This window comes from Arachis hypogaea, chromosome 16 (assembly GCF_003086295.3).
Source record: "Arachis hypogaea cultivar Tifrunner chromosome 16, arahy.Tifrunner.gnm2.J5K5, whole genome shotgun sequence".
Classification (NCBI taxonomy): domain Eukaryota; kingdom Viridiplantae; phylum Streptophyta; class Magnoliopsida; order Fabales; family Fabaceae; genus Arachis; species Arachis hypogaea.
In genome coordinates, this window is record NC_092051.1 from 53,204,862 (window position 1) to 53,274,397 (window position 69,536).

Here is a 69,536-nt window from a genome sequence, read left to right on the forward strand (position 1 = left end):
TGACCGAATACACACATCTCTCCATCTCCTCCATATCTTCTTCTTCTTCATGTATTCTTTCTTCTCTTGCTCGAGGGCGAGCAATATTCTAAGTTTGTTGTGGTAAAAGCATAAGCTTTTTGTTTTTCCATTACCATTAATGGCACCTAAGGCTAGAGAAACCTCAAGAAGAGGAAAGGGAAGACAATTGCTTCCACCTCTGAGCCATGGGAGATGAAAAGATTCATCTCACAAGCCCATCACTAAGAAAAGGATGGAGCAAACAAGAGTGCACATTCATGGATCTCAACAGTCACATGAAGAAGCTCATCATCAAGAAACCCCTGAGATACCTCACGGGATGCACTTTCCTCCACAGAATTTTTGGGAGCAAATCAACACCTCCCTAGGAGAATTTAGTTCCAACACGGGACAACTAAGGGTGGAACATCAAGAGCACTCCATCATCCTTCATGAAATAAGAGAAGATCAAAAAGCAATGAGGGAGGAGCAACAAAGACAAGAAGAGACATAGAAGAGCTCAAGAACATCATTGGTTCCTCAAGAAGGAAATGCCACCATCACTAAGGTGGATTCATTCCTTGTTCTTACATTCTCTGTGCAACTATGTTTGTGTCTTTATTACATGATCATTAGTATTTAGCAACTATGTCTTAAAGTTATGAATGTCCTATGAATTCATCACCTCTCTTAAATGAAAATTGTTTTAATTCAAAAGAACAAGAAGTACATGAGTTTCGAATTTATCCTTGAACTTAGTTTAATTATATTGATGTGGTGACAATGCTTCTTGTTTTCTGAATGAATGCTTGAACAGTGCATATGTGTTTTGAAGTTATTGTTTAAGAATGTTAAATATGTTGGCTCTTGAAAGAATGATGACAAGGAGACATGTTATTTGATAATCTGAAAAATCATAAAAATGATTCTTGAAGCAAGAAAAAGTAGCAAAGAACAAAGCTTGCAGAAAAAAATAGCGAGAAAAAAAATAGTAAAAAAAAAGAGAAAAAGCAAGCAGAAAAAGCCAAAAGCTCTTAAAACCAAGAGGCAAGAGCAAAAAGCCAATAACCCTTAAAACCAAAAGGCAAGGGTAAATAAAAAGGATCCCAAGGCTTTGAGCATCAGTGGATAGGAGGGCCTAAAGGAATAAAATCCTGGCCTAAGCGGCTAAACCAAGCTGTCCCTAACCATGTGCTTGTGGCGTGAAGGTGTCAAGTGAAAACTTGAGACTGAGCGGTTAAAGTCAAGGTCCAAAGCAAAAGAAGAGTGTGCTTAAGAACTCTGGACACCTCTAATTGGGGACTTTAGCAAAGCTGAGTCACAATCTAAAAAGGTTCACCCAATTATGTGTCTGTGGCATTTATGTATCCGGTGGTAATACTGGAAAACAAAGTGCTTAGGGTCACGGCCAAGACTCATAAAATAGCTGTGTTCAAAAATCATCATACTGAACTAGGAGAATCAATAACACTATCTAAACTCTGAGTTTCTATAGATTCCAATCATTCTGAACTTCAATGAATAAAGCGAGATGCCAAAACTATTCAAGAGGCAAAAAGCTACAAGTCCCGCTCATCTGATTGGAGCTATGTTTCATTGATAGTTTGGAATTTATAGTATATTCTCTTCTTTTTATCCTATTTGATTTTCAGTTGCTTGGGGACAAGCAACAATTTAAGTTTGGTGTTGTGATGAGCGGATAATTTATACGCTTTTTGGCATTGTTTTTAGTATGTTTTTAGTAGAATCTAGTTACTTTTAGGGATGTTTTCATTAGTTTTTATGTTAAATTCACATTTCTGGACTTTACTATGAGTTTGTGTGTTTTTCTGTGATTTCAGATATTTTATGACTGAAATTGAGGGACTTGAGCAAAAATCAGATTCAGAGGTTGAAGAAGGACTGCTGATGCTGTTGGATTCTGACCTCCCTGCACTCAAAGTGGATTTTCTGGAGCTACAGAACTCAAAATGGCGCGCTTCCAATTGCGTTGGAAAGTAGACATCCAGGGCTTTCCAGAAATATATAATAGTCTATACTTTGGCCAAGTTTAGACGACGTAAAAGGGCGTTGAACGCCAGTTCTATGCTGCTATCTGGAGTTAAACGCCAGAAACATGTCACAAACCAGAGTTGAACGCCAGAAATACGTTACAACCTGGAATTCAACTCCAGAAAGAGCCTCTGTACGTGTAACATTCAAGCTCAGCCCAAGCACACACCAAATGGGTCCCGGAAGTGGATTTATGCATCAATTACTTATTTCTGTAAACCCTAGTAGCTAGTTTATTATAAATAGAACATTTTACTATTGTATTTGACATCTTGAGACGTCTGGTTCTTAGATCATGGGGGCTGGCCATTCGGCCATGCCTGAACCTTTCGCTTGTGTATTTTCAAACGGTAGAGTTTCTGCACTCCATAGATTAAGGTGTGGAGCTCTGCTGTTCCTCAAAGATTAATGCAAAGTACTACTGTTTTTCTATTCAATTCAACTTATTCCGCTTCTAAGATATTTATTCGCACTTCAACCTGAATGTGATGAACGTGACAATCATCATCATTCCCTATGAACGCGTTCCTCAAAGATTATACAAAGTACTACCTTAGATTGAATGAGTATCTGTTGGATCTTTTAATCAGAATCTTCGTGGTATAAGCTAGATTGATGGCGGCATTCATGAGAGTCCGGAAAGTCTAAACCTTGTCTGTGGTATTCCGAGTAGGACTCTGGGATTGAATGACTGTGACGAACTTCAAACTCGCGAGTGCTGGGCGTAGTGATAGACGCAAAAGGAGGGTGAATCCTATTCTAGTATGATCGAGAACCTCAGATGATTAGCCGTGCTGTGACAGAGCATTTGGACCATTTTCACAAGAGGATAGGATGCAGCCATTGACAAGGGTGATGCCTCCAGACGATTAGCCATGCAGTGACAGCGCATCGGACTATTTTTCAGAGAGGATAAAAAGTAGCCATTGACAACGGTGATGTCCTTACATAAAGCCAGCCATGGAAAGGAGTAAGACTGATTGGATAAAGACAGCGGGAAAGCAGAGATTCAAAGGAACGAAAGCATCTCTATACGCTTATTTGAAATTCTCACCAATGAATTACATAAGTGTTTCTATCCTTATTTTCTTTCTATTTATTATTTATGTTCGAAAACTCCATAACTGTTTTATATCCGCCTGACTGAGATTTACAAGGTGACCATAGCTTGCTTCATACCAACAATCTCCGTGGGATCGACCCTTACTCAAGTAAGGTTTATTACTTGGACGACCCAGTGCACTTGCTGGTTAGTTGTATCGAAGTTGTGAATGAAAAACAATTTATTAAAACGTGCGTACAGAGTTTTTGATGCCGTTGCCTGAGATCACAATTTCGTGCACCGCTCTCACAACCCCCAATCCCCTTATAGCAAATAATAGCCACTTAATTGCAACTCCTAGGGAAGAAGTCCCGGGAGCTAAATACTCTTGCTTTATATTTGGTTTGAATTTATTATTTGATCTTGAGAATTCCTCGTTGGTTTGGACTATACTACCAATGAATTGATGCTTGTCTTTGATTGATTCCAAACTATGCAAGAATTCTCATTGTCAAATTTGACGCCGTTGCTGGGGAGTTGTAATGGTGCTTGTTATTGGCAATTGTAAATATGTCAATATGTAAATAGATTATTTTTGGTTGAGTGTACATATGTTGCTTGCTTGTTTTTGTTATTGTAAATATGTTATGTAAATAGTTGTTTTTAATTGATTGCTTGTTTTTGCTAAGTCTTAGGAGTTTATTTTATTTGTTCTTATTACCTTTGGTTTTTATTTCCTTTTTGTCCTATGAATTCTCACCCATTACATTGTGAGTTTTGTGCTATTGTGCTATAGAAATTGGGAATTTCAATTGCTTGTTACCTACATTGAATGAAAAGAATTGACAATAAGATATGGGTGCACAAGCTTTGGGAGCCTCAAAAGCCTTGGAGAATACAAGCTTGGGTGGTATTTCAAGGAGGTTTGATGAGAGCTCTCCATAAGTCCAACTTAAGGACAATAAACCAAAGTGCTAGGTGGAAGACACCCCACCATGGTAACATTGTTCTTACCCATTTTCTTGTAGATAATTTTTGTTTATTGCATTTTTGCTTATTTTGGTTTGCTTAGGATTAGTTTAATTTTGAGTTTAGTAGGTAAATTTGCATGTGGGTCATGAAATTTTGGATATTAGAATGTTTTTGGGGTTGAGCTTTCATTGAACTAAGGCTTGGTACCTTAGAATTTTGAAGAAAACTTTTGTGAAACAGGGCATCTGTACGTGCGCACGATGCTGTGCGTGCGCATAAAACTGCATTTTTTGCCACCTGTGCGGCCACACAAGCTTGTGCGTCTGCACACTCCTTGACATGCCCTCTGGTCACAGCGCCAGCACAGCCCGTGCGTGCGCGCTACCCTGTTTTTCTTTACCTGTGCGTGCGCACCAAGATGTGCGTCCGCACGTGTCTCCCTTCTTGCATAATCTTTTCGGGCGCATAGACGTGTACGTCCGCACACAATTGATAGCCCCTCTGGTGGGAGCGAAGGAACAACTTGTGCGCATGAACCCCTTCTATTTTTGATTCTGTGCGTGCGCACGGACCTGTGTGTGCATGCACACATGACCCTGCCCTACATGTTTAAAAAAAAATAAAAAATTCTTCTGTGCGTGCACACACCCTTGTGCGCACGCACACTTCTTACTCCCTCTTCTGCGAGGATTGCTCGCATAGAGTGTGCGAGTGCACACCTTCCTTTTTCCTCATAGTGTGCGTATGCACACGTGTCTGTGCGTATGCATGACCCTGTTTTCTCACTTTTATGCTTCTTTTTTCCTCTTCATTCTCTCTACTTCTTTCCTTCTTTTCTCTTCCTCTATCTTCTCCCCCTTTCACCCTATTTTATGCTTTTTCATGTCTATTTTGTTTGCATTTCGTTTTCATTTTAGTAATTTCATTAGTTTTGCTTTACTTACTTGTTAAGTGAATAAATTGCAAGTGTTGCTTAATTTTGATAGGGTTGCTTCTTGCTTGAAACTTACACCAATGCCCTTATACTTTGCCTTAACTTACCAAGTACCTAGTGGGTTTGGCTACTCATATTTTGATTGTACCACTAGGATAAATTATATAAGTGCATTGAATCAAGTGATTTGAGTTGAAATTCATCACATGCCCGGTACTTGTTCCTTGTTAATGCTTTGCATTTGTTTGAGTGACTTGACTTGATTTTTTATCAAGCTTATCACTTTTTGTAACAAGTACCTTTCCATGTGACTTTTTCATTATGTTTCATGATGAATAAGGAGTTTCCGTTTATTATGGGATTGGTTGTTGTTTATTGTGCTATTTTATATCAATCTTGCACTTTCACCTGCACAAATTCAATAACCAATATCAAATAATCAATTTACTTTTGTGGTTATTGATGGGACACTCGAGAGGATGCTATGTCGGTAAAGATTTTCTCAATAAAGTTGCGTTGCAAGTATAGCTCTACGGTTAACAAGCCTCGAGGATCAAATTTAGAGAGGAATTTGGTTGTCACAAGTTCAACCCCAATAAAAATATCCGAAGTATTCAAACCTCGGGTCATCTCACAAGGAATGGGCAAACATGTGCTTCAATATTGGTTAGAATTCCGGGGTTGCAAGTCATGAGCAAGAAAATAAAATGGGAATGTTAACAAGAAAGTAATCTTAAATGCAAGAAATTAATTCACATAACTAAGCAAGACATGAGCAATTCCAAACTAACAAGTAACATTCAATATGATTCAATTCTAACTAAACAAGTAACTATAACTAAGTCAAGTAATTAAGAATTTTGAGTTTTCAAATATGAATGATAAAATCAACTCTTGGCTAAGCATGGGAATTGGGGTCACCATCCTAGTCTAATAACCGTATATTGATAATTATGAGGAACCAAACTCATTAAGTCTACTTTTATACTTGAAGTACGTCAAATGGTTTGGTCAACATCAACCCATAAGTTCTAACCTCACTACTAATTGACTTAATAGAAGGTTAGCGTCAATGGTTATCAAATTGACCACTAAGGTCTCCCAAATCATCAAATCCATTAGACCCAATGACTCAGGTTTACCCAATTCCCTTAGCCTAGGCCAAGAGTGAAAGGAACTACTCCATAATCAAGGTAAACAATTCATCAAACACTTGGTAAGAATTAATAAAAGATATGTTCAAATTGCAATTAAATTGAAATTAACAATACCCACTAATAATTATCAACATACAATCATCCAAACAACACAATTAATCATAGAAATCATCAATATAACATCAACAAGTCAAGATTCACAATATTCATGAAATGGGTATAAAATGACAATTGACAAGAATTCATAAAACTAACAAAAGATCTAAGCAAAATTATACTAAGGAATTCAAATTAAACTATCAAAACTAGTAATTAACAAGATCCAATTCACAATTCAACAAGGGAAGATCAAATTAAAACTAGATCTAGAGAGGAACAAGGGTTTCTCTCTCTAGAAGAACAAAGAACGAAAAACTAGCTAAAATTGTGTCTTAGTGTAAAATGAATGATCCCCCCTTTCCCCCTAGCATCCTTGGGTCTTTTCCATGCAGAAACAGCTTGAAATTAGGCCTCATGAGCCTCAGAAATTGCCAGGTACAATTTCCTTTAATGAGGTCACGTGCAGCTTCCCGCGCGTGCGCGCTATGCGTGCGCGCACGCCGATTACCTTTGTGATCCACACGTGTGCGCCAGGTGCGCGTGCGCATCGATAGGAATCTTCTGATCCACGCGGATGCGTCCATCTTTGCGCGCCGCTTCCAGCCATCCTCATCCACGCGTGCGCGTGGAGTGCACGTGCGCGCCAATGCTGATTTTCCCAAAAATTTAATTCTTCATGTTCCCTCCTTTTGTGCATGCTTTATTTCTCTCTTCTAGGTCATTTCTACCCTATAATTTCTGAAATTACTCAACAAATACATCACGGCATCGAATGACAATAGAAGAGGATTAAAATATGGCAATTTTAAGGCAAAACAAGCATGTTTTTCATCATGTAGCAATATTAGGAGGTGAACACAAAACCATGCATTTCTTGTGAATAAGTGTAAGAAATATTGACAAAACCCCTCAAATTCTACACAATATAAACCACAAAATTGGGGTTTATCAAATCTCTCCACACTTAAACCAAGCATGTCCTCATGCTTAGAATAAAAAGACCAAAGATTATGGTGAGAAAGGGTTTATGAAATGCAAACTACCTAAGCGAATGCATGCAACTAATGTAAAATCATCTACCTACTTGGTCAAGGGTAAATCTATCCTCCAAGAACACATGTGAACATATGGGGTGAAAATAGTACGTAGCTCATGACTCCTACCAAATTGAACATCACTAAGGGGTGCATATAACTCGCTAAATGAACGCTTGTGAAAGCCGGGTACAAAGAATTCAGCATCGAACCCTCACCAGAAGTGTATCCGCTCTATTCGCTCAAGTGTATAGGGTTCGTCACTCAATCTTCTCCTAATCATGCTTTCCAAGATTTGTCTTTCATCTAACAATCAACAATTACTTAATGCATGCTTACAAGTATCATGAGGTCTTATTCATGGGTTGTATTGGGGCTAGGGTGAAAATAAGGATGTATATGGCCAAGTGAGCTTAAAATTTGAGTCCTTGATTAACCTAGGATCCCACTAGACACATAGAACAACCTATACAACTATAATACATTACCTAGCTACCCTTGTGTTTCACTTTTTACATACTCATGCATTCTTTTCAATTCACATTCCATATGCATTGTTTTCTTCATCACCTTGTCTTGGGGTTTCTTTGTCCCCTTTTATTGCTTTTTTTTATGATCCCTTTTTTTTTGGGGCTTTATGTACAAAAGTTTCAATGCATATAGTTCAATCATTCAATACATGAGCATGTTCCCAAATCCTAGAATTTCAATTACACTACAATTATACACCTATATATCTACCCAAATTTCCCAAGTATACCCTCCCAATTGAATGACACACATGATGCACGGAAACTTGTCCTTTAACAAATCTCCTTCGGTAAGTATACCAAATTGTCGTCAAGTAAAAACTCACAATAGAGTGAGGTCGAATCCCACAGGGATTGATTGGTCAAGCAACTTTAATTGGAAGAATGCTCTAGTTGAGCTAAGCAGAAATTGGGTTGAGAATTGCAGAAAATTGAATGGCGGAAAAGTAAATTGCAGAAAATAAATGACGGAAGGTAAATTGTAGAATCTTAAATGGGGAAGGGGAGTTTAGCATGAAAGTAAATAGCAGAAAGTAAAGAGAATGAGTAAGATCAGAAATGGGGAGTTCATTGGTCTTAGGAGATGTTGCATTCTCCGGATGAAGTTCATTTTCATCTCTTCCTCAATCAATGCATTCATTGATCTCCTTGGCAATCTTAAGTGATTGAATTCCAATTCCTTGGTAATTCAATCTCTCAAATCAGATCAATAGCCAATTCCTTGGTCTAATTGCTCATGAGAAGAGATGAAGTGTGGTCACTGTTTATACCACATGTATTTCCAAATCAAAGTATTGGGAGAATTATATGTCACTATATCTGCCCAAATCCCAATTTGGTCCAACATGAGAAAGCAATTCTAGCATGATCTCTTCATTCCTCTTCTAAGGTTCAGAAGAGATCCAAGTATGAATAGTTTCTTTTCCAAGATGACTACTCAATTGGATGAAGACTGAAAGCTTTCTAGTAAAATCAAGAGAAAAGAGAGAAGAAGGATAATGAAAGCTATTATTGATCCATCAAATTACAGCAGAGCTCCCTAACCCAATGAAAGGGGTTTAGTTGTTCATAGCTCTGGGAATGAAAAGCATAGATGGAGAGTACATTCTAAAAGTTGCAGAGAAAGTAAAATATAGAGAGTAATTCTAATAATGCCAAAAGCTCCTTTCTAGTTCAAAGCTCTCCCTATTTATACTATTCTTCTGATCTTCTAGTTGGCTCTTTACGTCTTGGATATGGGCCTTTGGATCTTGAGTTGAAGCAGTTATCTTCTTCAGTGGGCTTAGCTTTACTTGCAGAGAGAAAGTGTGAAGTAGGCAGGGATTCTAGCTTAGGACGTTAGTGGCGTTAACGTTAAGTGAAAGTGTGGGTTCGAGAACATTAGTGACAATCACCTTTTTCACTAACGTTTCTCACCCAAGAATGGTCCACGTTAACTTCAACATTAGTGGCACCAACGTGACCACTAACGTTGCCTCTTGGTCCTTCGCACACGTTATTAGGACTTACTTTTTCCAATAACGTTGAGAAGCCTCCTTTCTCCCTACGTTAGAGTTCACGTTAGTGTGGCTAACGTGACCTTTAACGTAGGTTTGCCACATCTTCGAGAACGTTAGTGACACTTACCTTTGTCACTAACGTTCCAAAATGCCCCTACTTCCCACGTTAGAGTTCATGTTAACTAGGTTAACGTGGCTTCTAACGTGGTATTGCTAGCCATCTCCAACGTTAGTGACAAAGGTGAATGTCACTAACGTTGGCTCATCATCCCTTTTACTCACGTTAGCTTCCACGTTAATGTAGTTAACGTGGGAGTTAACGTGGCTCATAGTGGCTCATTCCAACGTTAGTGACAAAGGTGAGTGTCACTAACGTTGGCGATTCTTTGCTCCCTCCATGTTAGAGTCCACGTTAACTGAGTTAATGATGCGCATAAACTTGTTATGCTACGATTTAGGAAATTGCACGATCGGCAAAATTCCTTCCGGCAAGTGCACCGGTTATCGTCAAGTAAAAACTCACAATAGAGTGAGGTCGAATCCCACAAGGATTGGTTGAGTGAGCAATTCGGATTAGAAGTATGTTCTAGTTGAGCAGAATCACGATTTAGATGAGAATTGCGGAATGTAAAATTGCATGAATTAAAGAGCGAGAAGCTAAATTGCTGAAATTAAAAGGGATGGGGGTGATTGCATGAATTTAATTGCAGAATGTAAAGAGAAAGTGGTAAATCAGAAATGGGGAGTTCATTGGGTGTTAGGAGATATTGAGATCTCCGAATCAAAACAACTTTCATCCCTTCCTCAACCAATGCATTCATTGAATTTTGCTTGGCAATCTTATATGATTGGATCCCAATCCCTTGGCTCACCAATTCTCTCTAAAAACAAACAAATTCCCAATCCCTTGGTTTATATGTTCATAAGAAGAGATGATGCTCGATCACTGATTATACCACACAGTTTCATGAACCACAATTTGGTAGGATTACATGTCACAATATCCATCCAAACCGGAATCCAATTCACTGTGAGAAAGCTTCTCTAGCATGAATCCTCCATTCCTTTCCCAAGGTTCCGAAGGATTCCAATTATGGGTAGTTTCTTTTCCAAGACAACTACCCAATGGAATTAGATCGAGAAGCTTTCTAACAAAATTCAAGAGAAAAGATTGAAGAAGAAGATAAAACTATTATTGATTCATTGAATTACAATAGAGCTCCCTAACCCAATGAAAGGGGTTTAGTGAGTCATAGCTCTGAATTCAATTACAAAACTAAAAAAAAAATCCGAAGTTCTCCGTGTAAAAAAAAGTTCCTTTTCTAACTTAAATTCTATCCTATTTATACACTTTCTAAATTGAGCTTCTGTTGTGTTTCTTGGGCTTTGAGGCCTTTCCCTGATTTCCTTTTGCTTTGGGTTTATGGTCCATAATCCTGATGAGGCTGTGATCCAATTTTGTAACATTCATTGAGCAAACTTAGTGATAAACAAGTAATGACACAAGACTCAACAAATTGAAGCTCCAGACTCATCAATTCTTCAGGCCCAATCCCATAAACATGATATTCAATTGGGTTTCATACCATAATACGTTTAAGTTAATGTTTGTGCTCAAATGCTAACTTAAACTTCAATATATTTGGCCCAGAAACCCCTTTCAAAAAGTGGCGTTTAAGTTGAAGTTTAAGTTTCAGTTTAAGGTTAAACTGAAACTTAAACGTGGAAATGGAAGAAAGCAACCCAGGAGTGTGAAATGTCGAACACGTTTAAGCTTCAGTTTAAGGTTAAACTGAAGCTTAAACGTGGAAATGAAGAAAGCAACCCTGGAGGAGCAATTGGGTCGAACACGTTTAAGCTTCAGTTTAAGGTTAAACTGAAGCTTAAACGTGGAAATGAGAAAGCAACCCTGGAGGAGAGAAATAGTCGAACACGTTTAAGCTCCAGTTTAAGGTTAAACTGGAGCTTAAACGTGGAAATGCTCCTGGTGCCTTTCTTACTTCTGGCGTTTAACCTCCAGTTTAAGGTTAAACTGGAGGTTAAACGTGGAAATGCTTCCTGGTGAGAAATTGTGTCGAACACGTTTAAGCTCTAGTTTAAGGTTAAACTGGAGCTTAAACGTGGAAATGCTCCCTTGGTGAAATTCTCATTCTGGCGTTTAACTTCCAGTTTAAGGTTAAACTGGAGGTTAAACGCCAGTTCCAGCATTTCTTAGCCTTCATGATTCTGGCGTTTAAGCTCCAGTTTAGGCTTAAACTGGAACCTAAACGCCATTTCCAGCATTATATGGCTTGGTAGTTTAAGTTCCAGTTTAAGCTTAAACTGGAACTTAAACTCCACATGTGATATTCAAGCTTCCTTTATTGATTTTGTTGCTTCCTTGCCTAGCCTCTTCTTCCCTGAAATCATCCAAACAATTGCATCAAAGTCTTGCAAAATTTCATGAGAAATCTTCCATTCATAGCATTCAAGTAATATAACTAAAAACTCATGGAATTTGCATCAAAATCATACTGTTTGGATGGTTCATTGCTTTGTTATTCATTTAACCATTCTTGCTTACTTTCAGCTCAAGAAAATGCATAAAACAACTAAAACTAACAAAAAAAATGCTAGTGAAACTAGCCTAAGATGCCTTGGCATCACAACACCAAACTTAATACTTGCTTGTCCCTAAGCAAGTCCTGAGTTATTTGAGAAGAAAGTATGAAACAGAAAGCAATTACATTGGCTATATTAGCAAGCATTTGAAGTTCATCAAAAGGGTTTTATGCAGAAAGTTGCAGCATCACTTTTTCATTCTTATCAGGTAAGATTATCACTTTTTCATTGCATCCATCAAACACTGCTATGGCCTCTTGTTATTCTTATGTCCTTGGCACTTTTCTCTTCTTTGTTTTTCTTTTCTTTTTCTTAGAGCTCCTTTGTTCCTTGTTTGCTTAGTGTCATGTGTTGCACAAGCCTTTGGCATTTTCTTTTTCTTATCAGTGCACTACACATATCCACTACAGGCATTTTAGTTCACATTTCTTCTTGAGACATTGGTGCCCAGCACCTCTTTGTGTGACTAAATGTTTTGTATTTAGGTTGCTCTTGATAATGGACTTTTGGTTGATAATCCCGGGTTAGTTAACCCAAGTTACCAAGTGTTGAAACACTCCTCAGAACCTATTCATCCAAGCATATCCTTAATACATAAACACCACAGGCATTTGTCTCAGAAGTTCAAACCATTGGTGCCTAGCTTATTTTCTCAATTTTTTTGCTTTTTGGTTGCCCTTTTTCAGTGGCTTTTTCTTCTTCTTTTTCTTTCTTTTTCATGGCCAAAGACATTTATTCATCAAGATCCATAGACAGTTTTCACTTTCTACACAAAAAATGATAATTCTACACTCTATTTCCAGTGATCTGACTAAACAATCAAGCATGCATACCACCACTTTAATTCTACTTGATTTGTCACTAATTGAGCCAAGTTATTTTTGTTCAAACTTTTCTTTTATTTTTGGAAACAGAACAAGCATGGCAAGCATTTGTTTAAGAAGGTGAAGTTATATCCAAACATCTAGGCATTCACTTTATTCAAAGCAATAAACAGATAAACATACTAGAAACTTCACATTCCAGAAAGATTCAACAATTACAGTTTAAACCAGAACAAGCATGCTTTTGTTTGCCCTTTTTAAAGAATTGTCAAGGAACAACACCACCTTGTGAAATTCCTTGTTTTCTCTTTGTTTCCAGGAAACAATTTGATTTCTCCTTCTTCTCCTAGTTGTTGCTTCATGCTTTAAGATCCTTGTTTCCTTTCCTGCAAAGAGTGATGAAGTTGCTTGCTTCTCAAGCACTTGAGTGGTTAGCTCAACTATGTATGGGTAAGTGTCTGAGTCTTAAGTTGGTGTGTGAACACCAAACTTAGTCTCCTACTTACTTCTCTATTCTTTGAATCCTTGAGTTCTCCTTGGAATGAAGTTGCTGCTAAGGATTTTAAGCATTTCTGTGATTGCTTAGAATGGTTGTTCCTTTCATATAATTCAAAGGTTGTTGTGTTCAGTTGATCTTTATGGTGGAACACCAAACTTAGGGTCACACATTCCCCTTTGAATTATTGATCCACGAATTCATTGTTTGGTGTGAAACACCAAACTTAATTCTTTGCAATGCACAGAAACTACTTCACCCTTTTTATTGAAACAAATAAAAGAAACAGCAAGGGAGTATTACCTCAGGTTGGGTTGCCTCCCAACAAGCGCTTCTTTAACGTCACTAGCTTAACGGTTGCCCCTTGTTAGGGTGGATTGTAGTGCTTGATGTCCTCTCCTCTCACTATGAAAACGTCCCCATTTGATTCCTTCATGATTTCCAAATGTTCCATAGAAAGAACTTTCCTGATTGTGAACACTTGAGGGAGCTGGGAAGGAATGTTTTTGAGGCCAGGTGGGATTGGCAGATAATGACTTGATATCACTTTATCTCCCGGAGAGAAACCTTCAGTGGGAATTTTCTTGTTTCTCCACCCTCTTGGCAATTTCTTTACAATTCTTCCCTTTCTCTTGAGGATTTCTTCATTGACCCTTATGCCAGGAGGATCCTTCTGATCTGTTTCTATTGATTCTTGTGGCTTTAACTCTTGCAATTCTTGTTTGCCTTCCAAGGACTGTTTCAGAGTTTCAGCTGCTGGATTGCTTTCCTCCAAACACAGATGGCTACTATCATCCTTAGGCTTTTCAGGTTCTGGTTCAGGCTCAGATGCAGGTTTGAAAACATTGAAAATGATCTGTTCATCATGTATTCTCAAGATTAGCTCTCCTTGTTCTACATCTATAAGCGCTCTAGCAGTGGCTAGAAATGGCCTTCCCAGAATGATAGGGTGTAGGTAGCTTTCCTCCATGTCCAAAATGACAAAGTCTGTGGGGAAGAAATAATTTCCCACTTTCACCAGCACATTTTCAACTACCCCTTCAGCTTGCTTCTGAGTTTTGTCAGCCAGTTGTATGATTACATCAGTGGATCTCACCTCATTCAGTTGTAGCCTCTTCATAAGAGTCAGAGGCATCACATTTATGCTAGCTCCTAGATCACAGAATCCTCTGTCAATTTTTGTTTCCCCTATGATACAGGGGATATGAAAACTTCCTGGGTCTGTTTTCTTAGAGACTATGTCCTTTTTGATGAGGGCACTGCATTCTTTGTTCATTATTACAGTTTGTCCTCCCTTCAAAACTCTTTTCTTGCTCAGCAATTCCTTTAAATACTTGATATGTGTAGGCATCTGCTGGAGAATCTCAAGAAAGGGAATATTGATATGGAGAGACTTAAATGTCTCTAAAAACCTTGAATAGGTTTTCCCTTTTTCACCTCCTCCTAACTTCTGAGGAAATGGTGCTTTTGGTTGGTATGTTTCCAGCATGCCTTTTTGCAGTTCCTTGGCTTGCTCAGTTTCACTTTCCTGCTTAGCTTCTTCCACACCTTCCTTCAAGATTTCTGGCTCCTGTTCTGAGGGTCTGATTCCTTCTTCTTCTGAGACTTCCTTCAATATGGTGATGGCCTTGCATTCTTCCCATCTCACTCCCTTTTGTTCCCCTTTAGGATTCTTTTCTGTGTCACTAGGGAACACTGCAGTTGATTTGGGGGCCTGTTGAGATAGCTCTCCTACTTGAGACTCCATCCTCTTGAGTTTTTCACCATGGTTCCTTAAGGTAGATCTCACATCATCCCTAAAGCTTTTCAACTCACTTATGTCCTGACCCATGTTTGCCAGCATTCCTTCTATCCTGTTTAATTGATCTTGAAATTGTTGGTTCGGATTAGGTTGGGTAGGTTGATTATTTTGGCCATGATATGATGGTTGGGAATAAGTGTTTTGTGTGGCTTGGTATGATCTTTGGTTGGAGTTTTGGTATGTGGACTTGTTATGTTGGTTTTGCTGGTTTCCCCACCCAAAGTTTGGGTGGTTTTTCCAGCCTGGGTTGTAAGTGTTGGAATGTGGATCATATGGTTGCCTTTGTTGATTTCCTACATAATTGGCCTCTTCCCAATCACCTCCTTCAGTGCTTACTTCCTCTTGATCTTGTGTGTGTATTGCAGCCACTTGCTTTGTTTCTAATTTCCTGGTGAGCTCTGCTAGTTGCTTGGCAAACACCTTGTTTTGGGCTAAAATTGTATCAACATGGTTCAGCTCCATGACTCCCTTAGTGTTGTGTCTCTCTGAAGCATAGTAGTACTCATTCTCAGCCACTGTCTCAATCACTTCAATGGCTTCTTCCACAGTCTTTTTCCTGTTCAATGAACCTCCTGATGAATGGTCTACAGCCTTCCTTGATTCATAAGAAAGTCCATCATAGAAAATATGCAATTGCACCCAGTCATGGAACATGTCTGGTGGGCATTTCCTTGTCAAATCCTTGAATCTCTCCCATGCCTCGTAGAGAGTTTCACCATCTTGTTGTCTAAAAGTCTGAACCTCAGATCGAAGCCTATTGACCTTTTGTGGGGGGTAGAAACGTGCCAGAAACTTACTTTCCACCTCATCCCAGGTTGTTAGGCTCCCCCTTGGGAATGATTCCAGCCACTTAGCTGCCTTGTCCCTAAGTGAAAATGGGAACAAGAGCAATTTATAGGTATCTTCCTGGACTCCATTGGACTTCACAGTGTCGCAAATTCTCAAGAATTTTGTGAGATGTTGGTTTGGATCTTCATTAGCACTCCCACCAAATGAACAATGATCCTCCACAAGTGATATTAGTTGTGGTTTAAGTTCAAAATTGTTGGCCTGAATGGGTGGTTTCTGAATGCTGCTACCACAATTCCCAGAGGTTGGGTTTATGTATGAACCAAGAACCCTCCTCTCAGGAATGGCATTGTTTCCATCAGCCCTCTCATGGTTGTGAACTTCTCTATCCATGTTGAGATCTAAAGCTTCCTCAAAATTGTCCTCAGATTCTCCTTCAGATTCCTCTTCTCTCAGTACTCTCTTCCCTCTTGCTTCCCTTCTAAGTCTATGAAGGGTCCTCTCTGGTTCAGTATATGGAGGAGTTGATGTCTCTCCTCTCCTACCTGTTATACAAGAACACAGCACAGGCACCAAACAAGTGAAATACTCTTGGTTAATGGAAGAGTATGGTTAGAGCAGTTGAGGAATTAATTCAAATAGTTAGTGAGTCAGTGAGTTAGTTGCTTGAATTTAAAGGCATAAAGAAAGAAAACAAGTAACAGAGTGCAGAAATTAAAATTCAACAAGTAACTTGAACCGAATTAACAAAGCAAGAAAAATGCTCAATCTAGTTAACTTCCAATTTGAGAATTGTCAATCGAAAACCAATCCCCGGCAATGGCGCCATAAACTTGATGCGCATAAACTTGTTATGCTACGATTTAGGAAAATGCACGATCGGCAAAATTCCTTCCGGCAAGTGCACCGGTTATCGTCAAGTAAAAACTCACAATAGAGTGAGGTCGAATCCCACAAGGATTGGTTGAGTGAGCAATTCGGATTAGAAGTATGTTCTAGTTGAGCGGAATCACGATTTAGATGAGAATTGCGGAATGTAAAATTGCATGAATTAAAGAGCGAGAAGCTAAATTGCTGAAATTAAAAGGGATGGGGGTGATTGCATGAATTTAATTGCAGAATGTAAAGAGAAAGTGGTAAATCAGAAATGGGGAGTTCATTGGGTGTTAGGAGATATTGAGATCTCCGAATCAAAACAACTTTTATCCCTTCCTCAACCAATGCATTCATTGAATTTTGCTTGGCAATCTTATATGATTGGATCCCAATCCCTTGGCTCACCAATTCTCTCTAAAAACAAACAAATTCCCAATCCCTTGGTTTAAATGTTCATAAGAAGAGATGATGCTCGATCATTGATTATACCACACAGTTTCATGAACCACAATTTGGTAGGATTACATGTCACAATATCCATCCAAACCCCAATCCAATTCACTGTGAGAAAGCTTCTCTAGCATGAATCCTCCATTCCTTTCCCAAGGTTTCGAAAGATTCCAATTATGGGTAGTTTCTTTTCCAAGACAACTACCCAATGGAATTAGATCGAGAAGCTTTCTAACAAAATTTCAAGAGAAAAGATTGAAGAAGAAGATAAAACTATTATTGATTCATTGAATTACAATAGAGCTCCCTAACCCAATGAAAGGGGTTTAGTGAGTCATAGCTCTGAATTCAATTACAAAACTAAAAGAAAAATCCGAAGTTCTCCGTGTAAAAAAAAGTTCCTTTTCTAACTTAAATTCTATCCTATTTATACACTTTCTAAATTGAGCTTCTGTTGTGTTTCTTGGGCTTTGAGGCCTTTCCCTGATTTCCTTTTGCTTTAGGTTTATGGTCCATAATCCTGATGAGGCTGTGATCCAATTTTGTAACATTCATTGAGCAAACTTAGTGATAAACAAGTAATGACACAAGACTCAACAAATTGAAGCTCCAGACTCATCAATTCTTCAGGCCCAATCCCATAAACATGATATTCAATTGGGTTTCATACCATAATACGTTTAAGTTAATGTTTGTGCTCAAATGCTAACTTAAACTTCAATATATTTGGCCCAGAAACCCCTTTCAAAAAGTGGCGTTTAAGTTGAAGTTTAAGTTTCAGTTTAAGGTTAAACTGAAACTTAAACGTGGAAATGGAAGAAAGCAACCCAGGAGTGTGAAATGTCGAACACGTTTAAGCTTCAGTTTAAGGTTAAACTGAAGCTTAAACGTGGAAATGAAGAAAGCAACCCTGGAGGAGCAATTGGGTCGAACACGTTTAAGCTTCAGTTTAAGGTTAAACTGAAGCTTAAACGTGGAAATGAGAAAGCAACCCTGGAGGAGAGAAATAGTCGAACACGTTTAAGCTCCAGTTTAAGGTTAAACTGGAGCTTAAACGTGGAAATGCTCCTGGTGCCTTTCTTACTTCTGGCGTTTAACCTCCAGTTTAAGGTTAAACTGGAGGTTAAACGTGGAAATGCTTCCTGGTGAGAAATTGTGTCGAACACATTTAAGCTCCAGTTTAAGGTTAAACTGGAGCTTAAACGTGGAAATGCTCCCTTGGTGAAATTCTCATTCTGGCGTTTAACTTCCAGTTTAAGGTTAAACTGGAGGTTAAACGCCAGTTCCAGCATTTCTTAGCCTTCATGATTCTGGCGTTTAAGCTCCAGTTTAGGCTTAAACTGGAACTTAAACGCTATTTCCAGCATTATATGGCTTGGTAGTTTAAGTTCCAGTTTAAGCTTAAACTGGAACTTAAACTCCACATGTGATAAAGCTTAAACTGGAACTTAAACTCCACATGTGATATGCAAGCTTCCTTTATTGATTTTGTTTCTTCCTTGCCTAGCCTCTTCTTCCCTGAAATCATCCAAACAATTGCATCAAAGTCTTGCAAAATTTCATGAGAAATCTTCCATTCATAGCATTCAAGTAATATAACTAAAAACTCATGGAATTTGCATCAAAATCATACTGTTTGGATGGTTCATTGCTTTGTTATTCATTTAACCATTCTTGGTTACTTTAAGCTCAAGAAAATGCATAAAACAACTAAAACTAACAAAAAAAATGCTAGTGAAACTAGCCTAAGATGCCTTGGCATCAGTTAATGTGGCAACTAATGTGGCTCAAAGTGGCTTAGCTCAACGTTAGTGACAAAGGTGAGTGTCACTAACGTTGGTCATTCTTTTGTTTCCCCACGTTAGAGTCCACTTAACTGAGTTAACGTGGCTCTTAACGTGGCCAATATGAGCTTGGTCCAACATTAGTGACAAATGTGAGTGTCACTAACGTTGGCTTCATTTTCTTCTTCCACGTTAACTACCACGTTAATGTAGTTAACATGGCAATTAACGTGGGCTATGATTGCTTCAAGGACGTTATTGGTGATTACTTTTCTCATTAACGTTGCAAGCTAGCTCTCCTTCCACATTAGAGGTCACGTTAGTTAGACTAACGTGGCTGCTAACGTGGTTCTTCCTTGCTTCCTTTGTCCTGAAATCAAGCAATAAAGTGCATCGAAGTTCTAGTCCAAGTTATGAGACATGCATCATCTAATTTGTCATTCAATTCATGCATAATTCTCATGAAATTTTGTAAAATTCACAATGTTTACTTGAATCAAGACGTAAGTGATTATTTACCCAAAACTTGCTTATTTCCTAAGAAAATGCATGAAACTACCTTAAAACCATAAAGAAAAGGTCAGTGAAACTGGCCAAAATGCCCTGGCATCACAACACCAAACTTAAAGCTTGCTTGTCCCTAAGCAAGTACTGGAACAAGAGAATGATGAATGAAATGACAAAATGAATGAATTATTATTGTGGAAGTCATGTTCTTGGTTTTATGGGGTTTCGTGCATAGCAACTTAGGTTCATTCCTTTACTGGCTTTCAGGCCTTTATCATGCCTTGGAATACTCACTTGATTGCACCCTTTGAGACTTTTATTTATTGATCCCTTTGTCTTTCCAAGGTTCATTTCTTCCTTAGGCTAAGTGTTCTGTGAGGGGGAGACTCTTTAAGATAAGTTTTCAGCCAACACTCCCAAACCAGTTGGTTCAAGGTGCTAGGTGTTGAAACACGCCTAAGGACTTACTCCCTCAAGTCTCTCTCCCCCATACATGCACACCATAGGCACATGATTTGTTATTTTCTTCCCTTGAGGTCTTGGTGTCTAACACCTCTTTGGGTTACTAAATGTTCTGTAGCAAGGTTGCTCTTGATAGTGGATTTTCAGTTGATAATCTCGGGTTAGTTAACCCAAGTTACCAAGTGATGAAGCACTCCTAAGAACTTATTCATCCAAGCAGATCCTTGGTACAAGAGCACCACAGACACATCCCTCAAGATTCAAGCCCTTGGTGCCTAGCCTTATTCTTTATTAACTTTTTTTCCTTTTTCAACTCTTATTGTTCTTTTTCTTTTTCTTATTAGGATCTTATTATTTAGCTAGTCTCATGGGGTGTGTTTCAAGCATATGATTTAGGACAGATAGTTGCCTTCCCACCTTGTTGGTGAACCAACTTAGCTAAGTGATTACTACACCACAAATCTAAGAACTTACTCCACAAATTGAACTCCATTGTAGTCTTTTATAACATCTCTTTTTATTTAGCTTAAAAAAAAGACAAGCATACAATAAGCAAGATGGAATTGAAAATAGGCAATTTGACTAGCAATCATAGACCTAAGCAAAAACAAACATCAAATTCTAGTGAATTAAGCTTAAAGAGTGACTATTAATCAAGGGCACATTCAGACTTCCAAATTGAGTATTTCCAAGCATATGGAATCAAGTAACAATACAACCTTTTGGTGATGCCTTCCAGCTACCCATTTGTTGTCATCCTCCATAGCTTCTGCATCCTTCCTCGCTTCCTTGGATGATGGTGCACTTTTTTCCAAAAGATTGATTGAATCCCTGTAAAGTTATTAGAAGTTGCTTGTCCCCAAAGCACTTGAGAGATAGTTAGTATGCATGTGTGCTTGTGAATTTCGGAACTTAATTTGGTGTGTGAACACCAAACTTAGTTCCTTGCCTAATACAGCAGGTTGAATACATGCAGAAAATCTCATGGGTTGTTATCAGCAAGACAACTATGAACTAACTACTGTTAAGTGGTTCCCCTGATTGGTTGGATCTAGCAATTTGCCCTTGAAGGAGTGTAGTGTGATTCTAACTGAAATCTTTGGTGGAACACCAAACTTAGAATTACACACTTACTCTTGTATTGTTTTGGTGTGTAACACCAAACTTAGCTCCTCGCAATACGGGGGAAACTACTTGTGATTTTTATTAAAATGAAAATGAAAAAAAAACTACCTTAGGTTGGGTTGCCTCCCAACGAAGCGCTCTTTTAGCATTGCTAGCTTGACGATTCCTCCATTACTTGAGGTGATACTTCACTTTGGGGTTTTCCCCCATGTTGCCCATGTAGTGTTTGAGCCTTTGTCCGTTCACAGTGAACGTCCTCTTTGAACTTTCCTCCATAATTTCTATGTGTCCATACGGCGAGACCTTTGTGACAAGAAAGGGTCCTGACCACCTTGATTTGAGTTTCCCAGGGAAAAGTCTTAATTTGGAATTGTAGAGGAGCACTTGCTGTCCTTCTTCGAAGCTCCTAGGTGTCAAATGGAGGTCGTGCCTTCTCTTTGCCTTTTCTTTATAAATCTTGGCATTTTCATAGGCTTGAGATCTGAACTCCTCCATTTCTTGCAGCTGCAAGATCCTTTTTTCACCAGCAACAATGCTATCAAAATTTAGCAGCTTGAGAGCCCAGAGGGTTTTGTGTTCCAGCTCCAATGGTAGATGACAAGCCTTTCCATACACCAGTTGGTATGGGGACATCCCGATTGGTGTCTTGAATGCCGTCCGGTATGCCCAAAGAGCATCATCCAGTTTCTTCGACCAATCCTTTCTTGATGCTCCTACAGTCTTTTCCAAAATCCTTTTTAGCTCTCTGTTAGATATCTCAGTTTGCCCACTTGTTTGGGGGTGGTAAGGTGTGGCAATCTTATGTTTCACCCTGTATCGTAGGAGGAGAGCTTCTAGTGGTCTGTTACAAAAATGGCTCCCTCCATCACTAATGAGTGCTCGTGGGACTCTGAACCGGCTAAAGATGTTCTTTCTGAGGAAGTTCATGACCACCTTGTTATCATTCGTTGGGGTTGCAATAGCCTCTACCCACTTGGAAACATAATCCACTACTACCATGATGTACTTGTTTGAATATGAGGTTGGGAATGGTCCCATGAAATCGATTCCCCACACATCAAACAGTTCCAGTTCTAAGATGAAGTTCTGTGGCATCTCATTTCTTTTGGGTAAGTTTCCAGCTCTTTGACATTCATTGCAATTCTTTACCAGTTCTTTGGCATCCTTGAAAAGGGTGGGCCAAAAGAATCCGTTTTGTAATACCTTGGCTACAGTTCTGTCCCCTCCAAAATGGCCTCCATAGCATGAGCCGTGGCAATTCCACAGACCTCTCGTCCCTCTTCTTCCGAAACACATCTTCTCAGGATTCCATCTGGACACTTCTTGAAGAGATATGGCTCATTCCAGACAAAATACTTTGCATCATTAATGAGCTTTCTTTTCTGGTGTTTGTTGAGTTCTGGAGGTAAAGCCCTAGTTGCTTTAAAATTGGCAATATCTGCAAACCAGGGTGCTTTGTGAATCATCATCAACTGCTCATCTGGGAAGAACTCATTTACATTTGTATCATGTGTTCCTCCTTTATCATGAGGGATTCTGGATAGGTGATCTGCTACCTTGTTCTCCACTCCTTTTTTGTCTCTGATTTCAATATTGAATTTCTACAACAATAAGATCCATCTTATTAGTCTTGGTTTTGATTCTTGTTTGGGAAACAAATATTTAAGTGCTGTGTGATCTGTGAAGACAATCACTTTGGCACCAATGAGGTATGATCTAAACTTGTCAAATGCAAAAACTATTGCCAGCAACTCTTTTTCAGTAGTGGTATAGTTTCTTTGAGTATCATTGAGGACTTTGCTGGCATAGTATATCACATGGACCAAGTTATCTTTCCTCTGTCCCAACACTGCCTCAATTGCGAAATCAGATGCATCGCACATCAGTTCAAATGGTAGGTTCCAGTCAGGTGGGGAAATGATAGGAGCAGAGGATAACCTCTTTTTCAAGTTCTCGAATGCTAGCAAGCACTTTTCATCAAAGATAAATGGTGTATCAGATACAAGGAGATTGCTTAAGGGATTGGCTATCTTTGAAAAATCTTTAATAAACCTTCTATAAAAACCAGTATGCCCTAGAAAACTCCTAATTGCCTTAACATCACTTGGTGGAGGTAATTTTTCAATGAGTTCCACCTTGGCTCTGTCCACCTCAATGCCTTGGTTAGAAACCTTATGACCAAGAACTATTCCTCTTGTCACCATAAAGTGACATTTCCCCCAGTTCAAGACCAAATTAGTTTCTTGACATCTTTTTAATACCAGGGCCAGGTGATCTAGGTAACTAGGAAAGGAATCTCTGAATACTGAGAAGTCGTTGATAAACCACTATTTTATGGTTTATATTGTGTTTAATTGTGTGGTTTTATCATGATCCTTACCCACTTATTCATTAATTTAGCATGCATTTATATTTCCTTCCTAAAATTACTACACGATTGAAAACTGCTTCCTAGGGACTTTTAATTATGCATTTTAATTCTCCTTTATTTCATTCAATGTCGTAATCTGTGTGTTAAGCGTTTCAGGCTTTATAGGGCATAAATGAGTTAGAGATTGGAAAGGAAGCTAGCAAAAATGGAAGGAACGCAAGAAATTGTGGAGATAACAAACAAGAAGTGACGTGGCCGCATGGCTCACGCGACCGCGCGGAAGAGGAGAAATTGCAGTGACGCGGCCGCATGGCTCACGTGACCGCACGGAATGGAAAAGCATAAGCGACGCAGAGGCGTGGACGACCCGCCCGCGTGGTGAAGCGAAACGCGAATGACGCGTCCGCATGAGCGACGCAATCGCATGGCGTGCGCGATCTGCATAATTTGCAGAATCGCTGGGGGCAATTTTGGACCCTATTTTGACCCAATTTTCGGCCCAAAACAGCAGACTAGAGCCAGAGAACGTGCAAGAAAAAGATTGTAATTGGGTTATTATTGGTTTGCTCTCTAGTTCCTGACACCAATCCTCCCAAGAGTGGATTGGGACTTGTGGATAGAACAGCATTCCAACTTGTTTGATCTTCTCCTACTTAGTAAGGGATAACTAAACGAAATAACTCTCAATTGTCAATTAATCTTGAGAGTATTCCATCAAGAATAGGGCTTCCATGTAATCAACTCCCAGTCAAGGCTTTTATTTATATTATTCAAATTCATCAATTCAATTTCTTGTTTACTCAACTCAAACCTTTTTGAAAACATCTGATTAATAAAATAGCACACTTTTCTGCAACTCGTTGGGAGACGACCTGGGACTCATACTCCCAGTATTTTAATTTCAATTTTTCTGTGACACCTTTTTAAATTGATAGGCAGATTTCTGGCGAGTTAAGAACTATACTTGCAACGCATATAAATTAACAATTTTTAATTCGCCAATTTCTGCCCGCATCAATTTTTGGCGCCGTTGCCAGGGAGTTGCAATAGAGTGCTAAAGTTATTAATTAGAATTTATTTATTTGCATTTTATTTTATTTTGCTACTATGAGTTGCATGTTTCTTTCGTCAAATGACGTGTTCACTTCCTGATCAAAGCTTGCCAATATTCGATCCTGAAATTGAAAGGACTATTTCACGAATAAGGCGAGCTCGGCGTCGGTTAGTCCTCTCTGAGGGCAGATTTGAAACGCCATTTGAGGAAGAAACCAGTCTCCGTTCTACTGATTCGGTTGATTTATGTACAGGTAACATGGCGGCAGCCAGAAGAGTTACTATCCAGGAGGAAGGAGCCCCTGATTTTACAATGCAACCATTTCAAGCGCATCACCCAGCAGTGGCTACAGATTTTGAAATAAAGACCGCACTGCTCAATTTGATGCCCAAGTTTTATGGCTTACCTGCTCAAGAGCCTATTAAGCACCTGAGAGATTTCCAAGCAGCCTATTCTACTGTCAGGCGTGATGGTGCAGATGAAACTTCAATTTTGCTGAAAGCTTTTCCGTTTTCTCTTGAGGGAAAAGCAAGAGAGTGGTGCTACACTCAACCCCTAGCAAATGTATCCAACTGGGATACACTCAGAAAAGAATTTTTAGAAAAATTCTTCCCATCTAAAGTTACTGATAAACTGAGGAAAGACATTTCCACGATTGTTCAAGATGACAACGAGACTCTCTTTGAATACTGGGTGCGCTTCAATAATCTTCTGGAAGCATGCCCCCACCACAGGATTGACATGATAGTATTACTCAGCTATATCACACAGGGTATGAGGCCCCAAGATAAGACCACATTGGAAAGTGCTAGCAATGGGTCTATGAAGAAGTACAAGACCACTGATGAGGCATGGCAATTGATCAGCGACTTAGCTAAATCTACTAGGAACCACAGGCAGAAACAAGGTCGTTCAAAAGCCGTTGCAGAAGTATCCTCTAGCAGAGAGACTGCTGCTCTAGCTCAGAGTATCTGTGAAAAAACCAACTTGCTGAAGCAAATGCAATTGAATCAATAACAAGTTCAGCAAGCTCAACCTTCTCTAGCACAGCAAATCCAACAGCTAGTCCCACAGAGAGTCTGCGGAATTTGTGCTGATTATAGCCATTATACTGATGAATGCCCGCAACTCCAGCAGGAAGACAACATGGTGGCATCCACTTAAAACTTCTATGACCGCCCCAACCAAGGGTACAATCAAGGTGGAAATCATAACCATGGATGGCAGGACACTTCTAACCAGAATTGGAGGGACAATAATAACAGAGGAGGCAGAGATAATCAAGGAAATCAGAGGTGGAATAATAACAACAACAAGCAGCAGAACCAACCTTACAGAGCACCTCACCTGAGGCAATCCCAAGGACCGCAAAATACCCAACAACAGACCTCTCAATTTACTCACCTTTCTTCATCTCCTAATGAAGAGTTACTACAATCCTTTGAGCGAAGACAACAAACCATGGAAAATAACATTATGAACAACATTAATGCCAGTCTGAATGGTCTGACCTCTACTTTGCAAGCTCTTGTCTCACAGATTGGATCAATGCAAAATTCCAATAGCCAACTTTCAAGTTCTACTGGAATTCCCTCTCAACCATTACCCAATCCAAAGGGAGGCATTAATGCCATCACCCTAAGGTCCGGAACCACACTGCAAGAGAGGAATCAGGAGGAGCCAAGCCCACCAGAACACGCCTCAGCTGAAGAGGCAGTAGAAATAGAAGATGTTGAAGAGGATGAGGACATACAGGACATAACTGAAAAAGAAGAAGCCCAACCACAGGAGGAAGCACCAAAAGGCACAGACACTGCAGAAAACACCACTCCCATTCCATTTTCACAACTTGCAAGGAAGCCCAGGAAGCAGCTGGAACCCGATCCCAAAATGGTAGAAATATTCAAAAAGGTTGAGGTAACTATTCCTCTTTTTGATGTTATTCAACAGGTACCTAAATATGCAAAGTTTCTAAAAGATTTATGTATACATAAAGACAATATTAATGAATTAGAAACTATTCCTTTAGGTAGTTCCATATCTGATTTAATGGGAAGATTACCTGAAAAGTATAGTGACCCAGGTCCTTGTATAGTTAGTTGTACTATTGGTGGAGTAGTAATTTATGATTGCATGTGTGATTAAGGAGCATGTGTTAGTATAATGCCTTTGTCTATATATGATATTTTGAGGCTCCCTCCCTTAAAAAGGTCGGCAGCTCGTTTTGTGTTAGTAGATAAAAGCATTATTACAGTGGCTGGAGTTGCTGAAGATGTTTTAGTAAACATTAAAGGGCTTACATTTCCCACTGATTTTTATATCTTGGAGATGCCCCATAATGACTCAGATAAGCCATCATCAATCCTACTTGGAAGACCATTCCTGGAGACATCAAAATTCAAATTGGATGCTTTTTCAGGAACATACTCTTTTAAAATAGATGTCCGAATAGTAATCTTCAATCTGAATGGAGTCATAAACAACCCTCCAGAAAATCATTCAATCTTTCAATGTGATGTCATAGATGAAACTGTAGCTGAAGTTCACAAGGAAGAATTAGAAGAGAGGCACACTGGACAAGGTCCAAGTGTGGGGACCCTCTTGACTGACAATGAGGGCAGTTCCGCACTTTCACAAGCCCCAGACAATCCATAGCCTGCCCATGATCAGAAGTTAGTGTTGAAACCCCTTCCTCCACATCTCAAATATGCTTATCTTGAAGTTGAGCAGAAGTTTCCAGTCATCATTGCAAGGGAACTCACGTCTCAACAAGAAGAGCAGTTACTTGATGTACTGAGGAGGCATAAGAAGGCAATTGGGTGGAGTTTGGTAGACATAGTAGGCATCAACCCTCAAGTATGTGAGCACAGAATATTTTTAGAAGACGGAGCAAAACCTGTCCGTCAACCCCAAAGAAGATTGAATCCTACTATCTTGGAAGTTGTCAAAAAGGAAGTGACCACACTATTGTAAGCAGGTATCATCTATCCCATTTCAGATAGTGAATGGGTTAGCCCAGTACAAGTGGTGCCCAAGAAGTCTGGAGTCACTACAGTGAAGAATGAGCATGGAGAGCTCATAGCAACTAGAGTTCAGAACGCTTGGAGAGTCTGCATTGATTACAGGCGTCTCAACCAAGCCACCCGTAAGGATCACTACCCACTTCCATTCATCGATCAAATGCTGGATCGCCTGTCAGGTAAATCACATTATTGTTTTTTAGATGGTTACACAGGTTATTTCCAGATTCATATAGCTCCTGAGGATCAGGAAAAGACCACTTTTACATGTCCTTTTGGGACTTATGCTTACAAGAGAATGCCCTTTGGCTTGTGCAATGCACCAGCTACTTTCCAAAGGTGTATGATAAGTCTTTTCTCTGATCTTATTGAGGACTGTATGGAGGTTTTTATGGATGATTTTAGCGTTTATGGTGATTCTTTTAGCCTTTGCTTAGATGGATTATCTAGAGTATTAGATAGATGTGTTCATACAAACCTTGTATTGAATTTTGAAAAATGTCATTTTATGGTAAAACAAGGGATTGTATTAGGACATGTGGTATCTAATAATGGCATTTCTGTAGACCCAGCAAAGGTGAATGTTATTTCTAGTTTACCTTACCCCTCCTCTGTGAGGGAAGTCCGTTCGTTCCTTGGCCATGCAGGTTTTTACAGGAGATTTATTAAGGACTTTAGTAAGGTAGCACTTCCCTTATCCAGATTACTGCAGAAGGATATTGAGTTCGAGTTCAGTGAGGATTGCAAACAAGCGTTTGATAAGCTGAAAATTGCACTAACTCAAGCTCCAATTGTAAGAGGACCAGACTGGAGCCAACCATTTGAAATTATGTGTGATGCTTCCAACCTTGCAGTAGGAGCAGCACTGGCTCAGCATGAAGGTAAGGATCCTTTTGTTATTGCTTATGCGTCTAAGACTTTAGATGCTACTCAGTCTAATTATACTACTACTGAGAAAGAGCTTCTTGCTATTGTTTTCGCTCTGGATAAATTCTGAGCCTATCTACTTGGTACGAAGGTAGTAGTGTACTCAGACCACACAGCTCTAAAGTATCTGTGAGCTAAAAAGGATTCCAAACTAAGTCTTATACATTGGATACTGCTATTACAAGAATTTGATTTAGAAATTAAAGATAGGAGTGGTAACCAAAATTTAGTGGCGGACCACCTTAGTCGCCTTGAGCACATTACAGATGACCCTACTCCTATAGCTGATAATTTCCCATTTGATAACCTACAAGCAGTATCTGAGATAGTCCCTTGGTATGCGCCTGTAGCTAATTATCTAGTTAGCCGCACCTTTCCTCCAAACTTTTCTAAGCATCAAAGGGACAAGCTGAAAAGTGAGTCTAAATATTATATATGGGATGACCCATATTTATGGAGATGTGGCACTGACCAAGTAATTAGACGGTGTGTGTCTCAATCAGAATTCCAGTCCATTTTAGAGGCCTGTCACTCATCTGAGAGTGGAGGGCATTTTGGCCCTCAACGAACAACTAGAAAGATCTTAGATTGTGGATTCTGGTGGCCTACTCTTTTTAGAGATGCTGTTGAGTTTTGTAAATCCTGTCTTCCATGCCAAAATTTTGGTAATATATCTAGAAGGGATGAGATGCCTCAACAATATATGCTTTTCTGTGAAATTTTTTATGTTTGGGGCATTGACTTCATGGGTCCATTTCCAAATTCTAATGGTTATTTTTATATATTGTTAGCTGTGGATTATGTTTCTAAATGGCTGGAAGCAATTCTTACCCGCAATGATGATGCTAACACTATTGTTTCCTTTGTGAGAAACCATATTATTTTTCGCTTTCGATCACCACGAGCAATCGTGAGCGATCAAGGCACCCATTTTTGTAACAGGAGACTAACAGGATTAATGAAGAGGCAGGGGATAATTCATAAGGTTGCAATAGCATACCATCCTTAGACCAATGGGCAAGCCGAGGTGTCAAACAGAGAAATAAAGCGTATCTTACAGAAGATAGTCAAACCTCACAGAAAAGACTGGAGCACCAGGCTACAAGATGCACTCTGGGCATACAGAACAGCATACAAAACACCCATTGGGATGAGTCCTTTTCGCTTAGTTTATGGAAAATCTTGTCATCTCCCTGTTGAAATAGAGCACAAAGCCTTTTGGGCAGTCAAGGAGTGCAACATGGGAATGGAGAAAGCCGGAGTTGAAAGGAAGTTGCAACTGCAAGAACTGGAGAGCCTTCGCCTAGAAGCTTATGAGAACTCAAGAATATACAAGGAGAAGATGATGGCTGTACATGATCAGCATATCAAGAGGAAAGAGTTCCAACCTGGGGACTCAGTCCTCCTTTACAAATCTCGACTGAGGCTCATGCCAGGCAAGTTGAGATCAAGATGGGAAGGTCCATACAGAGTAGAGAAGGCCGAACCGTACGGAGTTTATCACCTTAGCCATCCTTCGAGCTTTGAGCTTATCAAAGTTAATGGACATCATTTAAAGCTGTACCATGGCGAAAAGCAGAAGAAAGACAAGGAACTCGAGATCTTCCTCTTGGAAGATCCCCACATAGCCGAAGACTAAGCTAGTGGAGCGTCCAACTTACGGACGTTAAAGCAAAGTGCTAGGTGGGAGACAACCCACCATGGTATGATCGTTCTTTTCTCTATTTTTAGTTTTCTGACTCAATAACTCTTCTCCTTATTAGTATATTTCGTGCATCTACATTTACATACTTTTATTTAATAAAAAAAAAACGCCTCGTGACGCGATCGCATCAGCGACGCGTCCGCGTCGCATGGAGAAGGGTGAAAAATAAAAAATGAACAGAGAGTCACGCGAGAGCGTGGCTGGAGGCGTGCCAATGGTGCAAATCGTCCCACGCGATTGCGTCGCTGATGCGACCGCCTCATACGAGAATAATGGCCTCCCACGCAACTGTGCGCCCCACGCGGCCGCGTGATTAGGATTTCGGCGTAATAATGGTGCATAACTGAAAGTTGTGCTAGAGTGGTGCTGGACTGGCGTTGGACGCTTAATCCCCCTCATGCGACCGCGTGCCGCACGCGGCCGCGTCGTACTCCAAAAACTGCCCACTCCCGCGATCGCATGTCCCATGCGATCGCATCACCTAAAATTTGGCATTTAATGATTTTGAACAGAGAGTTATACGAGTGCGAGGAAAACCTCGCGCCACTGGCACAAACCGGGTCATGCGACCGCGTGACCGACGCGACCGCGTTAATCACCTTAAGCGTAAGTCGCGCGACCGCGTGCCCCATGTGATCGCGTCGCTTGCGGCGCACAGTTTTTCCTAATTTTGCCAAATATCATATCTTTTTCTCCCCAAATCCTATTTTCTCTTTTCCCTCCTTATTTCTTCCTTCTCCCTTCTTCCTTCTATCTCCCCTTTCACTCTCTCTCTCTCACTTCCATTAACAAGGTTTTATTTTCTTCCACCCTCTTTCCTTTTCTATCATTCTTCTTATTTTATATGCTATTTTCTTTTCTTTTCTTTTTCATTTCATTATTCATATTTTCCTTCTTCTTTCCTTTTTACATGGTGCTAGAATTTTATTTGAGTCATTATTCCTCATTATATGCTTGTGGATTATTGCAAATTATTTGGCAATTATATATTATTTTCTTTAAAGGGTTGCTTGCATGTTCACTTTAATACTTTCTATACCTTATTCACCATGCATGCCATGTGTTTGTGAAAAAGCCCATATGGCATTATGCACTTCTCTACATTATTCTATTCTACTATTCAATGCTTGCTTTTCATAAACTCCCTCTACTATTGTATTAATTAAATTTAATTGTCAATAAAAACATGATGGTTTGTTACAAAGTGATGCATGATCTATGCTACTCATGCCCTTTTCCGGCATGCCAATAAACACCTTGCATTCACTTGTCATTATATGCACTAACTATTTTCCACTGATAACTTTTCACATGTACTCACGAGCGTGTGTTAATGTCAGTCACCTCCTAATGTGCATCCATCACCACCTTTTCTCTTCCTTGCTATATATCTCTTTGAATTTAATTTACTTTCTCTCCCCTTTTTCAGGATGGCCACCAAGAAAGGAAAAGAGAAAGCTACTCCCAAACCCCCAGCAAGAAGAGGAACTAAAAGAGCACTAGTGGCAGAGCCTTCTTCAACTACAGTCAGGCCCTCAACAAAAAGAGTTAAGAGGATCATCAAGGTTGATGAAAAGGAGAAAGCCTTTCCAGCAAAGGACACTGCATGATTTCCAAATCGCTACTGTGAGCATATGTTCCCCATCCTGGCTGAAAGGAGCTACAACAACGAACACCTTCTTATCCTCCCACCCAATATTGCTACTTTTATTGAGCCACAAATTACCTGAAGACAATGGGATTTCCTACAGAGACAGCCAAGGTAGGTCAATCTTTCTTGGGTAGTCGAGTTCTACTCCAACTTCCACCTACCAACTCTGCAGTCTGTCTATGTTCGTCAGAAGCAAGTCCCCATTACAGAAGAGGCTATTCAAAAAGCTCTATGTCTTCCCCCTATTCCAGAAGGATTAGACGCCTTTCAGGAAGCCGCACTCAAGCGCCAGATGTACCAATTTGACTAGGACGCCGTTCTCAGAGTTATCGCACTACCTGGCAGCCGTTGGATCTACGGATACCATCGTACCCGCCCTAAGGAAATTTCGGCTTCAGCACTTACCTTGGAGGCTCGCGTATGGGCACAGATCATGTCCCACTACGTCTTTCCGAGCACTCACGAGTCCTCCTTCACTACAGACATGGCCGTTCTACTATGGTGCATCCTTAAAGACCAACCTCTGAATCTACCAAGACATATCCGGAATGCCATGGAACACGTACCAATTGCGGGCAACTTACCTTTTCCCGCCTTGGTCTCAGATCTTGTCTGAGCAATCGGAGTCTCCTACAGAGCTGGGGACACCAAAGCCATGCTTCCACGGGATGATCAGTATGTCCCTAACGGGAAATACATCAGACTTCCAGCAGCCACTACAAGCCTTCCTACTGCATCGGTTGAAGATATTCCTTCTTCAATACCACAAGCACCTACAACAGACGAACTGCTCCAGCAGATAATTGAAAGGTTGGATCAGCAAGAACAGAAAGCGAAGTTAAGAGAGCGCCGTAACGAGTGCCGATTCAAACACCTCAAGGAGCTACTCAAGGGACACTTCAAGGACTTAGACACCCCGGACTCCACTTCCTTTACCAGCACAGGGAGCCATGATGGTCCCGACTGTGGAGATACTGCTACCAGCCCACACCTATTCCTGACAGATGGCACCAAGGACGGTGCAAAGCCTTAAGTGTGGGGAGGTCGGTCAGTACATGACTTCCGGAGGTAATTTCTCTTCCCTAGCACCAATAAATTAGGATATTTTAGTTAGATTTTCTTTCTTTTATAGAATAGGATAAATTGCATAGTAATAGGTTAGTTGCATGCATGTTCTACTTGATTGAAAAGACAATAAGTTTCTTCTAAGACTCTATCTTTGAAACAAAATTTCACTAATTTTTTAAAAAAAAATTTATGATAAATCTGCTTGAAGTTGTATTTGGAACATGATTTTTGAGCTAAAGAACACACAACTTGTAAAGATTTGAGCCTTTATGAATGGTTACCTTATTTAACCATAATTATTTTATTCTTGTGTGTTTACTTCAAAGATCAATGCACATATAGTAAAATTAAAATAAAAAGTTGATACATGAGTATGGAATGTAAAAAGGGAATTCTGGGTAGCTAGGTATGAATTCTAAGGTTACATTAAATATATAGGTTGGGTTAAAGCTTGGGTTAATTAAAGATTCAATTTATAAGCTCACTTAACCATACATGTATCCCTACCCCTACCTTGGCCCCATTACAACTTTGAAAAGACCTCATGATGTTTGCATTGGTATATTAACTGTTGTTGACTGGTTAGGAGAAAAATAAAAGTTAGAGAGCACGATTAGAGAAGGATAGAGTGATTACCCTATACACTAGAGAGATTAGAGCGTACATACATCATCAGTGAGGGTTCAATGCTTGAATTTCCATGTTCTCTGCTTTCATGAGCTATCTTCTTGCACTTTTATCTGTCTTACTGTATAATGATAGAATTAGTAGAATTTGATTTGTAATTGTTTTGAAGAGCTTATTTACTTTTGATCAAGTGGGCAAGAATCATATAGTTGCATTCATATATATAGGATTGCATTGCATTGCATGAGTTTCTACATGTTCATACTTATTTATTTTATCTCCTTCAATTAAGCATGAGGACATGCTAATGTTTAAGTGTGGGGAGGTTGATAAACCACTATTTTATGGTTTATATTGTGTTTAATTGTGTGGTTTTATCATGATCCTTACCCACTTATTCATTAATTTAGCATGCATTTATATTTCCTTCCTGAAATTATTACATGATTGAAAACTGCTTCCTAGGGACTTTTAATTATGCATTTTAATTCTCCTTTATTCCATTCGATGCCGTGATCTGTGTGTTAAGCGTTTCAGGCTTTCTAGGGAATAAATGAGTTGGAGATTGGAAAAGAAGCTAGCAAAAATGGAAGGAACACAAGAAATTGAGGAGATAACCAGCGAGAAATGACGCGGCCGCATGGCTCACGCGACCGCGCGGAATGAAAAAGCACAAGCAATGCGGAGGCATGGACTACGCGCCCGCGTGGTGAAGCAAAATGCGAATGACGCGTCCGCATGAGCGACGCAATCGCATGGCGTGCGCGATCTGCATAATTTGCACAATCGCTGGGGGCAATTTTGGACCCTAGTTTGACCCAATTTTTGGCCCAGAACAGCAGACTAGAGCCAGAGAACGTGCAGAAACCAAAGACAACATTCATTCTACACAGTTTTAGTTTTAGATCTAGTTTTTACTCCTCCTCTAGGTTTTTCTTTTCTACACATTCATAGTTCTTAGGATTTTAATTTTCTCTTGCTTTTGCATTGGGATATTGAGAAGAGTTATTACCTCATAAAGACTTCGTCATTCTAGTTCGTTTTCTTTACTTGGTTTACTCTTCCATGTTCTTTGCTTTGTTTAATTTTACCATTGGAATATTTTTAGGATTATTTAATACAAGGATCACTTTTTTTTTAATGGACTATTTTGATTTTTATTTACAATGTCTTTCTTTAATTCCTTTTCATATGCTATGAATTTTACATTCACAATGAGCTAGTAGTTCCCTAACTTGATGGGGAGTTGATTGAAAGGAACCCTTGAGTTGGAAGGTTCAAGAGAAAGATTGTAATTGGGTTATTATTGGTTTTCTCTCTAGTTCCTGACACCAATCCTCCCAAGAGTGGATTGGGACTTGTGGATAGAACAGCATTCCAACTTGTTTGATCTTCCCCTACTTAGTAAGGGATAACTAAACGAAATAACTCTCAATTGTCAATTAATCTTGAGAGTATTCCATCAAGAATAGGGCTTCCATGTAATCAATTCCCAGTCAAGGCTTTTATTTACATTATTCAAATTCACCAATTTAATTTCCTGTTTACTCAACTCAAACCTTTTTGAAAACATCTGATTAATAAAATAGCACACTTTTCTGCAACTCGTTGGGAGACGACCTGGGACTCATACTCCCAGTTGGAAAGTTGCGGGTGCATTGCATAGCCCAAATGGCATGCGCCTGTAGGCAAACACTCCATATCGGCAGGTGAAGGAGGTTTTCTCTTGGTCTCTTGGATCAACCACTATTTGGTTATATCCTGAATAACCATCGAGAAAACAGTAATATGCATGCCCTGCAAGTATTTCCAGCATCTGATCCATGAAGGGAAGGGGGAAATGATCTTTTTGTGTAGCTTCATTGAGTTTTCTGTAGTCTATGCACATCCGCCATCCTGTGACGGTCCTTGTAGGGATTAGTTCGTTCTTCTCATTGGGGACTACAGTGATTCCTCCCTTTTTTGGGACAACTTGCACAGGGCTAACCCATGGGCTGTCTGAGATCGGATAGATCACTCCTCCTTGCCACAACTTCATGAATTCTTTCTGTACCACTTCCTTCATGACTGGATTCAGCCTCCTTTGGGGTTGAATGGATGGTTTGGCATCATCTTCCAACAATATCTTATGCATACATATGGCCGAACTGATTCCCTTCAAGTCAGCAAGGGTCCATCCTATGGCATCCTTGTGCTTTTGTAATACTTGAAGTAACTCTTCCTCTTGTTCTTGGCTGAGGGATGAATTTATGATCACCGGATGACTTTCATTTTCCCCTAGATATGCATACTTGAGAGTGGGTGGCAGTGCCTTTAGTTCAAGTTTGGGTGCTTCTTTCTTTTCATTCTTCTCCTCTATTGTGCCCTGAACCTGAACTTCAGCTGTTGCAGCTTCTTCGCTTGATGCTGATTCCTCCTTTTCTGTTAACTCCTCAAGTTCTTCTTCTTCAAAAGTCTCTTGTACCACATCTTCCAGTGAGTCCAACCTCATACATTCTCCCAATGGTTCCTGTGGGTAGTTCATGGCCTTGAACACATTGATCATCATTGTTTCATTGTGTAGTCTAAGGGTAAGTTCACCCTTTTGGACATCAATGACAGCTCCGGCAGTAGCTAAGAATGGTCTACCCAAGATGATAGAAGCCTTAGCTCCTTCCTTCATGTCCAACACTACAAAGTCTGCTGGAAAGATAAAGTCTCCTACCTTCACTAGCAAGTCTTCCACTATGCCGTGAGGAAACTTGAATGATCGGTCTGCCAGTTGTAAGGCCATTTTTGTTGGTTTGGCCTCCTCAATCCTCATTTTCCTCATCATAGCTACAGACATCAGATTTATACTGGCTCCTAAATCACATAGAGCCTTTTCTACTGTTATTTCTCCTATAATACAAGGAATTTGGAAGCTTCCAGGATCCTTCAATTTCTGGGGTAATTTATGCTGGATGATGGCACTACATTCTTCAGTCAGTATCACAGTATCGTTGTTCTTCCAGCTTCTCTTCTTGGTCATCAACTCCTTCAAGAACTTGGCATAGAGTGGCATTTGCTCTATTGCTTCAGCAAAGGGTATGTTAATCTGTAGTTTCTTGAAGATTTCTAAAAATCTGGAGAACTGGCTGTCATCCCCCTTCTTCTTCAGTTGTTGAGGATATGGGACTTTCGGAACATATGGCTTCAGCTCTCCTTCCTTTTGATATGAGTTAGAGGTGGGGACTTGAACTTCATCTTGTTCCTCCTTCTTTCCAACTGAATCCTTCTCTTGTGGTCGCTTAGAAGTCTCCTTCAATTCCTTTCCACTTCTGAGGGTGATAGCTTGACACTCCTCCCTTGGCCTTGACTCAATGTTGCTACAAAGGTCATGGCTAGGAGCTTGCTGGAATAGGTAGCCAATTTGTGTCTCAAGTTTCTTGATGGCAGCATCTTGATTTTGCAGGTTAGATCGCACTTCCTCTCAGAACATCTTACTATCTTGGATTTCCTTGCATATGCCTTCAAGTAGGGTTTCAATCCTGGAGAGTCTATCTTCAGATGATGGTGAGTTGAGATTGGAGGGGTGAGAAGGGCCATTTTGACTTTGGTATGGATGTTGAGGTGTGTTGTTAGGTGGGTGCTGATAAGACCTCTGTGTGGAGTGTTGGTGAGTTGCATTGTTGTTGGGGTTATGGCGTCTCTGATCTTGGCCTTGATCTTGTTGATTTCCCCACCCAAAGTTTGGGTGGTTCCTCCAACCAGGATTATATGTTTTCGAGTATGGGTCATGGTGCTGCCTAGGTGAATTCCCAATGTAGTTGGCTTATTTCTGATCACCCTCTGCTTCTTCATTCACTCCTTCTTGGGTTGCTGCTGAAGTGGTGATTGCTGCTACTTGATTCCTCTCCATCTTCTTGGTGAGGTCAACTAATTGCTTGGTAATCATCTTGTTTTGAGCTAGCAGTGCATCCACGTTGTTCAGCTCTATCACTCCTCTAGTGTTGCCTCTTTCAGAAGCATAGAAGTAGTCATTCTCTGCTACAGTCTCAATGACATCTATGACTTCTTCAATGGTCTTCTTCTTGTTCAGAGATCCCCCGGATGAGTGGTCTACTGCCTTCTTTGATTCATACGAAAGGCCTTCATAGAAAATGTGCAACTGCACCCATTCATTGAACATATCTGGCGGGCATCTTCTTGTCAAGTCTTTAAACCTCTCCCATGCTTCATATAGAGTCTCACCATCCTGCTGCCTGAATGTTTGTACCTCAGCTCTCAACCTGTTGATCCGTTGAGGAGGATAGAATCTTGCCAAGAACTTGTTCACCACATCTTCCCAGGTTGCTAAACTCTCATTTGGAAAGGATTCCAGCCATTTAGATACTTTCTCCTTGAGTGAGAAGGGAAACAGAAGTAGTCTATAGGTGTCAGGATGAACACCATTAGACTTCACAGTATCGCATATCCTCAGGAAGGTGGTTAGATGTTGATTGGGGTCTTCTTGGACACTTCCTCTGAATGAACAATTGTTCTGAACAAGGGTGATGAGCTGAGGCTTTAGTTCAAAGTTGTTGGCATGTATGGTTGGCCGTTGGATAATACTTCCACAGTTTCCTGGGTTTGGGTTGATGTAAGAACCCAGAACTCTTCTCTCTTGCCCAGCCTGATGTGCTGGACCTTCTCGGCCATGGTTGTGAGCCTCTTCTTCATGATGGTTCTCCATATTCTCATCCATATCTGGTTCAAAGTACTCCTCCTCTTCCTCAGCACCAACTACTCTCTTTCCTCTTGCTTCCCTCCTTAATCTAAGGAAGGTCCTCTCAGGTTCAGAATCAAAGGAAGTTGAAGCCCCACTTCTTCTACCTGTCATACAACCAACAAAGCAAAAGCAAGAGAGATAGATGCAGACAGTAATTTCTATAAAAATGCTGTTAGTGTGAGTGATGCAATATATCAAACAGTTATGGGTTAGTGACTGAATTGTAAACAACTAAGAAAATGGGTAGGGGAAAGGGAAGAAAATAGCAAAACAGAAAGTAAATTACTCAAATGAACTTAAATTAAACAAAATAAAAACAAATGCACAATCTAGTTATCCACCAATTTAATTATTGTTGATACAAAATCAATCTCCAACAACGGTGCCATAAACTTGATGCACGGAAACTTGTCCTTTAACAAATCTCCCTCCGCAAGTATATCGAATTGTCGTCAAGTAAAAATTCACAATAGAGTAAGGTCGAATCCCACATGGATTGATTGGTCAAGCAACTTTAATTGGAAGAATGCTCTAGTTGAGCTAAGTAGAAATTGGGTTGAGAATTGCAGGAAATTGAATGGCGAAAAAGTAAATTGCAGAAAATAAATGACGGATGGTAAATTGCAGAATCTTAAATGGGGAAGGGGAGTTTAACATGAAAGTAAATAGCAGAAAGTAAAGAGAATGGATAAGATCAGAAATGGGGAGTTCATTGGGCTTAGGAGATGTTGCATTCTCCGGATAAAGTTCATTTTCATCTCTTCCTCAATCAATGCATTCATTGATCTCCTTGGCAATCTTAAGTGATTGAATTCCAATTCCTTGTTAATTCAATCTCTCAAATTAGATCAATAGCCAATTCCTTGGTCTAATTGCTCATGAGAAGAGATGAAGTGTGGTCACTGATTATACCACATGTATTTCCAAATCAAAGTATTGGGAGAATTGTATGTCACCATATCCGCCCAAACCCCAATTTGGTCCAACATGAGAAAGCAATTCTAGCATGATCTCTTCATTCCTCTTCCAAGGTTCAGAAGAGATCCAAGTATGAATAGCTTTTTTTCTAAGATAACTACTCAATTGGATGAAGATTGAAAGCTTTCTAGTAAAATCAAGAGAAAAGAGAGAAGAAGGATAATGAAAACTATTATTGATCCATCAAATTACAACAGAGCTCTCTAACCCAATGAAAGGGGTTTAGTTGTTCATAGCTCTGGGAATGAAAAGCATAGATGGATAGTACATTCTAAAAGTTGCAGAGAAAGTAAAATACAGAGAGTAATTCTAATAATGCCAAAAGCTCCTTTCTAGTTCAAAGCTCTCACTATTTATACTATTCTTCTGATCTTCTAGTTGGCTCTTCAAGTCTTGGATATGGGCCTTTGGATCTTGAGTTGAAGCAGTTATCTTCTTCAGTGGGTTTAGCTTTACTTGAAGAGAGAAAGTGTGAAGTAGGCAGGGATTCTAGCTTAGGATGTTAGTGGCGTTAACGTTAAGTGAAAGTGTGGGTTCAAGAACGTTAGTGACAATCACCTTTTTCATTAACGTTTCTCACCCAAGAATGGTCCACGTAAACTTCAACGTTAGTGGCACCAACGTGACCACTAACGTTGCCTCTTGGTCCTTCGCACACGTTATTGGGACTTACTTTTTTCAATAACCTTGAGAATCCTCCTTTCTCCCTACGTTAGAGTTCACGTTAGTGTGGCTAACGTGACCTTTAACGTAGGTTTGCCACATCTTCGAGAGTGTTAGTGACACTTACCTTTGTCACTAACATTCCAAAATGCCTTTACTTCCCACATTAGAGTTCACGTTAACTAGGTTAACGTGGCTTCTAACGTGGTATTCCTAGCCATCTCCAACGTTAGTGACAAAGGTGAGTGTCACTAACATTGGCTCATCATCCCTTTTACTCACGTTAGCTTCCACGTTAATGTAGTTAACGTGGGAGTTAACATGGCTCATAGTGGCTCATCCCAACGTTAGTGACAAAGGTGAGTGTCACTAACGTTGCCGATTCTTTGCTCCCTCCACGTTAGAGTCCACGTTAACTGAGTTAACGTGGCAACTAACGTGGCTCAAAGTGGCTTAGCTCAACGTTAGTGACAAAGGTGAGTGTCACTAACGTTGGTCATTCTTTTGTTTTCCCACGTTAGAGTCCACGTTAGAGTCCACGTTAACTGAGTTAACGTTGCTCTTAACGTGGCCAATATGAGCTTGGTCAAACATTAGTGACAAAGGTGAGTGTCACTAACATTGGCTTCATTTTCTTCTTCCACGTTAACTACCACGTTAATGTAGTTAACGTGGCAATTAACGTGGGCTATGATGGCTTCGAGGACGTTATTGGCCATTACTTTTCTTATTAACATTGCAAGCTAGCTCCCCTTCCACGTTAGAGGTCACGTTAGTTAGACTAACGTGGCTGCTAACGTGGTTCTTCCTTGCTTCCTTTGTCCTGAAATCAAGCAATAAAGTGCATCAAAGTTCTAGTCCAAGTTATGAGACATGCATCATCTAATTTGTCATTCAATTCATGCATAATTCTCATGAAATCATGTAAAATTCACAATATTTGCTTGAATCAAGACGTAAGTGATTATTTACCCAAAACTTGCTTATTTCCTAAGAAAATGCATGAAACTACCTTAAAACCATAAAGAAGTTATTGTTTTGATCAAGCAACTCAATAGAAACTAGCTATCATGCAAGGAGTATTTACAAGCAAAACTAACTACACATGCAATATACTAACAATGTACTAACTACTAAGCAAATGATAAATCCATGGGTATTGAAAGGAAGAGATTGTTACCCATGGAGATCGGTTGAACGACCTTCCCACACTTAAAAATTAGCACGTTCCTCCGTGCTACGTATAATGCGCAAAGGGCGGTCGGAACCGGAACCGTCACTATCCTCTCCTTCAGAGCTCCCATCACTTGGGTTTGAGGTGAATGTGAATATTTCGGGTTAATCCATGCTAGGGGTAACACAACGCAGAAGTTTCTTGATGTAAGTATATCGGCGTTGATTGCGCTGCTCATATCTATCAAGCTTCCGGTGTAGATCTTCTATCCTCTGAAGTGTTGATCTTTGCCGTGGTGGTGATGATGAAGTGGAAGGGATAGTAGATGGAAGGGCTATGTCAAGGCTTGGGTTGTTCATGGGAAGATGTAAGTATTTTCCGCTTGGGACCACATTGCCCTTAGCCGGAACTATAATCTTCCTGTCCTTGGCTTTCCAAGGAACACCCGCAGCAGCAACTAAATCAGATACCAATGCTGGAAATGGTAAATTACCCTGGACATGGACTTGACTCATCGCTTGCTTGACAAGAAACGGAATGTTCACTGGCCTCTCCGTGAGAGCACACCAAACAAGCAAGGCGAGATTGATAAACCCCGATTTTGTGATTTATCTTGTGCTTATTTTGGGGGATTTTACCACCTTTTTCCACATTTATTCAATAAAATAGCATGGTTTTGTGATTCTCCCTTGAATTTTTCTTAAGTGTAAAAACATGCATTTTAGGCCTTAAATTGGTAATTTTGATTCACTTTAATTTCATTCGATGCCTTGATATGTGTGTTGAGTGATTTCAGGTTTATAAGGCAAGTATTGGATGGAAGAAATGAGTAGAAAAGCATACAAAGGGGAGAATGGATGAAGAAACAAAAATTGGGAATGCATCAAGGGACGCGCATGCGCACAAGACGCGTACGTGCAAAAGTGGTCTCGCCCATAGACGCGCACGCGTACATGCCGCACCCGCGCGGATGGAAATTTGCCAATCGACGCGCACGCGCACATGGCGCGCATGCGCCAATACTCTTACATCGCCCACTTAAAGGCAAAACGCCGGGGGCGATTTCTGAGCTGCCCAGGCCCAATTCCAACTTGTTTCTGAGTGTATTTCATGCATAATTGAAGTCCAAGCAAAGGAGGATCAATTAGTTTTAGCCAACATGAGCCTTTAGTTAGTTTTCTAGAGAGAGAAGCTCCCTCTTCTCTCTAGAATTAGGTTAGGATTTGGTTAGGTTGTCTTAAATTCATGTTTAATTACTTGATCTTATCTTGTCTCTTTTATAATTTCTCATTTCTACATCTTGATTCTCTTAATTGTGATGTTAATTTCACATTTTGTTCCCTTTTGTGATAATGAACTCATGTTGGATTTGATTTACTTTTAATGCAATTTAATGTTTGATGTTTCTTTATTGTTGATTTGAGTTGTTGATCTTGCTTTTCTTGCACTTAGTAGTTGTTAGATTTTATTGTTCTTGCAATTTATGATGTTTACTTTTATTGCACTCTATGTGTTTGATGAAATGTTCTCCTTAGTTTTTGAGTAGTTTTGTAAACTCTTGGTCTAAGCCAAGGGAATTGGGTAATCTTGAGTCATCGGGTTTGATGGAATTGGTGATTTGAGAACCCATGGTGATCAATTTGATACCCATTGACGCTAACTCACTACTAAGTTAATTAGTATGTAGGTTAGGACTTAAGGGTTGATGTGATCAAATCTATTTGACGTACTTCAAGCTTAGGAGTAAATATGACGTACTTAAAGATTTTGGGAAGTAGACTTAATAGGTTGGCCTCTCTTAATTATCAATATTCGGTTTGTTGACAAGGATGGTGATCCCAATTACCCAAGTCTTAGCCAAGAGCTCTTTATCTTGCTTCCTTTACTTGCTTGCTAAATCTACTTCTCTTGCCCTCTTATGAACCAAAACCCCCCTTTGACCCCTCATAGCCAATAACTAAGCACTACATTGTTTCCTAAGGAGACGACCCAGAGTCCAAATACTTCGCTTAATTCTTATTTGGGGTTCGTTATTTATGACAAAACCATAACTTAATTTGATGCGAGAGTTGTTTGTTGGTTTGGAGCTATGCTTGCAACGAAGTAATTCTTTCCTTAAGAAGAAAATCTAGATCATCGAGCAAAACTCAGTCATCAAATTAATGGCGCCGTTGCTGATGACACAATGGTGCTATGTTATTAGCTATTGTATATATTGTGAATAGCTTGAATTTTGGTTTGTTTGCTAGTTTTTGCTAGTTTAAGATTTTATCTTCTTTGTTTCTTATTAATCTTTGTTTTATTTTTTTCTCTTTCACTATGAATTCTCATTCTTTTGGCTATGAGTGTAGTTCAAACTATGTTGTAGGGAATGAAAGCTCCAATGAGGATATGCATCAAGGATTTAGAATTCAAGGATGGGAGGAACCTCATGCTTATGAACAACCTTCATGGCAACAACCTCCTACGAACTTCTATGGATATAATCCTGATCCTAATGTATATCAATCCAATGTGTGTGATGACCCTCATTGTAGTTGTCAACCACAATCATCATATGCATGTGATCCCACTCCTCAATATAGCCATACACCATACTCACAAGCCTCACACCACCATTCAACTCCATATGACCATAACTCATACACACCGTATCAACCACCATTTGAATCACATATAGAACAACCACCATCCCAACACCAATACTCCCAAGAACCACAAATTTCACATATACCACCTCAAGGATTCCACCAATATGAACCACCTTCCAACATTAACAACCTTCCTTCAAACACTGAACGCTATCTTCCACCACCACCTCCCGACGAAGCCTTCATGTTAGAATTGAGAGACCTTGAATCTCGTATCTTACGGCGACAAGAGGATGATGAAACTAAGTTCAAGGAGTTAAGAGCAAGGATAGCTAGCATGGTAGAAGCCGTGAATCACCTAACATCCCACCTAGGCTCATGTACCCTGGGTACTTCCATTGTTGAATGTAGAGAAACTATCAAGAAGCCTAGTGAGGGAGTGAACTTGAAGCTCCATGGTGAGGAAGAAGGGTTGAAGCAAGAGGTACAACAAGAGGAGAAGGTAGAGATTAGCGAACAAAAGGAAGTAGTGGGTGGATGTTTGGGATATTTTGAGCATATAGAGGATGGTAAAGAGGAGAGTAAAGTTGCGGAAGTAAACAGAGAGTTGAAGGAAAATGATCAAGAAGTGGATTCCATCACTAGTGATTTTTTGCCCACATTGACCAATTCCCTTGACAATCTTGTTAAGCCTTCCCCCAGTGGACTAGAATGTAAGGTTGAGGAGGATGAGCCACCTCCAAAACCCATCATAAGTGAAGAACTGGAAGGAGTGTTCCAAGCAACAAGCCCTCCTATCTATGATGATTCCGCATCAACATATGATCCTTTCGATTTTGAAGAGTCCATCCCCAAAATGCTTAGACTTGATGATGAGGTAGACTTTACTAGACCTCTGATCTATGATGAGAGTGATGGGGAGGAGATAGAAGGAATTAGTGAAGAAGAATGTGAACTTGAGGAAGCTTGGCAAGAGGAGAAACTTGAAGAACCTTGCCGAGTGGTGGAAACCTCTAGAAGAGGATGGACGGGAGTAGAGCATGCTTTATCAAGACCATTGGGTACTTCTTCACCTAGTTCGCCATCCAATCCTTCACTTGAGTGGGTAAAACTTCTAACTCTCAGCTTTATTATCCCACTGGAGTATGGTCTGCTTGAGACGGATGGCCAGCTTAGGGCGCTTTGTGGAATTAAGCAAAAAAGGAGGATGTTTAGTGGTTGGCATTGTAAGTCTAGATTTATTATGGTTGGAAGCTCAAAATTGAAGAGCACGGATTGGTGTGATTCTCAATTAAATGGGTCAAGGAGAGTAGTTTGGTGCTTCCATGAGAATTCCGCTTTCTCGTCGCCCGGACAAAGTCAAGGCAATCAACTAGAAGATGGGTGCGAGGACAAGATATGGGATCCTGGATTACCCTGTGAGAATCAATTTTGGGAGCTCATGTCTTGGAGAGGACCTTACTCAAGCTTAGTGAAGATGGTTGGAACTTCTGACAACCGATTGAAGGACAAGCACTCTTAAAGGTTCAAGGATGGATACAAGCATAAGCCACCTTGACAAGAAGCCTCCCAATGTCCAACTTAAGGACCTAAACTAAAAGTGCTTGGTGGGAGACACCCCACCATGGTAAACTCTTTCCATTCTCTTATAGATATAAAGAATGAATGAATTGAGTTCCATTGTATATAATTTCTTTACTTCTTGAAATATTTTGCTTGCTTGCTAAGTTGTTTATATATTCTATGCTCTAATTAGGGATGATTCTTTGAATTTGAGTTTTTACTTGGATTGCAAGTTTCCTCAATTTGTTTGAAAAATCCCCAATATTTCAAAATGTGTTTAATTTTGCATCTTAGCTAGTTTTAAAATTTTGATGAAGGATGGGAAGGTTATAAGCTCTTTTGATGCTCATAAAAAAACCCCCCAAGCCACGCGCAAGCACAAAGCGCGCGCGCGCGTCGGCTGCACATTTTTAGCTTTCTGGGCCAAAGACCAGAGAGTTGTGCCACTTTTGGGCCAACTCTGTGTCTTAGCCCATGCGGACGCATGCTGTACGCGTCCGCGCCACTCCCTGTTTCACTACCCACGCGTTGGCGTACTTCGCGCCTCCGTGCCCATCCTTTAAGATCAAACCATCCACGCGCAAGCGCACAGTGCGCGCGTGCGTCGATGCGTTTTTGCATCACCCAGGCCAAAGGACCCGAGAGTTGTGCCAACTCTGGGCCTCTTTTGTGCCTCTAGCCCAGCACACCCACGCGGATGCGCACTGTACACATCCGCGCCGATCCCTGGTGCACGAATTATGAATCACACTTTTCACAACTCGTACCACTAACCAGCAAGTGCACTGGGTCGTCCAAGTAATACCTTACGTGAGTAAGGGTCGAATCCCACGGAGATTGTTGGCTTGAAGCAATCTATGGTTATCTTGTAGGTCTTGATGCGGGGAAAACTTGTCTCACAACAAATCTCCCTTCGGCAAGTGTACCGAATTTGTCGTCAAGTAAAAACTCACAATAGAGTGAGGTCGAATCCCACAGGGATTGATTGATCAAGCAACTTTAATTAGAAGAATGTTCTAGTTGAGCGAATCCAGAATTTGGGTTGAGAATTACAGAAAATAAAATGGCGGAAATGTAAATAACAGAAAAGTAAATACTAGAATTAAAGGATTGGAAGTAAATGACTGAAAATAAATTGCAGAATTGTAAATGGGAATGGGGGATTTGCTCATAAAATTAAATGGGAGAAATTAAAGAGAATGGGTAAGATCAGAGATGGGGAGTTCATTGGGCTTAGGAGATGTTGCAATTCTCCGGATCAAGTTCATTTTCATCTCTTCCTCAATCAATGCACTCATTGATCTCCTCGGCAATCTTAAGAGATTGAATTACAATTTCTTGCAATTCAATCTCTCAAATCTTGATCAATAGCCAATTCCTTGGTCAATTGCTCATAAGAAGAGATGAAGTATGGTCACTGATTATACCACATGCATTTCCTAAATCAAGTAATGAGAGGGTTATAGTCACATACCCATCCAAACCCAATTTGGTCCAGCATGAGAAAGCATTTCTAGCTTGATCTCTTCATTCCTCTTTCAAGGTTCAAAAGAGATCCAAGTTTGAATAGCTTCACTTCCAAGATAACTACTCAATTGGATGAAGATCGAAAGCTTTCAAGTAAAATCAAGAGAAAAGACAGAAGAAGAATAATGAAAATTAGTATTGATCCATCAAATTACAACAGAGCTCCCTAACCCAACGAAAGGGGTTTAGTTGTTCATAGCTCTTGAAAATGAAAACAAAGATGGAGAATACATCTTAAAACTAGAAAATGCAGAGAAGATAAAATACAGAGAGTAGTTCTCCTTTTTCCAGCCTCCAGAACTCTCTTTACAATTCAAAGCTACTCCTATATATACTATTCTTCTCAGCTTCTAGTTTGCTCTTCAAGTCTTGGGCCTTTGGATCATGAGTTTGAAGTAGTTCTTTTCCTCATTTGGGCTTGGCTTTACTTGCAGAGAGAAAGTGCTAAGTGGGCAGAGACTTCAGCTCAGGGCGTTAGGGGTGTTAACATTTAGTGAAAGTATAAGTTCGAGAACGTTAGTGACATTTAACATTTTCACTAACGTTCCAATCTACCCCTTTGCCTCACGTTAGAGCCCACGTTAACCATGTTAACGTGGCTTCTAACATGGCCTTGCCAAACATCGAGAACGTTAGTGACACTCAACATTGTCACTAATGTTCCAGTGTGCCCCTTTTTGCTTCACGTTAAAGCTCCACGTTAACTAGGTTAACGTGGCTTCTAACGTGGCCTTGCCAACCTTCGAGAACATTAGCGACACTCAACATTGTCACTAACATTCCAATGTGCCCCTAGATCTTACGTTAGAGTCCACGTTAACTAGGTTAACGTGGCTCCTAACGTGGCCATTCTTAGCCATCCCAACGTTAGTGACAATGTTGAGTGTCACTAACGTTGGCTCATCATTCATTCCTCATCGTTAGCTTCCACGTTAACTAAGTTAACGTGGAAGTTAACGTGGCTCCTTGGGGGGTTGTGTGGTTGCTTCCAACGTTAGTGACAATGTTGAGTGTCACTAACGTTGGCGACAACTCTCACTTCTTACGTTAGCTCCCACGTTAACCAAGTTAACGTGGGAGTTAACGTGGTGTGTTGCATCCTTAGGCCAACGTTAGTGACAATGTTGAGTGTCACTAACGATGGCTTCTCTTTCCCCCTTTAACGTTAGAGGCCACGTTAACTAGGTTAACGTGGGCTCTAACGTGGCCACTTATGAGTGTTTGCCAACGTTAGTGACAATGTTAAGTGTCACTAACGTTGGCTCAACTTCCCTTTTCCACGTTAGAGTTCACGTTAACTTAGTTAACGTGACTCTCAACGTGGGCAATGATGGCTATGAGAGTGTCATTGGCAATCACTTTTCTCATTAACCTTGTAAGTTTCCTCCCTTTCCTTGCTTCCTTTGGTCCTGAAATCAAGCAATAGAGTGCATCAAAGTTCTAGTCCAAGTCATGGGCAATGCAACATACAATTTGTCACTAAACTTATGCAAAATCCTCATTAAATAATGTAAAATGCACAATGTATGCTTGACTCAAGGTGTAAGTGAATATCTACCCAAAACTAGCTTATTTCCTAAGGAAATGCATGAAACTAACCTAAAAATAGTAAAGAAAAGGTCAGTAAAACTGGCCAAGATGCCCTGGCATCACAACACCAAACTTAAATCTTTCTTGTCCCTAATCTTCCATTACTGGCTTTCAGACCTTTATCATGTTCCTAAACACTTACTTTGTCTATATCCCATGAGACTTTTATTTCAAGGGTTATTTGTGTTATTTAGGTTAAGTGCTCTGTAAGGGGGCAACTCTTTAAGATAAGTTTTCAGCCAACACTCCCGAACCAGTTGGTTCAAGGTGCTAGGTGTTGAAGCACCCCTAAGGACTTACTCCCTCAAGTCTCTCCCCTATACATACACACCACAGGCATATAGTTTGTTTATTTTCTTTTCTTGAGACCTTGGTGTCCAGCACCTCTTTGGGTTACTAAATGCTCTGTAGTGAGGGTTACTCTTGATAGTGGATTTTCAGCTGATAATCCCGGATTAGTTAACCCAAGTTACCAAGTGATAAAGCACCCCTGAGAGCTTATTCATCCAAGTAGATCCCTCACACAGGAGCACCACAGACACTTGTCTCAAGGTCCAAACCATTGGTGCCTAGCCTTATTGCTTACTCTTTTTCTTTTGTTTTTCACTTCTATTATTCTTTCCCTTTTCTCTTATTAGGATCTTGTCATATACTCAGTCTCATGGGTATATCCAAAGTCAAGTATTCAGGATAGATAGTTGTCCTCCTAACCTTGTGGTTGAACCAACTTAGCTAACTTATGACTACCCCAAAGATTCATGAATGCACTTCCACAATATGAACTCCACTCTGGTCTTTTAAAAACATAAACATTCTCTTCTTCATTTGATTTAAAATGGACAAGCTTACAAGTAAATAAGGGAAAGATGCAGTGACATTTAAACCAGAAATCATGGACCTATTCAGAAAGAAAACTTAAAAGACATAATTTAAAAAGTTTTAAACATAACATGGAAGCAGGTTTTATTTCATACAAGATCTTCCTTATTTTAAGACATAGAGAAAGATGGAACAAAGAAGGAACTCCACCACCTTTTACTGTTGTGGATGTCCATGCTCTTTTCCTTGCTTGTCCTCCTTGTTTCCTCTTGCATTTCCTCGCATCCGTGCCAATCTTGCTTACTTCCAATCCTCAAGTGCCTTCCTCACTGTCTCATGACTCTCTTCCACCCTTTGTCTTTCCCTTCATGCTAATTCATCCTTCATTTCGTCATACTTGGCTATTCCTGGATGCAATATTGGCAGCTGTCCCACTAAGTAGCTGAGCCTGGCTTGAGTGTTTATATGATGTCCTGTTTGGCTCATGTAAACTCCTTTTGTGAATGCCCTTTGCTCGTCCAATAGTTCTGCCTGTTTTATTTGTCTTCGATGCATCTCATGTATGTGTGCCCCTTGATGTGCTTGGATGTTGATTAGCCTCTGGGTGGATTCTTGTTGCTCGTTTTGCCTTTGTTCCATCCTGTTGAATGCTTCTTCCCATTGTTGTCCTTGGCTTAGTTGCTGTTCCATCATTTGCCTTTGCCACTCACCTTGCTGAGTCATCCATCTTGAAAGTGTTTCCTCTTGCTGCCCCATCATCTGTAGTTGAAGCTCTTTTTGTGCTCCTTGGCTTTCCAAATATTGTCTAGACAAGCCATCAATGGCCTCCTGCAATTAGTGCATGTCCAAGGTCTGTTGTGCTTGACCCTCTGAGACTTGGCCTTCCACTACTTGAGGGGCTGTCCTCTTTCTTTGCTTCCGTTGAGGCAGGGGGAATGTTGCAGCATTCATCCTTCGGACCATTATTGGAATGCCTTCCTTTATCCAAACGGGGTCCTCATCTTCAAAAACCACCCTAGCTTTCTTGCATATTCGGTAAATAGTGCTGGGGTAACCTAATGTTCCTCTTGAGTCACTTTTCTCTGCCATCTTTCTAATGCCTTGAGCTATGATCTCATGAACTTTGATTTCTCCTCCCTTGAGTATACAATGCACCATTGTTGCTCTCTCGAGATTTACCTCCGAGTTGTTTGTAGCTGGGAGAATAGACCTCCTCACTAGCTCGAACCACCCTTTAGCTTCAGGAGTGAGGTCTGTTCTCTTAATGAACTTTGGTTTATTTCCTGCACCCCTTTCCCAATCAGCTCCTGGTACACAAAGGTCTCGTAAAAGCTGGTCATAATTGGGATTGTTGTCCAATCTTGAGTGATAACTTTCTTCTTCAAATGGTATAGACCGTAGCTTCAATGCCCTCATTACACTCATGGGACCAAAACCCACCATTGTTCCTCTCACAAAGCTTGTATATGATTCATCTTTCTTATCATATCTGACTGCATTTGCATCAAATTCTCTTATGAGATTCGCATTCACCTTAGTGACCGGTTCAGTGAGGAGTTCCCATCTTCTCCTTTCTACCTTCTCTGTGATTTCGGGGCATTCAGTCTTCTTAACTTAAAACCCCAGCTCATAGATGATTTGCTTATCAACCATCCACCCGTATTGCAATGCATGATGCAAGCTTCTAAATCTCTTCTTATCATATGGGTGTTCTTCCATGGGTTCCTTTCCCTCCCTTTTCTTAGAACTTGAAGATGCCATGAATGATGATTAATATGTGAAGGTGGTAAGGTTGTGGAGACTTTTGGTTGTTTAGGGTTTTATGGCAATGAAGAGAGTGAGGGGAGGAACGTTTATAATCAGATAGGGGGTGTATTGTACCGAAATGAAGAGTGGTGAAGGGTGTGTGATGACAATGAAGGGTGGTACTGACAAGGGTCGTTTATATAAAGAAGTTGTGAGAGAATGGAGGGTGTAGATTGATGAAGTGGTCACTTGATGGTTGGTTAGGGTTATGCATGGCTATAAGAGAAGGATCATCACTTTATGATGGGGATTGCTCGATCTTCTAGGGGTTCCATTTTTTCCAATGTTGCATGGCAACATTTTCCAATGTATTCCCTCTTTAGAACAAGTGTGTAACCCCTCCTCTTGTGGTGTCCGAACCTTCTTTATTTGGTTGTCCAATCTATCTCTTTTTATGCTCCTTTTCCTTTCCTATAAAGATTTAAAATAAGAAAATTAATATCATAAAAAAATTCAAACTCTACGGCTAGAATAAACGGGAAGAAAGGAATTGATTGTTTATTTATGAATTCCAACTAACTAACTAACTATTGGTGGGTCCTTATATGCATTTTGGTGGCACCATGGGGTGACACCAAACTTAATTTGAAGCAATGTGATGAAAAGTTATGTTCAAAGCTCCAAGAGTTCTACTTTGAAAACCAAACTTGTTCTTCACTATAGACTGCATGATAAAGATTTCACCAAGTGTTTGTCAAGTTTTGGGTTGAAATTCATAAACATTGATTTATTCATTATTTTAAAAACATATAAAACGTGGGTTGCCTCCCATGAAGCGCTTCTTTAGCGTCACTAGCTTGACGTTTTTCCTTCATCAGGGTGGTTGGTAGTGCTTAAAGTCCTCCCCTCTTGCTGTGGACTTGTATCCATTGGTTGGATCAATGATCTCCACATGTTCCAGGGAAAGAACTCTGTTGATAGTGAAGACCTTGGGTAATTGAGATGGTACAGTAGGGAGATTAGGGGGAATATCTGGGAAGTAAGCTGAGACAACTCTATCCCCTGGAGAGAAAGCTTCCGTAGGGATCTTCTTGTTCCTCCATCTCCTTGGTACCTTCTTCTTTGTTTCTTTTAAGGTTGCCTTCCCCTTGGTGACCTTTTTTTTTCCAAGGAGTTGTGATGTTGTCTTCACATGCCTCTAGAGGTTTAGGTTCCTCCAACTTTTCTTTGAGCTGTGGTAATTGCTGTTTTCCTTGTTTATCAATTGAGGGGGTTTCAGAATGAACTGGTTGTGCTTCAGTGCTTGTCTCCTCCTTCAGTGTCTTTTTATTGTTTGTGCTTAGTTTCTTGTCCTCTTGATCTGTTTCTTGTGAGAGTTTGAAGACATTGAAGCTGAGTCGTTCATCATGGATTCTCAATATTAGCTCCCCTTTCTCTACATCGATAAGTGCTCTGGCCGTAGCTAGGAATGGTCTTCCCAATATGATTGGGTGAGTGTGACTCTCTTCCATGTCCAGAATGACAAAGTCTGTTGGGAAAAAGTATTTCCCAACCTTTAGCAACACATTTTCCACCACTCCTATTGCTTGCTTTTGAGTTTTGTCAGCCAGTCTGATGATTACATCTGTGGGCATTATCTCATTAATCTGCAGCCTCTTCACCAGGGATAAAGGCAGTAAGTTGATGCTGGCCCCCAAATCACATAGTGCTCTATCGAACATAGTTTCACCTATGGCACAAGGGATGTGAAAACTCCCTGGGTCTCTTTTTTTTATAGGCAGCTCAGGTTGAATAAGGGCACTACATTCCTTGTTCATCACTATAGTCTGGCCTCCTTTGAGTGAGCTTTCCCTGGGAAGAAGTTCCTTCATATACTTGATGAATGCAGGCATTTGTTGAATTTCCTTGATGAATGGTATGTTTACATGCAGAGATGCAAACAAGTCTAGAAACCTTGAGTATATTCTCTTTCCCACAGCACCATTGAGTAGTTGGGGAAGGGTGCATAGAGCTTCAGCAGCTCTTGTTGTGAGATTTCTGGTTCTTGGTGATCTCTATCCTCCTCCTTTGTTGAGTTGTCTTCAGGTTGTTCGAAAAGTTTGCCTTGCTTGTCTTCAGTCTCTTGATCACTTGTAGTGACCATTTTGCAATCTTCCCATCTTACTTTCTTTGCTTCTCCCTTGGGGTTTTTCTCTGTGTCACTTGGGAAACTATCGGTAGGTTTGGGAATCTTCTCAGCTAAATATCCCACCTGGAATTCCAGCTTCCTAATGGTCTCTCCCTGGTTCTTAATGTTGGCTCGCACTTCCTCTTTGAACACCTTATTTTCTTGAATCTCTTGGCATATTCCTTCAAGTAAGGTTTCAATCTTAGAGAGCTTGTCATCAATTGATGGGTGATTCAGAGCAGATGTGCTATTTTGGTTTTGATAAGCATATGAAGAAGTGTTGTTGTGGGGGTGTTGAGACGTCCTCTGTGTGAATTGCTGGTGAGCTGCATTGTTGTTGGAGTTGTAACGTCTCTGGTCTTGGTTTTGATCTTGCTCACTTCCCCACCCAAAGTTTAGGTGGTTTCTCCATCCAGGGTTGTAGGTTTTGGAGTATGGATCATAGTTTTTCCTTGGACAATTCCCAATGTAGTTGGCTTGCTCCTGACTCCCCTCTGCTTATTCATTTACTCCTTCTTGGATTGTTGATGAAGTGGAGATTGCTGCTACTTGGTTCATCTCCATCTTCTTGGTGAGGTCAGCCAGCTGCTGGGTAATGAGCTTGTTTTGGGCCAACAGAGCATCTACATTGTTTAGCTCCATTACTCCTCTTGTGTTCCCTCTTTCGGAAACATAGAAGTAGTCGTTCTCTGCTACTGTTTCAATAACATCTATGGCTTCCTCAACGGTCTTCTTCTTATTCAAAGATCCTCCAGATGAATGGTCTACGGCCTTCTTTGACTCATAAGAGAGCCCTTCATAGAAAATGTGTAGCTGCACCCATTCGTTGAACATGTCAGGTGGACACCTCCTTGTTAAGTCCTTGAACCTCTCCCATGCTTCATATAGAGTCTCACCATCTTGTTGCCTGAAAGTTTGGACCTCAGCTCTCAGCCTATTGATTCGTTGAGGAGGGTAAAATCTTGCTAAGAATTTGTTCACCACGTCTTCCCAAGTTGTCAAGCTTTCCCTTGGGAAAGATTCCAGTCATTTGGCTGCCTTGTCCCTGAGTGAGAATGGAAATAAGAGCAGTCTATAGGTGTCAGGATGAACACCATTAGACTTTACTGTGTCACATATTCTCAGGAAGGTGGTTAAATGTTGATTGGGGTCTTCTTGAACACTTCCTCCAAACGAACAGTTGTTCTGAACAAGGGTGATGAGCTGTGGTTTAAGTTCAAAGTTGTTGGCATGGATTGTTGGCTTTTGGATGCTACTTCCACAATTGCCTGGGTTTGGATTGATGTAAGAGCCCAAAACTCTTCTATCCTCCCCAACATGATTTGCTCTACCTCCTCCCCCATGGTTGTGATCTTCTTCTTCATGATGGTTTTCCATGTTGTCTTCCATGTTTGTTTCAAAGAATTCCTCTTCTTCCTCAGCACCAACCACTTTCTTTCCTCTTTCCTCCCTCCTTAATCTAAGGAAGGTCCTCTCAGGTTCAGAATCGAAGGAAGTTGAAGCCCCGCTTCTTCTCCCTGTCATACAACTATCAAGTGCAAGCAAGAAAAGATAGGTGCAGAAAGTATTTGTGTCAGAATTACTGTTAGTTGTGGTTGATGCAATATATCAAACAGTTAGTGGGTTAGCAAACAGAATTGAAAATAACAAAGCAGAACAAAAGAGTAGACGAGGAAGGGAAGAATTTTACTAAAATAAAAAGTAAATCACTCAAACAGAAAATGAAATTCACAAAATAAAAATGCTCAATCTAGTGATCTTCCAATTTAATCATTGTTGATGCACAATCAATCCCCGGCAATAGCGCCATAAACTTGATGCGGGAAAAACTTGTCTCACAACAAATCTCCCCTCGGCAGGTATACCGAATTTGTCGTCAAGTAAAAATTCACAATAGAGTGAGGTCGAATCCCACAGGGATTGATTGATCAAGCAACTTTAATTAGAAGAATGTTCTAGTTGAGCGAATCTAGAATTTGGGTTGAGAATTGCAGAAAATAAAATGGCTGGAATGTAAATAACAGAAAAGTAAATACTAGAATTGAAGGATTGGAAGTAAATGACTGAAAATAAATTGCAGAATTGTAAATGGGAATGGGGGATTTGCTCATAAAATTAAATGGCAGAAATTAAAGAGAATGGGTAAGATCAGAGATGGGGAGTTCATTGGGCATAGGAGATGTTGCAATTCTCCGGATCAAGTTCACTTTCATCTCTTCCTCAATCAATGCACTCATTGATCTCCTTGGCAATCTTAAGTGATTGAATTACAATTTCTTGCAATTCAATCTCTCAAATCTTGATCAATAGCCAATTCCTTGGTCAATTGCTCATGAGAAGAGATGAAGTATGGTCACTGATTATACCACATGCATTTCCCAAATCAAGTATTGAGAGGGTTATAGTCACATACCCATCCAAACCCAATTTGTTCCAGCATGAGAAAGCATTTCTAGCTTGATCTCTTCATTCCTCTTTCAAGGTTCAAAAGAGATCCAAGTTTGAATAGTTTCTCTTCCAAGATAACTACTCAATTGGATGAAGATCGAAAGCTTTCAAGTAAAATCAAGAGAAAAGATAGAAGAAGAATAATGAAAATTAGTATTGATCCATCAAATTACAACAGAGCTTCCTAACCCAATGAAAGGGGTTTAGTTGTTCATAGCTCTTGAAAATGAAAACAAAGATGGAGAATACATCTTAAAACTAGAAAATGCAGAGAAGATAAAATACAGAGAGTAGTTCTCCTTTTTCCAGCCTCCAGAACTCTCTTTACAATTCAAAGCTACTCCTATATATACTACTCTTCTCAGCTTCTAGTTTGCTCTTCAAGTCTTGGGCCTTTGGATCTTGAGTTTGAAGCAGTTATTTTCCTCATTTGGGCTTGGCTTTACTTGCAGAGAGAAAGTGCTAAGTGGGCAGAGACTTCAGCTCAGGGCGTTAGAGGTGTTAACATTTAGTGAAAGTATAAGTTCGAGAACGTTAGTGACACTTAACATTTTCACTAACGTTCCAATGTACCCCTTTACCTCACGTTAGAGCCCACGTTAACCATGTTAACGTGGCTTCTAACATGGCCTTGCCAAACTTCGAGAACGTTAGTGACACTCAACATTGTCACTAACGTTCCAGTGTGCCCCTTTTTGCTTCACGTTAAAGCTCCACCTTAACTAGGTTAGCATGGCTTCTAACGTGGCCTTGCCAACCTTCGAGAACGTTAGTGACACTCAACATTGTCACTAACGTTCCAATGTGCCCCTAGATCTTACGTTAGAGTCCACGTTAACTAGGTTAACGTGGCTCCTAACATGGCCATTCTTAGCCATCCCAACGTTAGTAACAATGTTGAGTGTCACTAACGTTGGCTCATCATTCATTCCTCATCGTTAGCTTCCACGTTAACTAAGTTAACATGGAAGTTAACGTGGCTCCTTGGGGGGTTGTGTGGTTGCTTACAACGTTAGTGACAATGTTGAGTGTCACTAACGTTGGCGACAACTCTCACTTCTTACGTTAGCTCCCACGTTAACCAAGTTAACGTGGGAGTTAACGTGGTGTGTTGCATCCTTAGGCCAACGTTAGTGACAATGTTGAGTGTCACTAACGTTGGCTTCTCTTTCCCCCTTTAACGTTAGAGGCCACATTAACTAGGTTAACGTGGGCTCTAACGTGGCCACTTATGAGTGTTTGCCAACGTTAGTGACAATGTTAAGTGTCACTAACGTTGGCTCAACTTCCCTTTTCCACGTTAGAGTTCACGTTAACTTAGTTAACGTGACTCTCAACGTGGGCAATGATGGCTATAAGAGTGTCATTGGCAATCACTTTTCTCATTAACCTTGCAAGTTTCCTCCCTTTCCTTGCTTCCTTTGGTCCTGAAATCAAGCAATAGAGTGCATCAAAGTTCTAGTCCAAGTCATGGGCAATGCAACATACAATTTGTCACTAAACTTATGCAAAATCCTCATGAAATAATGTAAAATGCACAATGTATGCTTGACTCAAGGTGTAAGTGAATATCTACCCAAAACTAGCTTATTTCCTAAGGAAATGCATGAAACTAACCTAAAAACAGTAAAGAAAAGGTCAGTAAAACTGGCCAAGATGCTCTGGCATCAGCTCTTAGTCAGGAAATCAATTATAATTATCAGTTTGAATTGCAAAGAATAAAAGAGCATGAATTAAATACTTGTTATGCAGTAATGGAGAATATGTTGGAGTTTTGGAGATGCTTGTCATCTGAATCTCTGCTTTCCTACTGTCATCTTCGTCACGCACGCAAGTTTCCTCCTATGGCAAGCTGTGTGTTAGTGGATCACCATTGTCAATGGCTACCCGCCGTCCTTTCAGTGAAAATGGTCCAGGTGCGCTGTCACTGCACGGTTAATCATCTGTCGGTTCTCGATCATGCTGGAATAGGATCCATTGTTCCTTTTGCGTCTGTCACTACGCCCAACACTCACAAGTTTGAAGCTCGTCACAGACATTCAATCCTTGAATCCTACTCGGAATACCACAGACAAGGTTTATACTTTCCGGATTCTCAAAAATGCTGCCAATGGATTCTAGCTTATACCACGAAGATTCTGATTAATGAATCCAAGAGATACTCATTCAATCGAAGGTAGAACGGAGGTGGTTGTCAGGCATGTGTTCATAGGTTGAGAATGGTGATGAGTGTCATGGATCATCACATTCATCATATTGAAGTGCGAATGACTATCTTAGATAGAAACAAGCGTGTTTGAATAGAAAACAGAAATAATTGCATTAATTCATCGGGACACAGCAGAGCTCCTCACCCCCAACAATGGAATTTAGAGACTCATGCCATCAAAGAGTACAAAGTTCAGATCTGAAATGTCATGAGGTACAAAATAAATCTCTAAAAGTTGTTTAAATACTAAACTTGTAACCTAGGTTTACAGAAAATGAGTAAACTAAGATAGATAGTGCAAAAATCCACATCTGGGACCCACTTGGTGTGTGCTGGGGCTTAGACTTGAGCTTTACATGGGCCTAGGCTGTTTTTAGAGTTAAACGCTAGGTTGTAACCTGTTTCTGGCATTTAACTCCAACTTGTAACCTGTTTCTGGCGTTTAACGCCAGAATGCAACATGAAACTGGCGTTGAACGCTAGTTTACGTCATTTATCCTTGAGCAAAGTATGGACTATTATATATTGCTGGAAAGCCCTGGATGTATACTTTCCAACGCAATTGAGAGCGCACCATTTGGACTATTGTAGCTCCAGATAATCCATTTTGAGTGCAGGGAGGTCAGAATCCAACAATATCTGCAGTCCTTTTTCAGCCTGAATCAGATTTTTGCTCAGCTCCCTCAATTTCAGCCAGAAAATACCTGAAAACACAGAAAAACACACAAACTCATAGTAAAGTCCAGAAATATGAATTTTTGCCTAGAAACTAATAAAAATATACTAAAAACTAACTAAAACATACTAAAAACTACATGAAATTACCCTCAAAAAGCGTATAAAATATCCGCTCATCACAACACCAAACTTAAACTGTTGCTTGTCCCAAGCAACTAGAAAAATAAAATAGGATGAAAAGAAATCAAGAAGCAATAATATCTCAGAGTTTTAAGTGAAGCTCAGATTCTAATCAAATGAGCGGGACTGGTAGCTTCTTGCTTCCGAACAGTTTTAGCATTTCACTTTATCCTTTGAAATTCAGAATGATTGGCATCCATAGGAACTCAGAATTCAGATCATATTATTGATTCTCCTAATTTAGTATGTTGATTCTTGAGCACAGCTATTTTATGAGTCTTGGCCGTGGCCCTAAGCACTTTGTCTTCTAGTATTACCACCGGATACATAAATGCCACAGACACATAACTGGGTGAACCCTTTTTTGATTGTGACTTAGCTTTGCTGAAGTCCCCAATTAGAGGTGTCCAGAGTTCTTAAGCGCACTCTGTTTTTGCTTTGGACCTTTACTTTAACCCCTTAGTCTCAAGTTTTCACTTGACACCTTCACGCCACAAGCACATGGTTAGGGATAGCTTAGTTTAGCCGCTTAGGCCAGGATTTTATTCCTTTTAGTTCCTCCTATCCATTAATGCTCAAAGCCTTGGATCCTTTTTACCCTTGCCTTTTGGTTTTAAGGGCTATTGGCTTTTTCTACTGCTCCTTCTCTTTTCTCTTCTTTTTTTTTTTGCTACTTTTTCTTGCTTCAAGAATCAATTTCATGATTTTTCAGATCATCAATAACATTTCTCTTGTTCATCATTCTTTCAGGAGCCAACAAATTTAACATTCATAAAATTTAATATAAAAAACATGCACTGTTCAGGCATTCATTCAGAAGACAAAAAGTATTGCCACCACATATAAATAATTAGAATTTTCCTTATTAAGAACTCGAAAAAATATTGCCTCCTTATTCTAAAAATCTGCTATTTTATTCATGTTTGATGATGATGAGAAAAATAAATTATGGCTTAATTGGAGATAAAGTCAAAATAGAAATACTAATTACTACTACTCATATATAACTTCTAAGGTAAATTTTTAATAAGAACAATTATCACAGAGTTAAGGCTAAGATTAGAACTCAACAACCTTTAATTTGGGAGGTGGATGCCTCCTTAGTCTGTGGAGTGCTTGGCCCTTCAAGAGATAGCTTCTGGCGCTTCAGTTCCTTCAGTTCACGCCCTTGCTCTTCTTGTTCTCTGAGCAGTTTGCAGAGCATGCTGTTTTGATTTTGCTGTTCTTCCTTCAGTTGATCCACAACTTCTTGCAACTTGGTGACAGATGCTTCTAGGCGCTCCCAGTATTCAATTTGAGGGATTTCCGGGAGGAACTCCTGTGCTCTCCTCTTGATGGGGTCGTCCTGCACTTGTTGTCCTTCCATAGACTTTTTGGTGATTGGTAGCTCAACTGGGATGTACTCATCTACTCCAATTTTTATCCGAGCATCTTTACATAACAGAGAGACCAAACTTGGGTAAGCCAATCTGGCATCTTTGGAGTTCTTATTTGCAATTTTGTAAAGCTCACAAGCAATCAGCTGATGAACTTCCACTTCTTTTTCCAGGATAATGCAATGAATCGTTACTGCTCTTCTGATGGTGACCTCAGAGCGGTTGCTAGTGGGTAGTATAGAGCGCCCAATGAAGTCCAACCAGCCTCTGGCAACTGGTTTGAGATCTCCTCTTTTGAGTTGATTCGGGGCACCCTTTGTGTTGGTTGTCCATTTAGCTCCAAGGAGACATATGTCCTCTAGGATCTTGTCCAAGTTCAGGTTTGATCTCATCATTCGCCTATTAAAGGAGTCTGGGTCATCTTGCAGTTGAGGCAGCTTGAAGATCTCCCTTATTTTGTCAGAGTGGGTGTGAACAATCTTCCCTCTGACCAGAGTTCTATAGTCATAGAATGCGGTTCCCGCTATTCCCTGCCTATCCGTCTGCCACAGATTTGCGTAGAATTCCTGAACCATGCTTCTTCCCACCTTTGTTTTAGGATTAGCTAGGACTTCCCAGCTCCTGTTTCGAATTTGCTCTTGGATCTCTGGATATTCATCTTCTTTCAGATCGAATTTAACTTCCGGGATCACTGACCTTAGATCCATTATTTTGTAGTAATGGTCTGAATGTTCTTTGGTTAAGAACTTCCCTTGATTCCAAAGTGGTTTTGGAATATTCTCTTTCTTGCCTCTTGAGTTGGTTTGTTTTCCCTTAGGAGCCATGATCTTAGTGGGTATTGGCTTAATGATCACGGATAAACACACCAAACTTAGAGGTTTGCTTGTCCTCAAGCAAAAGAAAAGAAAGGAGAGGGAAAGAGGGAGAGCCAAGTTCGACTTATGGAGGAGAGGGGGAGAGGCCGAACCAACATTTAAAGGGAAGGAGGGGTGGGTTTCAAAAATTGTTTGAAAAAGATATGATAGAAAAAGTGATTTGGAAAAGATAAGTATGATAGGAAAAGATGTAATTTAAAATTGAAAAGATATGAAAGATTTTTGAAAAAGATAAATCTGAATTTTGAAAAAGATGTTGCGAAGATTTGAAAAAGATATTGATGAGTTGACAAGATTTTAGAAGGAAAAGAGATAGATTTGTTTTGAAAAGGATTTGAAAATAATTTGAAGAGGATTAAAAAAGGGTTTATGAATTAAGATACATTTGATAGCTTTTGAAAAAAGATTTGAAAAATTAGGATTTGTAACATGTTTGTGTAAGAAATCATGAATTGAAACATAAAAAATGGAAAAAATTTGAATTGAAAACGAATCGCCTACTCCCCACAATCCTGGTGTTAAACGCCCAACTGCTGCATGTTTTGGGCGTTTAACGCCCACATGGTGCTTGGTCTGGGCGTTTAACGCCCAGCTGTTGCTTCCAGCTGGCGTTAAACGCCAGAAACTCCTTCGTTACTGGGCATTTTTCTAAACGCCCAGATGGCTATCTCTACTGGCGTTAAACGCCCAGTAGATGCTCCTTTTGGGCGTTTAACGCCCAATTGTGTCTCTTATTGGCGTTTTCTTGCCAGTGAGCTCTTTTTTCCTGTTTTGTGCTCTGAATCCTTCTGTAGCCCTGTGAACTTATGCAATTGATTCTTTACCTTGTTAATATGGAACTTATATGCTTTAAAAATAAATAAAATGAAGAATAGAATAAAATAAAATAACAGAAATAGTTTTGCTAATGGCTGGGTTGCCTCTCAGCAAGAGCTTCTTTATTGTCTTTAGCTGGACCTTGCTGAGCTTTTTAATCTAGCCTCAGCCTTGAGCATTCTTGCTCAACATTTCCTTCAAGATAATGTTTGATTCTCTGTCCATTATGAATGAACTTCTTATTAGAATCAATGTCTTGAAGCTCCACATAGCCATATGGTGACACACTTGTAATCACATATGGTCCCCTCCACCGGGATTTCAGTTCCCGGGGAATAGCCTGAGCCTAGAGTTAAATAGCAGAACTTTATGTCCTGGTTCAAAGACTCTAGATGACAGCTTTCTGTCATGCCATCTTTTTGCTTTCTCCTTGTAGAGTTTGGCATTTTCGAAAGTAGCGAGTCTGAATTTCTCTAGCTCATTCAGCTGGAGCAATCTTTTTTCTCCAGCTAATTTGGCATCAAAGTTTAGGAATCTAGTTGCCCAGTAGGCTTTGTATTCCAGTTCCACGGGCAGATGACAAGCCTTACCATACACAAGCTAGTATGGAGAGGTCCCTATAGGAGTCTTAAATACTGTTCTGTAAGCCCACAGAGCATCATCCAAGCTTCTTTCCCAATCCTTTCTATGGGTACTTACAGTCCGTTCCAGGATTCTTTTTAGTTCTTTGTTAGAGATTTCAGCTTGCCCATTTGTCTGTGGTTGATATGGAGTTGCCACTTTGTGGCTAATTCCATACCGGACCATGGCAGAGTAAAGCTATTTGTTGCAGAAGTGAGTGCCCCATCACTGATTAATAATCTAGGGACACCAAACCTGTTGAAGATATGTTTCTGGAGAAACTTCAGCACCGTCTTAGTATCATTAGTGGGTGTGGCAATGGCCTCTACCCATTTAGATATATAGTCGACTGCAACCAGAATATAAGTTTGAGTATGATGGTGGGAAAGGCCCAAGAAGTCAATACCCCAAACATCAAACAACTCAATCTCCAAGATCTCTTGTTGAGGCATGGCGTAACCATGAGGCAGAATACCAGCTCGCTGGCAACTGTCACAGTTACGTACAAACTCTCGGGAATCTTTATAAAGGGTAGGCCAGTAGAAACCACATTGGAGGACCTTGGTGGCTGTTCGCTCACCTCCGAAATGACCTCCATATTGTGACCCATGGCAATGCCATAAGATCTTCTGTGCTTCTTCTCTAGGCACACACCTACGGATTATTCCGTCTGCACATCTCTTAAAGAGATAGGGTTCATCCCACAAGTAGTACTTTGCATCAGTAATTAATTTTTTCTTTTGTTGCCTGCTGTACTCCTTGGGTATGAACCTTGCAGCTTTATAGTTTGCTATGTCTGCAAACCATGGTGTTTCCTGAATGGCGAACAAATGCTCATCCGGAAAGGTTTCAGAGATCTCAATAGGGGGGAAGAACGCCCCTTCTACTGGTTCTATTCAGGACAGGTGGTCAGCCACTTGGTTTTCTGTCCCTTTTCTGTCTCTTATTTCTATATCAAACTCTTGCAGAAGCAACACCCATCTTATGAGCCTGGGTTTTGAATCCTGCTTTGTAAGTAGATATTTAAGAGCAGCATGGTCAGTGTACATAATCACTTTTGATCCTACTAAGTATGATCTAAACTTGTCAATGGCATAAACCACTGTAAGCAATTCTTTTTCTGTGGTTGTGTAATTTTTCTAGACGTCATTTAAAACATGGCTAGCATAATAAATGACATGTAGAAGCTTGTCATGCCTCTGCCCCAATACTGCACCAATGGCATGATCACTGGCATCACACATCAATTCGAATGGTAATGTCCAGTCTGGTGCAGAAATAACTGGTGCTGTGACCAGCTTAGCTTTCAGAGTTTCAAACGCCTGCAGACACTCTGTGTCAAACACAAATGGCGTGTCAGAAGCTAGCAGATTGCTCAGAGGTTTTGCGATTTTTGAAAAATCCTTTATAAACCTCCTATAAAATCCTGTATGCCCTAGAAAGCTTCTGATTGCCTTAACATTGGCAGGTGGTGGTAATTTTTCAATTACTTCCACTTTAGCTTGATCCACCTCTATTCCCTTGTTTGAAATTTTATGCCCAAGGACAATCCCTTCAGTCACTATAAAGTGACATTTTTCCCAGTTTAAAACCAGGTTAGTCTCTTGGCATCTTTTCAAAACTAGTGTCAGGTGATCAAGACAGGAGCTGAATGAGTCTCCATATACTGAGAAGTCATCCATGAAGACTTCCAGAAATTTTTCCACCATATCAGAGAAAATAGAGAGCATGCATCTCTGAAAGGTTGCAGGTGCATTACACAGCCCAAATGGCATCCTTCTGTAGGCAATACTTCAGATGGACATGTAAATACAGTTTTCTCTTGATCCTGGGGATCTACTACAATTTGGTTGTAACCTGAATAGCTATCCAAAAAGCAGTAAAAATTATGACCTGCTAGTCTCTCTAGCATCTGGTCTATGAATGGTAAAGGAAAATGATCCTTTCTGGTGGCTGTATTGAGCCTTCTGTAGTCAATACACATGCGTCACCCTGTAACTGTTCTTGTAGGAACCAGTTCATTTTTTCATTATGAACCACTGTCATGCCTCCCTTTTTGGGGACAACTTGAACAGGGCTCACCCAGGGGCTATCAGAAATAGGATAAATAATCCTAGCCTCCAGTAACTTGGTGACCTCTTTCTGCACTACTTCCTTCATGGCTGGATTTAACCGCCTCTGTGGTTGAACCACTGGCTTAGCATCATCCTCCAATAGGATCTTGTGCATGCATCTGGCTAGGCTTATGCCCTTAAGGTCACTTATGGACCACCCAAGACCTGTCTTGTGTCTCCTTAGCACTTGAAGTAGTGATTCCTCTTCCTGTGAATTCAAAGCAGAGCTTATGATCACTGGAAAAGTGTCACCTTCTCCCAGAGATGCATATTTCAAGGATGGTGGTAATGGTTTGAGCTCGGGTTTAGGAGGTTTTTCCTCTTCCTGAGGAATTTCCAGAGGCTCCTTCAATTCCTCTAAATCCCCCAGATCAGGCTGAACATCTTTAAAGATGTCTTCCAGCTCTGATTCGAGACTCGCAGCCATGTTGATCTCCTCTACTAAAGAGTCAATAAGATCAACTTTCATGCAGTCTTTTGGTGTGTCTGGATGCTGCATGGCTTTGACAGCATTCAACTTAAACTCATCCTCATTGACTTTCAGGGTTACTTCCCCCTTTTGGATATCAATGAGAGTTCGTCCAGTTGCTAGGAAGGGTCTTCCTAGAATGAGAGTAGCACTCTTGTGCTCCTCCATTTCCAGTACTACAAAGTCAGTGGGGAAGGCGAATGGCCCAACCTTGACAATCATGTCTTCAATCACGCCTGATGGGTATTTATTGGAGCCACCAGCAAGTTGGAGACATATCCGGGTTGGTTTGACTTCTTCAGTTAAACCAAGCTTTCTGATAGTGGATGCAGGTATTAGATTGATACTTGCCCCAAGATCACATAGAGCTGTCTTGGTGCAATTACCTTCTAATGTGCATGGTATCATGAAGCTCCCGGGATCTTTAAGCTTTTCTGGGAAGCTTTTCAGAATGACTGCATTGCATTCTTCAGTGAGGAGAACTCTTTCAGTTTCTCTCTAATCCTTCTTATGACTCAAGATCTCTTTCATGAACCTGGCATAAGAGGGTATTTGCTCAAGTGCCTCTGCAAACGGAATCTTTATTTCAAGAGTCCTGAGATAGTCTGCAAAGCGAGCAAATTGCTTATCCTACTCCTCTTGGCGGAGTTTTTGAGGATAAGGCATCTTGGCTTTGTATTCCTCAACCTTGGTTGCTGCAGATTTATTTCCTACAGAGGTGGTTGGGGAAGCCTTTTTAGATGGGTTGTTATCAGCACTTGTGTGTGTCTGATCCCACACTGGCGTTTGAATGCCAGGGGTGGAAGCTGGACTAGCATTGGATGCCAACTCCTTACCTGTTCCTGGCGTTTGAACGCTAGAACTGAGCTTCCTTTGGGCGTTTAACGCCAACTCCTTGCTTGTTTGTGGTGTTTGAACGCCAGAACTGAGCATTGGTTGGGCGTTTAACGCCAGCTCTCCATCCTTTTCTGGCGTTTGAGCGCCAGAATCATTCCTCTCTGGGCTCTTACTATCCTCAGAGGGATTTTGGATGATATTTTGCTCATCCTCTGTCAGTTGTTCTTTCCTTGGCTTTCTGATGTTCTGAAGCAAGGTATTTAATGTTTTCCTACTTCTTAATTGAACTGCCTGGCATTCTTCTATTATCTGCTTTGATAACTGCTGTTTTGTCTGATTCAATTGTGCCTCCATATTTTTATTACCATTTTTAGTGTCTTGTAGCATCTCCTTGAATTCTGCTAGCTGTTTTGTTAGAAAGCACAATTGTTGATTGAGTTCAGCAACTTGTTCTGGAGGACCAAGTTCAGTAGACACTGCTTTGGCTTCTTCTTTTATGGAGGACCCATTACTTATGTATAGATGCTGGTTTCTGGCAACTATATCAATAAGCTCTTGAGCCTCTTCAATAGTTTTCCTCATGTGTATAGATCCACCAGCTGAGTGGTCTAGGGACATCTGAGCTCCTTCTGTAAGCCCATAGTAGAAGATGTCTAATTGCACCCAGTCTGAAAATAATTCAGAGAGGCATTTCCTTAGCATCCCTCTGTACCTCTCCTAGGCATTATAAAGGGATTCATTATCCTCTTGTTTAAAGCCTTGGATGTCCAGCCTTAGCTGTGTTATCCTTTTTGGAGGGAAATATTGATTCAAAAATTTGTCTGATAACTGTTTCCATGTCCTTATGCTTGCTGTGGGTTGGTTATTTAACCACCTTTTAGCTTGATCTTTTACAGCAAACGAAAATAGTAACAGTCTGTATACATCCTGATCTACCTCTTTGTCACGTAATGTGTCAGCAATTTGCAAGAATTGTGCCAGAAACTCAGTAGGTTCTTCCTGTGGAAGACCAGAATACTGGCAGTTTTGCTGCACCATGACAATGAGCTGAGGATTTAGCTCAAAACTACCTGCTTTGATGGAAGGTATACAGATACTACTCCCATATGCAGTAGTAGTGAGGTTAGCATATGACCCCAGAGTCCTTCTGGACTGCTCATTTTCACTTAGATCCATGACGGAGAAAGGGAGATGATGTGAATTGCAAGTAAAATATATATTTATTATTTGTTGTTTTTATTTTATTGAAGTAGAACAAACCAAATTATTAAGATAAATAAAAACAATAAGATAAAATAGAATAAAATAATTAGAAATTTAAATGTAATTTTCGAAAACCAAGGGAAAAATAAATTTAAAAATGAGAATAATTGCTTAATTGAGAAGATTTGAAAAACTTTGTATATGATTTTGAAAAAGATTTTGAATTTTAAAAGGATTTGATTTTAAAACAAAAATCTGAATTTTTAAAAGTATTTTTCGAAAATTAAATTTAAAGTAAAGAGAAAAGATATTTTTGAATTTAATGAGGAAAGAGAAAAACAATAAAATGACACAGGACTTAAAGTTTTTAGATCTAATGCTCCTTATTTTCAAAAATTTTGGAGGGAAAACACCAAGGAACACCAAACTTAAAAATTTTAAGATCAAAACATAAGGAAGACTCAAGAACACTCTGAAGACTCACAAGAACAACAAGAACATGAAGAAAGGACACCAAACTTGAAATTTTTAGAAAACCAAAAAAATTTTTGAAAACTAAAGAAAAGTTAACAGGAGAACACCAAACTTAAAGTTTGGCACAAGATTTATTTAAAGAAAAATTATTTTGAAAAAGTTTTAAAAAAGGATAGCCAATTACTAAGAACATAAGCACAACGCTCTAGCCAATTGAGCTATAAATTTTACGTGTTTTAACAAGGTATTTAATAAATAAAAGTTTTTTTTTGAAACTAAAAATTCGAAAAAGCACAAGAAAAACAAGAAAAGACACAAAACAAGACAAACCAAAGATTAAAGAAGGAAAATAAACAAGAACAACTTGAAGATTAAGAAAGAACAATGAACACAAATTCAAAAATTTAAAAGAAAAGAAAATAAAATAAAATAAATAAAAAAAAATGCAATTGACACCAAACTTAAAATATGAAACTAAACTCAAATAGAAAAACTCAATTATCAGTTTATAAAATTTTCGAAAAATTTAAAAAGAAAAAAAAAAGATAAAAAAATTTTTCAACCAAAAACAATAATAGAAGACTCTAAACCAAAAGAAAAATTTTTCCTAATCTAAGCAACAAAATAAACCGTCAGTTGTCCAAACTCGAACAATCCCCGGCAACGGCGCCAAAAACTTGGTGCACGAATTGCGAATCACACTTTTCACGACTCGTACCACTAACCAGCAAGTGCACTGGGTCGTCCAAGTAATACCTTACGTGAGTAAGGGTCGAATCCCACGGAGATTGTTGGCTTGAAGCAATCTATGGTTATCTTGTAACTCTTAGTCAGGAAATCAATTATAATTATCTGTTTGAATTGCGAAGAATAAAAGAGCATGAATTAAATACTTGTTATGCAGTAATGGAGAATATGATGGAGTTTTGGAGATGCTTGTCATCTGAATCTCTGCTTTCCTACTGTCATCTTCGTCACGCACGCAAGTTTCCTCCTATGGCAAGCTGCGTGTTAGTGGATCACCGTTGTCAATGGCTACCATCCGTCCTTTCAGTGAAAATGGTCCAAGTGCGCTGTCACCGCATGGCTAATCATCTGTCGGTTCTCGATCATGCTGGAATAGGATCCATTGTTCCTTTTGCGTCTGTCACTACGCCCAACACTAGCGAGTTTGAAGCTCGTCACAGACATTCAATCCTTGAATCCTACTTGGAATACCACAGACAAGGTTTAGACTTTTTGGACTCTCAAGAATGCTGCCAATGGATTCTAGCTTATACCACGAAGATTCTGATTAATGAATCGAAGAGATACTCATTCAATTGAAGGTAGAATGGAGGTGGTTGTCAGGCATGCGTTCATAGGTTGAGAATGGTGATGAGTGTCACGGATCATCACATCCATCATATTGAAGTGCGAATGAACATCTTAGATAGAAACAAGCGTGTTTGAATAGAAAACAGAAATAATTGCATTAATTCATCAGGACACAGCAGAGCTCCTCACCCCCAACAATGGAGTTTAGAGACTCATGCCGTCAAAGAGTACAAAGTTCAGATTTGAAATGTCATGAGGTACAAAACAAATCTCTAAAAGTTGTTTAAATACTAAACTAGTAACCTATGTTTACAGAAAATTAGTAAACTAAGATAGATAGTGCAGAAAATCACTTCTGGGGCCCACTTGGTGTGTGCTGGGGCTTAGACTTGAGCTTTACACGTGCCTAGGCTGTTTCTAGAGTTAAACGCCAGGTTGTAACTTGTTTCTGGCGTTTAACTCCAACTTGTAACCTGTTTCTGCGTTTAACACCAGAATGTAACATGGAACTGGCGTGAATACCAGTTTACGCCATCTATCCTTGAGCAAAGTATGGACTATTATATATTGCTAGAAAGCACTGGATGTTTACTTTCCAACGCAATTGAGAGCGCGCCATTTGGACTTCTGTAGCTCTAGAAATCCATTTCGAGTGCAGGGAGGTCAGAATCCAATAGCATCTACAGTCCTTTTTCAGCCTGAATCAGATTTTTGCTCAGCTCCCTCAATTTCAGCCAGAAAATACCTGAAATCACAGAAAAACAAACAAACTCATAGTAAAGTCCAGAAATATGAATTTTTTCCTAGAAAACTAATAAAAATATACTAAAAACTAACTAAAACATACAAAAAACTACATGAAATTACCCTCAAAAAAGCATATAAAATATTCGATCATCAATCCCTAATTCTCCC

The 69,536-nt window shown here is 40.0% G+C and overlaps 3 non-coding genes across 3 annotated transcripts; all 3 read left to right on the forward strand.

Moving 5' to 3' along the window:
* Positions 1-15,693: 15,693 nt before the first annotated feature.
* Positions 15,694-15,797, forward strand: LOC112759912 (small nucleolar RNA R71). Its single transcript, XR_003180376.1, has one exon. It is a non-coding gene; the product is annotated as a small nucleolar RNA R71 (small nucleolar RNA).
* Positions 15,798-37,602: 21,805 nt separating this feature from the next.
* On the forward strand, positions 37,603-37,709 carry LOC112760635 (small nucleolar RNA R71). Its single transcript, XR_003181067.1, has one exon. It is a non-coding gene; the product is annotated as a small nucleolar RNA R71 (small nucleolar RNA).
* Positions 37,710-53,836: 16,127 nt separating this feature from the next.
* Positions 53,837-53,940, forward strand: LOC112760117 (small nucleolar RNA R71). Its single transcript, XR_003180570.1, has one exon. It is a non-coding gene; the product is annotated as a small nucleolar RNA R71 (small nucleolar RNA).
* Positions 53,941-69,536: the final 15,596 nt, after the last annotated feature.